Source organism: Lotus japonicus, chromosome 1 (assembly GCF_012489685.1).
Source record: "Lotus japonicus ecotype B-129 chromosome 1, LjGifu_v1.2".
Lineage (NCBI taxonomy): Eukaryota > Viridiplantae > Streptophyta > Magnoliopsida > Fabales > Fabaceae > Lotus > Lotus japonicus.
Window position 1 is genome coordinate 54,084,641 of NC_080041.1, and position 60,948 is coordinate 54,145,588.

The 60,948-nt window shown below is 37.8% G+C and overlaps 3 protein-coding genes and 2 long non-coding RNA genes across 6 annotated transcripts; 2 read left to right on the forward strand and 3 right to left on the reverse strand.

The window, feature by feature from the left end:
• Positions 1-314: 314 nt before the first annotated feature.
• LOC130731912 (uncharacterized) lies at positions 315-1,905 on the reverse strand. Its single transcript, XR_009016887.1, has 3 exons — positions 1,495-1,905; positions 1,334-1,393; positions 315-1,147 (listed from the first exon to the last, which is right to left on the reverse strand). It is a non-coding gene; the product is annotated as an uncharacterized LOC130731912 (long non-coding RNA).
• A 31,132-nt stretch (positions 1,906-33,037) lies between these two features.
• On the forward strand, positions 33,038-38,342 carry LOC130728266 (protein STICHEL-like 2). Of its 2 annotated transcripts, none has more exons than XM_057579684.1 (7): positions 33,038-33,449; positions 33,631-33,739; positions 34,052-35,763; positions 35,855-36,062; positions 36,362-36,532; positions 36,736-36,930; positions 37,474-38,342. In XM_057579684.1, exons 3-7 carry the CDS (start codon positions 34,168-34,170, stop codon positions 38,049-38,051), a joined length of 2,748 nt encoding a protein of 915 aa, XP_057435667.1. In that variant the 5' UTR covers positions 33,038-33,449; positions 33,631-33,739; positions 34,052-34,167; the 3' UTR covers positions 38,052-38,342. The 2 variants fall into 2 exon arrangements, with proteins under 2 accessions (XP_057435667.1, XP_057435657.1); XM_057579674.1 differs by having other exon boundaries at positions 33,039-33,449; positions 35,855-36,074.
• A 4,145-nt stretch (positions 38,343-42,487) lies between these two features.
• On the forward strand, positions 42,488-48,599 carry LOC130728280 (probable Ufm1-specific protease). Its single transcript, XM_057579708.1, has 12 exons — positions 42,488-43,110; positions 44,135-44,403; positions 44,590-44,674; positions 44,770-44,945; positions 45,780-45,870; positions 46,048-46,170; positions 46,328-46,375; positions 46,455-46,531; positions 46,800-46,888; positions 47,169-47,280; positions 47,570-47,672; positions 47,877-48,599. Exons 1-12 carry the CDS (start codon positions 42,570-42,572, stop codon positions 48,104-48,106), a joined length of 1,944 nt encoding a protein of 647 aa, XP_057435691.1. The 5' UTR covers positions 42,488-42,569; the 3' UTR covers positions 48,107-48,599.
• Positions 48,600-52,037: 3,438 nt separating this feature from the next.
• Positions 52,038-55,415, reverse strand: LOC130731913 (uncharacterized). Its single transcript, XR_009016888.1, has 3 exons — positions 55,120-55,415; positions 54,216-54,293; positions 52,038-52,506 (listed from the first exon to the last, which is right to left on the reverse strand). It is a non-coding gene; the product is annotated as an uncharacterized LOC130731913 (long non-coding RNA).
• Positions 55,416-59,187: 3,772 nt separating this feature from the next.
• On the reverse strand, positions 59,188-60,538 carry LOC130728320 (uncharacterized). Its single transcript, XM_057579762.1, has 2 exons — positions 60,330-60,538; positions 59,188-60,289 (listed from the first exon to the last, which is right to left on the reverse strand). The coding sequence occupies exons 1-2, from the start codon at positions 60,460-60,462 to the stop codon at positions 60,018-60,020; spliced, it is 405 nt and encodes a 134-aa protein (XP_057435745.1). The 5' UTR covers positions 60,463-60,538; the 3' UTR covers positions 59,188-60,017.
• Between the last annotated feature and the right edge of the window lie 410 nt (positions 60,539-60,948).

Genomic DNA, 60,948 nt, shown 5'->3' on the forward strand with positions numbered 1-60,948 from the left:
AGCCCACGGCCCCGCCCAGTAAGGTAGATACCCCCTCAAGCGGGTATCTACGGCACTGAATGGACGCGAAGTGAAGACGTGGTCCTCGGCTCGTAGATGTGGTCCCAAGTCCATTTGTCTTATTTGTATTTGTCTTATATGTATTTGTCCTATTTGTATTGGGATTTGGGCCTTGGATGTAAGGCCCAAATCTAAGAATATTCTAGATAAGGACCACACCCAATATAAAAGGGAGGTCCTCACCTTGTACTAGATACATTTTCTTTCATTAATGAGATAATTCATTTATTCTTACATCATTCTTACATTCCATACTCTGTTAGGGTTTGATAAGGACATAGATCATCACCTTAATAGACCTTAGACCAGAACAAAGACCATAGAGGCAGACAAGATGACTTAGATAAGGAACATCTCATCCGAGTTAAGACTGAATGACATTGCTCTAACTCATATAATAACACTTGTCCAAGGCTACCCGACTCGAGAAGCAGTCCTCATGATCCAGGAGCTGTAACATTCATCCTCCACTGATCACCATATGATTCACAACTCAAGAGAATATAATCATCATATACTTTATAAGATAAAGAAACATGCCACACCCATCAATCATAATGTGATTCACAACTTCAAGAACATATAATCAACTCATCGATCATCATATACATGCTTAATCATTATGTTAATCCAACAAGCGTAGAGCTCAAGTGTGTATCATCCTCCATCAATATAAGGCATTTATAATCTATCAAACATCATCTGATTTACATTTCAAGAGCATGTAATCAGCATACATCTCATCAGAGTTAAAAATGTCACACTTCATTACTTTAAGGACATATAATCAACTCATAAGTCATATCAATCATATTTAATCTTTATGTCAATCAAGAATTCTTAACTCATATATTTCATGTATATCATTCAAAACATTCGAAGTCACATACTACACCCAAAAATACCCCAAAGCAGCCCCGATCTTGCCTTTAAAGCATCCACCAACGCAGGGAAGGAAGGGGCTCAGCGCTGCTGTGCTGGCCCCCTAGCGCTGCCGCGCTAGAAGTCTGAGGCTCAATGTTGCTGCGTTGGCCCTCCATAGTGCTGTTGCGCTGGAGCCACCGCCCACTGGATCCATCCCAGAGACCTGAAAATGCGTTTTTTCATCATTTTCGACCTCTTTACCTTACCCAAGTTCCATATATGATTTCTTGATTCTCTACAATTATTTTATAACATTCAAACATGCTCAATTCATAAATCATTCAAGAGTCATACAATCCTAACAAACAATTTTGCACATTAAAGTCCATAAAACTCGAAGTGCCCTTACCTCGATTGCTTTCCTTTCTGCTCAAAGCTTCTAGAGTAGAGTCAAACAAGGGTTTCAAACCTTCACAACAATCACAAATTCAAGTCAATAGCTATACATATACATATTAACTAAGACAACTCTTTAATCATCAAGACTGAATCTTTTTTAGAACTAATTACATGGCTTGAAAACTCTCCTCCCGAGCTACCACTTCAACAAAAGCAAGTTCAAAAGCAATTTTCAAATTTCTCTAACATGACAAATTTAACTTCTCATAGAACCAATTAAATTTCCATGAAGCTAAAGAGATGCCTAACAACATTGACAAAAACCATAAATAGTTTTAAGCGAAATAAAAGGCCAAGAAAGCCCATTTTTTAGGAAGAAAACAAACATCATCAAGCTTAAGTCAATGCCTAACTCTTTTGTGAAGAGAGAAAGAGCAAAAGATGAAGAGAATGTAGTGTTTGGGGGTGAGGAAGAAAGAATTCGACTTAGGTTTCCAAGATGAAAAAAAAAGATGAACTCTCTCTCTCTCTCTCTCTGTCTCTCTCTCTCTCTCTCAGCCAAAAGGAAACCTCCAACTTAGCTCACATCATCATTCCTCTCATGTCCCTTTCAATCCTAACTCAAACCCTTGTCCTTTTGAGGTTGTCTCGAGACTTAGGATTGAAACCTTGGTCCTTGTGTTGGTAAAAAATTATTCATCAAGTTTTGGAGAATAATATGCCTAGATTTCAGATTGGCTTGTTTAACAGCTGAACTTAGCTAGTTTACCAGCCGAACTCGGCTCGTTTACGAGCTGAAAAACACTGTTTATCAATTTTTTTTATCCCGTATCAATATTAGGGAAACAATTCACCAAATCACGCATCCATTATCATAGTGATAAGGAAATATTTAATTTCCACTCAAACAATAATTTGATGCATAAATAATGTTCTAGACGTAGACATGTCGCTTTCGACTGTTTTCGAAACGTAACTGAATTGTTCTGTGACGCTAAGAATGAAACGCAAGGGAAAATAACTTTGATTTTAATAATTGAACTATTATTTCCATTGGATTAAATTCATATACCACCCACAAAGGTCATGCAAAGCAAGCATCAAACCACTAAATCGGGAATTAACTAAGTATATTTCTCTTAATTAAAAGAGATCTCACATTCACAAAATCATGTTCAACATCATCTAGACAATTCAAGTCATATAAATAACAAAAAAATTGCATGCTAAAGTCAAGAACTCGAAGTGCCCTTACCTTGTGTGATTTCCTTCCTAGCAAAAGTCCTAGTCTCGGTATGCGACACGAGCTCAGAACCATGACAACATAATACACTAAGACTTAGCCTCTAATATTACACCTAAGCTAAACCAACGCTTAGGAAACTTCTTAGCTTACGAGAATAAATGCATGTGTCTTGCACAACAAGGATTAAAGTCCAAATCGAAAGAAAACTTTATGTTTCAAGTCTTCCAGCAATCACATTACCACGATAAGGTCCGTATACTTTTGGAAATTACTTTTCAAATCCCAATTTTGTAGAATTAAGAATTGAACCCCAAGGTTCCCATTTTCCAAATTAGATCTTCTAACTCTTTGCAAATCTTATTTTCAACTCAAGATTTCTAGGATTCATAGTTCTAACCCAAAACCACATTCTCAAGCACCAAAATGACTAATACAACTTAATTAACTCAAGCATTAATACCAAACTAACTTTACCCAAAACACCCCTTTAGGGCTCAGCCACACATAAGTTCATAGACAAAATTTCTTTTTTCCCCAAATCACTTCCAAAGCTATTTTTAACACCTAAAAACAACTAATCAAAGCTTAAATCAAAATTTTCAAAACCTAACACCCATGAAATAGACTTGGCCGAACCACACACTCACCAAGATAGTACATTTCTCTGTCAGTACTTAACCGAAAGTTGTAAAAACCAAACATTTAACATCAAACATACAAACTAGCTTTTCAAAAGAGATTTTCTACTCCAAAACCCCTATATAGCCACGACCTCAACAAGATAAAGGGCAAGACATGATTTTTCTTTTAAACCAAATAGCATACAAGCTAGATCTAAAGGAAAAATAAATTCCAAGTCCCAAATTCACTTTTAGTCAAAAATCACTTTTCAAAAACTCAACTTTTAAACATAACAAACATATCATTGGAGAGATCTCAGCACTCTCTACAACTTCAACAAAAAGCTTTACTCCAAAAGTTAAAACCCAAAGACCCGGATGCATACCAAGGTTTTCCGGTGTCTGGGCCTCGTCGCAGGACTAGGGTGAAGGCGAACCACTCATTTGTGGGTCAGATTCAAGAAAATGCCTATGTAATAGTTTTAGAGCTGATAAGGCACATGATGTAGCAGTCCTAGAATTAGGGTTTCAGCCCTACTACTTTATTCATACTTAACTGTCCGGAGAGAGAAGAAACACATATTAAGGCGTGCAATTAATTTTGTTAATTTTCGTCAAAGTTTTATTTGTTATCTTATTTTACCCTTTAAAATGGATTTTTTCTTTCTTCATTTATTGTTCCACAATTGCATTATTTGGAAAAAAAATTTATTTAATGCTCTCTTGAAATGCTAAGTGGATAAATAAATAGAAATTTTTTTTTCAAAATAGACAGTTAATAAAGAACGGAGATAGACTTTGTAAGTTTTTACGGGAATAATGTCTACATGTTGACATTTATTCATTTTATGAATATTTTATTTAGAAAGCGGGTATTTAAAAGTTGCAAATAAAACCAAAAGTTTTTTTTTTTTGAACGTAAATAAAACCGAAAGTTAATACAGAGATTTTTTTGGTAGATATTAATACTGGGATTGAATCTTCTCAAAAAATCATCGGAGAACCAAAATCGCATGCCAATTATATTAAATAAAATTGCTATAAGTCAATTATATATTTGTGTACCAAAAATATCAATGATTTCTGTGGGCTTCTTTCTTGGGCCTTGTCCTTTTCGAGTCACGTGCAATAATCATAACTGAGTCGTTATGTACAAATCATCATTTATTGACAAAAATATGTTCAAATCATATTTTGTTATATTTTGTTCATTGATGTGAGCCCAAATAGAAAGAATGCAGGGAGTTATTAAGATTCAATTTGGGAGAGGAAACTTCAAGAGGACACAAATTGCAAGGAACATGTAATCATTTAAAGCCATGTGGCGTGGCCACAATATCAATAATGTTTAGCTCTATTTGGTTGATCAAATTATATCTCCCCTTATCCAGTTTTCCTAATTATTTGCAGCTATCACGGTCTCTAACTCTCTATGCTTGATAATTTATGCTGAAGACAGAGGTGTGTGGTTTCAAAGTCAAAAACCTTCATGATTAGATGCAACCCTTTTTTTCCACACTGAACGGACAACATTGTTGTCTATGTTATTTCTACAGTTTTTCTTAATATTCTATTAAGCTTTATTTAGTTTATGAAAGAAAGAGAGAAGAGGAAAATAAAGAGAGAAGATTAATAGAATGAAAAATGTGAAAAAATAGTAAATTTTATAGGTTGTTTGGTATAATAAAAAGAAAAGAGAAAAGAGATAAAGTTACTTTTTGTATTTACAAATAATTTTAAATGAAATATAAGTTTTTCGGTTAAAGTGGCGTTTCTGGCAAATCAAACTGCCAGTTAAATGCGTGAAACAAAGAAGAATTAAAAAAGAGTAATATTAAACCCCTTTTTCTCCAATTTTGAAAAACTATAAGAAGTGGTGGGTCTTACCCGCATTTTCTCTGTCCTCATCTCTAAGTCATTCCAAACAAGGTTGGTTGTTCTCTTTCTGTAATGTCTCTCTTGTAACTCCCTCATAAAAAATTATCTTATTTAGTTCTTGTTGATATTGGAATTTTGACTTAAGGGTGGCCCTATGACATAAGGCTAAAACAGGAAGGTCAAGCGTCAATAAAGGCTTCAAAGATAGAAAGCTTGAGGAGAGATTGAGAAAGGAACCAAAGAGAAGATCAAGCGCCAAGGATCTCGGAGGACGCCAGTTGAAACAACGAGAATGTCTCAAGGAGATCACAACACTTAGGCAAATTCCCTATCATAGCCTAAGAGACTAACAATCTTCGAGAAAGGTTCAACACTTAACAATTTTTGCATCAAGCGATGACAGGTGGAGGCTCTCAAGACCCATTTAAGCACGTGCTGTAATTTAGGGCTTGAACCCACGTCTGAAGGTTGAAGGATCTGGAACCCACGTTTAGAAGTAGAAGGGTCAACAACTAGTAGATCTTGATGCTTCACATCATGCTTCTCTTCACTTCTGTGAAATAAGAGCATGACCATGTCGTAGGTTCGTTGACACCAAGTACAGACTTTGAAGACAAGAGCTTCAAGGCATGCAATGGAACGACTTAGATTTATGCAAATATTTCCCATGTAATCTAGTATGTAGGATTAGGTAATTATTTTAGAATTCCATTACTATAAATAGACCAATGTAACTCTTGAATTAGGGTTGGAAACTGAAATACTAACACTCTAAATGCCCCCACGTCGGGCACACAGACAAGAGACAAGAGGCAGCGCGAGTTCATTTATATTAGTTCCTTCCCCATTTTCATTTTCCTTTGGCAATTTAATTCAATTTACTTCTCTTTAATAGCTTTACTAGTTATCTTTTCATTTTTATTTACGCTTTCTTCATAGCTTTCTTTTAGGTTTCTACATCTTTTGCTTACTTTTTCTTTATTTTCTTGTTTGTTAACCTATTCATCATAGCACTTTTTGTTGGATCCAGGTGGACCAGCATCCTGCCTACTGTGTGATCAGTGTTCGAAATGGGGCGCTGACTGTTACGCTATAAGGAAATAACGTTGCGCCCTCACTAACACCAATTAGTTTTGGCGTAGTGGTAAGCGTTTTATCCAACACCTTTTCGAACTAAAGTTTTGGTTCGCCGGAAACTCGACCACTCAAGTTATCACAGGATAAATCGTACGCATATTCCCACTTTTCGAAACAATAGTCTGAGTTCATTAGAACTTCGACTCATTAAGTTACCATCCAATAATTTGGCCATTTTTAATCCTTGTGAGTCAGAAACCTTTGTACAAATCTAAGTCTTATGTTCACTGGAACCAAAACATCATGAGTTATTACCGGAAAGCTCTGTGGTTTTCTAAACTATTTTTGGAAAACAACACTACTTCGAACTGCATTTCGAACGCTAGCTGCATAGGAAAACTAATAAGCCACAAATAACAAGAGTCCACACCCTCAAGACCTGATCCATGTCCTAAGTTTCTCTTTGGATGCATTTGTTTGTGTAGGAAATACAATATTTATTTTTTATTCTTTTACATTTTCATGCAATTTATAATTGTTGGATGAATACAGTATCATAAATACTATAGCAATTTCGCACCAAAAAAATACTATAGCAATTTCTATGATACCTTTTTAAAATTGGGGTTTTAGTATTAGATTGAACAACTTTCGAGCATTTTCTCATTCACGTCTTCTAGGGTTCAACCACCATACACTTCTACTCGGCGAGGACCTTAGTCCCCGACAGTTTTGCTTTACCCCTTATGCCACTCCTGCTTCTTGTGGTCGATTCAGCCGTCATTCGCTCTGTATGTGCTCACTCCTAATTGATATCTTCCGCAGTCGAACCAATGGATACTCCGAGGAACCTCATTGGATCATTTTTGTGCTTTGGCAACCTAGATCCTCTTCTTCTTCGTCTCTCGTTTCTGTCGCTCCTTTACGCAATTGAATATCAATGAGATCTACTAGGTTTCAAGTCTCACTAGCAGCTTCAAGGTGGCAGCTGGTTCTGGGGAAACTCCAGCATGTCCCGGTCGCGGCTCTTCGATGGGAGGGGTGAAGCTTAAAGTTGGTAATCATGCGGAGGAGGAGGATGGAACGTGGTGGGGGGTGCAGTTCCAGATCGGTCTTCCACCACTCTTTTCGCTGATGTCATTTCTGAGTCGGTGATATATCCCCATATTCAAGACCTCTTCACTCATATTGGCCAAGTGGTAAGCATTTTTTTTTCATCAGTAAAGGAAGGTACGCGGAAGTGGCTCTTTAGTTTTGTTAGGTTTACATTGAGAGATAAAGCTTCTCTTACGGTTGATCGCATAGACGTGGTGAAGATTGGCGGAAACTCCTTGTTTGTTGTGGTGGCCAAATTCCATTTCTGGGGTGTTACGGGCTAGGGAAGCATAGGTGTTTCCTTTCTTCCTCTCTCTTCTTAGCTGGAAATAAAGACGAAATCGACTAGATTCACCTCTCCGACTCTCATTTTCTCCTCTCCCTTTCTGCCATGGTGAGATTTTGTGTTGGGTAAAACGTTTTCGTCGTGAGGGGTAATCAATGCAGCTTTTTTACACTCTCATTGTCCTGCATCTTTGAGAAATAAAAACAAATACTTTGACATGAAGAGGTACTGTAAGTATCATAAAATCCTCGAGCATAACACAAATTACTGTTCAGTTGAGAGACATAAATGAACAGATCATCTGAGAGGGAAAGTTGAAGAAGTATGTCAAAAAGGACGAGGATATGAAAGAAAGTGAGGACCAAATGGAAAATAAGACAAGGTCCCAAAACCGGAAGCCAAGATAATTTTAAAGTGGAGAGAAATTACTCTCCTAAAAAAGAAGAGAATGGAGGATCTTCTCAACAAGGAAGGAGAGAATCTTCCAATAAGAAGCCTAAGCAAAAATAGTACTTTGTCCTTTGAAAGTGAGGAACATGGTGCAACAAGGGAGGCGCCAAGAGCTTTGATCCATTCGATAACCAGGGCTTTGTTGCTGGAGGGGCCTTCCTCAAACGTGAGGAAGAAACACCTCAAGTCATTGATGAAGATAGCTAGGTAGCCACTCAGATAGGAAAGACAAAGTCAACAGAATCCAAAGCAAGACATCATCTGCGGAGATCAAGATCTTGAGGAGATACTTGGAGAACATGATGATCCTTTAGTCATCTCGGCAATATTTGCAGACGTTGAAGTTCATAAGTTCCTTTAGTCATCTCGGCTATCCTTAAGTATTTCAAAGATTTAGAGTTCACCAAAGAGGATATGATTGACTTCAAAATTGAATTTGTGCGGTTCACGGGAGATCAAGTTTCTCCCAAAGGAAATATTGAGGCAAGGATGTTATTGAGAAAATAAAGAGCTTGCAAGATGATAAAAGTACGATTTCTAGTTGTGGATTGTCCCTCCGCTTACAATATCCTCCTAGGCCAACCATCTTTAAACGATCTCGAGGTGATAATATCTACAAAGCACTTAGCATCGAAATTTGGAAAAAAATTTGAGAGGTCGTGACAATACGAGAAACTCAATAAGGAACTTGCAGAGTAAGTGGAACTGAAGTCTCAGTTAGCATATCTTTCGTCTAAGGGACTCATCTGACCAAGCGTTTCACATTGGGGAGCGCCAGTAATGTTAGTGAAGAAGAAGGATGGACGATCTAGACTTAGTGTGGATTATCGGCAACCCAATAAGGCGATTGTCAAGAACCATTACCCGTTGCCCAGGATCGATGATTTGATGGATCAGCTCAGAGGAGCTGCGGTGTTCTCAAAATTAAACTTGAAGTCAGGATACCATCAGATTAGATTAAAGACAGAGGACATACCGAAGATCGCTTTCAAAACCCGTTATGGACATTATGAGTACCTAGTGATGTCATTTGGGGTGACAAATACACCTGATGTCTTCATGGATTACATGAAGAGGACCTTTCATGCGTTCTTAGACCAGTTTGTGGTGGTGTTTATCGACGACATTCTGATTTACTCCAAGGATGCTACGGAACATGAGGAACATCTGCACCAAGTGTTACAAGTGTTGAGAGAGAAGGAGTTGTATGCAAACCCTTCTAAGTGTGAGTTTTGGCTCGAGGAAGTGAAATTCTTAGGCCATGTCATCTCTAGGGAGGGTATAACTGTGGATCCAGCGAACGTGGAGCCGTTTTAGCTTGGGAACAGCCGAAGACAGTGACCGAGATCAGGAGTTTTGTGGGTTTAGCTGGATATTATTGACGCTTCATCGAGGGTTTTTTCCAAAATTCTTGGACCTTTGACTCAACTTACGAGGAAGAATCAACCTTTTGCATGGACAGAGGCGTGTGAGACAATTTTTCAGACCATGAAGGAGCGTTTGACAACATCACCTGTGCTTATTATGGCCCAACCAGAGGAACCTTTTGAAGTCTATTGTGATGCTTCGTATCAGGGATTGAGATGTGTGCTGGTGCAACATCGGAAAGTGGTAGCTTATGCTTCTAGACAGTTGAAGACTCACGAGAGGAATTACCCGACTCATGACCTGAAGTTAGCTGCTATTGTGTGTTCAACAATTTTGGCAAAACCCTCGATGAAATACTTGTTTGATTAGAAGGAGTTGAACATGAGACAACGTCCATGGATGGAGTTCATCAAGGACTATGAGTTTAGGCTGCAATATCAACCTGGAAAGGCTAATGTAGTCGCTAATGCTTTGAGTAGGAAGATGCATATTTCATCAATGATGGTCAAGGATCTCGAGTTACTCAAACAGTTTCGGGATTTGAGTTTGGGTTTGTCAAGGTCTGTTGGAAAGTTCAAGTTCGGAATGATCAGAATTGCTAGTGGTCTATTGGAAAAGATTCGGGAGAAACAATTGTAGGATGAATTTCTGTTAGAAGGAGGAACTTGGTGGCTCAAGGCAAGGACCCAGAGTTCAATGTGGGAGGTGATACCTCCTGCAATGTAAAGAGAGGGTTTGTGTGCCTAACAACCCGGAGTTGAGAAGACTTATGATGGATGAATGCCACAAAAGCAAGCTGAGCATCTATCCGGGAATGACAAAGATGTATCAAGACTTGAAGCTGAATTTCTGTTGGCCGGGAATGAAGAAGCAAGTGGCTGAGTATGTGGTTGCGTGCTTGACATGTCAGAATGCCAAAGTGGAGCATCGAAAACCTGCTGGAATGATTCAGAGTTTAGACGTGCCAGAGTGGAAATGGGACAACATTCTATGGATTTCGTGATGGCATTACCAAGGACTGAGAAGAGGTATGATTCGATTTGGGTAATTGTAGACCGTTTGACCAAGTATGCACACTTTCTACCTGTGAGAATTACCTACAATGTGGAGAAGCTGGCTGAGATCTATGTAGCTAAGATTATACGACTGCACGGAGTACCAACTAGTATTATTTTGACAGAGACCCGAAGTTCATCTCACACTTTTGGGGAGCTCTGCATGAGGCTTAGGGAACGAAACTAAGATTGAGTTCAGCATATCACCCACAGACTGATGGACAAACGGAGAGAACTATTCAGTCTTTGGAAGACTTGTTGCAACCTTGTGTACTAGATAACAAGGGAAGTTGAGATGATCTCCTACCACTGGTTGAGTTCACCTACAACAACAATTTTAATGCAAGTATAGGAATGACACCTTATGAAGCTTTGTACGGAAGGAAGTGTAGAACGCCTTTGTGCTGGTAGGGAGAACTTGTTATTTGGGCTGGAACTACTGCAACAAACGATAGAGAAGGTCAAGCAGATCAGAGATAAGATGAAGACTTCTCAGAGTATACATAAGAGTTACGCCGATCAACGCCGCCGAACCCTGGAGTTTGAAGAGGGAGATCATGTGTTTCTGCGAGTTACACAAACTATAGGGGTTGGTCGAGCTATTAAGTCGAGGAAGCTTACACCGAAGTTCATCGGACCATATCAGATCATTCGACGAGTAGGACTAGTTGCTTATCAGATAGCCCTACCATTCCTCTCCCACATTCACGATGTGTTTCATGTTTCTCAACTGAGTAAGTATATTCCAGACCCAACATATGTGATTAAACCAGACAACATAGAGCAAAAGGATAACTTATCATTTGAGGGGTAAACAGATTGTGGTAGTGAAGGTCATCTGGAACAAGGACACAGGCGATGCTACGTGGGAACTGGAAGACAAGATCAAGGAACAGTATCCAGAACTTTTAACTGAACCTTAAGTTTCGAGGATAAAACTTTCTTTCTGGGGGGTAGTATTGTAAGACCCAAGTTTCAAACTGTAAGACCCAAGATTTTAAGCTTAGAATAAGTGGAAGAGATTTCCATTTACGATTAGGTTTGATGTATTGAGAAGGGAAACCTGAACTAGAGTTTACCAAATGAAATAAATTTATGAAGGAGGAAGTTCAGGAAAAGTCAAAGGATTGTATCGAAGTCGATTTAAGTTATAGCACGATCGTTATACGCTTAAACCTAGGTCAGAAACCCTAGTATACAGCTAGTTTTCACTTTTAGGCACGATGGAAGTTAATTCCAAAAATCTTCAGAGAAATGTTAGAACTTCTCTTTTTCCATATATCACAATCGTTTCGAGGCGAAACTCTAGAATCTACGAACGTCCGATTCCAATCATCGGAAGTTTGCCGAAACCGAAACCCTGGTATTTCAAAACCCTAGAATCACCCGACGATGAAGACTTTTTCTATTCGGAACATCAAATGAAGATTCCACACGCGTACACCCATTTCTCTTGATGATTTCAATCTTTCTTCAGAAGGAAGTTTTCTATTCCGACAATCGATGCAAAAAGCAACTTATCGGGTAAAATAGTTTTATACCGATTATGCATTAGTCGCCAAAAATACAAGGAGACCTCTTTATAGTTTTGGAATTCTTTTGCCAAAACATATCTATTAATTCACGGAGAATGACGCCGGAAAAATCAGATTCGCGAAACTTTCATTTTACCGCGTTTTGCCAACCTCTATATATAGCAAGAAAGGTGAGAAAAATTACAAAAACTCCTCCATTTCTCTCCCAAATCCGCGAGCTCCATTGAAGAGGAAGGAAGAAGAGCTTTTGTTCAATCCTTGCTTGATCGTCGATCAATCAGTTGCTGCTTCAAGGTTTCGAGGTATAGTCGCTAATCCTTACCTCTGATCGCTTTTTCCATAGCTTTTCTGTAGACTTTTCTGAGCTGATAGTTTTGAGGTTTTTGCAAAACTATCCCGAATATTTCATTTCTGATTCTAAACCTCTTCCTTATGTGCCCAAGATCACTTCTGCCGGATTAGATTTTCCGTTATGTCGCCGAAATTCCGCCGGAATCAATTTTAGCCTTAAATACCCATTTTTGGAGTAAAGCTTCAACCTTTGGGCTGAAAACTATCGCCTTAGCTTAGTGCTAGTAGGATTAGTTGTCATAAACGTCGTTGGTGACGTCCCTGTCAAATTTGCTTTTTGGGATTTCAGTTTTGAAATTCTAAGTTAAAATATTGACCAAAATACCCCTGCGACAGTTTTTGATCCGATAATTTTTCCGAGTTCAGAATACCCTTAGTTACGGCTAATGGTAGCATAGGAACCAATTTTGATCGAAGAAAAATCGAGTCCCACAATTGTGAAAAGTGGCCGAGCACTCTTAGGGGGAGGGAGGAAAATTCCTTTTTCGAAAACTTGTCCTTTCGCGCTAGATTATCGTACCTCGGAGTATGTACTACTTCGTGTAACCTTAGTGAGTATTGATAGCTTAGTTTCCGATAGATTTTGATGGAATTCTGTGGTTTACTCTAAAGGTTCTTTTGAAGAATTTCCTGAAGATCAAGGAGCTCATTGTGAAGGAACGTTTGAGGAGAACGCTGGAATAACTAAAGGTAAGGGCAACTTACCTTACTAGCTAATGCTTTAGGTGTCGACGCATTCGACTTGATTTATTGTTTATGCACTTGTTTGTGGTTGATTGGAAAAATGTTTTCTGAGGCTTCGGCTGACAATGTAGATGATGCATCTACTACTATGTTTTTGATGATTGACTTACATGCTATGTGCTATGTGGGTAATTTAGGATGTGTGGTGCATGCTTTATATGCTAAGTGCTATGTGGTTTATTCTGAGATGTATTGATATATGACATGTTGTTGACTGTGATGAGTTAATTATGCTTCTGCAATGAAATCTGAGATTCTGATTAGTGAGAATAGAGGGCAGGTCATGCCGATTTTATTTTGAGAGTTTTGAGAAAGTTTGATAGGACGAATGAGATTCGGACCTTGTTATGGTTTTTCATGGATCGAGACATTCTCTGGAGTCATTTGGGATTTGGAGATCCCGGGAACTTATAAGATTCGCGATAAGATTAAAAGGATATTATTTTGTAAATAAAACTCATAAGACATTAAACAACCTCTAAATCTTCAAATAACGATAATAAACTCGAAAGGAAGCTTAGGAGGAAGATCTTAGTTTTGGAAAACGAGAAGTGTCGTCGGATCCAAGTGTTGAGAAAGTTGAGAAGTTTTGAGTATGTTGATACTCTTGTGCTGTGGGAGCAGTTATGTCGTTGGGCTATCCGAGGGATAAGCCGGGAAATTGATAGTTTCCGAGTATGTCGATACTCTTCGCTCGCTGAGCAGTTTTTGACCTTCGGATGGAGATGAGTCGGATGATTCGAGAAATCATCATGAGTTCAGTTTATGCCTTCGGGTACAGTTTATGCCTTCGGGTACAGTTTATGCCTTCGGGTACAGTTTATGCCTTCGGGTACAGTTATGCCTTCGGGTACAGTTATGCCTTCGGGTACAGTTTATACCTTCGGGTAATTCGGACATCGACGGGGGATATGATCGACCGTGAGGTTAGGATCGACCTGTTGATTGTCGGGCATGGCGGAGGGAAAAGTCGACCCGCAGGGTTAGGACTGATCCGGCTATGTCAAGGTGGTAAGTGACAGTCGAGGGTTATGGTCGACACAATGCCAGTGTTAGGACCGACTCGATCGTGCCCAGCCTACTCTTTCTGGAACCGTCGAGAGTGACGTTGCATTGACATATCATGCACTCTAATTGTATTCGCTGAGATTTGGATGAGTTGATGTGGATGAACATCGTTATGCGTTTAGAGGAGTTGATGTTGATAAACATCGTTATGTGTTTTGATGAGTAGATGTTGATAAATATCGTATGTGCTTTGATGATTGAATTGTACTAGAGATTTGATAACATGCTATGTTTAAACCTTAGGGTAGACAATGCAGAACTTATATGTACATATACAACATATATATATATATATATATATACCCCTTATACTTTACCTGATGTCTTGTATTCTCCATACTGTATTCCGTAATTTGACCCTTGCACGTGCTACCTGTGTTTGGGGGGCTATGTATGCCCTTTTTGTCAGATGTCGTCGGTGGATTCTTTCGTGATTCTTCGTCGTTCGGGGAAGACCCGGAGCGAAATGACTACTACTGAGCCTTCGACGTGGACCCGGATTTCATGCATGACCAGATGAGAGTCGATGATGGAAGTATGGGGGATGGGTGTTTAGAGTCTACTAAGGTTGGGTGTTAGTGTCCTAGCTCTGACTTATTCTTATTTTTGAGGGCTTGTGTTGCTGACACTTTACCTATCATTTTGGAATTGTACATTTTGCCTACGGGCGTTGCACTTTTCTACTTTCCGTCACTGGAGGTTACTCGTGACGAGGTCGCTACTTACAGCGGGAAATGTTATCTATATTGTATACTAGTTCTGTTGCCTTTCGCTTTTGGGTTTTATTTATTTCAGTCTTGTTTATATTATCGACAAAAAAAAAATATTTACGTTTTTCCGCATTAAGTTTATTTTGGTTACTAAAGTGACGCCACCGAAATCGGGGTGTTACACAAACTTAGGGTAATTAGTTAAATTCCGACTCACGCCTAGGTTATTGTGTAAGCGTGAGAGGAACCTGGACAAGTGTTTGTCGTTTTGGCAAGTGCAATGAAAAAGAAAGTTCAGAATATGACTAAGGATGTTACTAGAGTCAGTTTGAGTTGTAGCACAAGTCATATTCACACCCGACTAAGGTCGAGAGTGTCAGAAGAAGGCTATTTCTACTACTAGAGCATTGTTTAAGCGAAGTTTAGATTCGACAGAAAAATAAGAACCTCAGGGTATTTTTCTGATGACCAGTATTCCGTTTCGAAACTATAGACTATACGCACGATAGATTCCGCTTTCCGGGAAGCCTGATAAAGCTAGACTTTATCTCCGCAAGGACTTAACTTAAAATAAGACCCTGAATAAAGATTTTTTCTATTAAGAGCTTCTAATGAAGTTTCCATCCGCGCATCCTCATTTCTCTCAATGATAGGGATCTTTTTCCAGAGAGAAGTTTCTTCATCCCACATCAATTGGAAAAAAGAGTTAAGCGGCATAATTTGAAGCAAACTGCGTTTAAAGCCTTTTCTTCAATTAAATGAGTCTCGATATAAGTTTTTGCAATCTGTCGTCAAATACTTACTCAAAATTAGCAGATGAAGGTACCAAAACAACCAGACCCGCGCAAAGGAGGAAAAAACCCAAAACTCCTGCCATTTCCTCTTGGAGCCACGAGCTTGGAGAGAAGAAGGGAGAGGGAGATTTTCTTCAATTCTCGCCTGATCAACGTGATTTCAATTGTTGTGGATTGATACCGAGGTAACCATCGCTATCCTTGCGACCTTTTCTTCTTTGTAATGTCTTTTTCCATGTCTTTCTGTGCTCAAAGTTTCGAGCTTTTTGTAAAAAAATCTTTTAATTTGATTTCTTCTTTCAAACATCTTCTATATCTTCTATACCCTTCATAATCACGGTCTATGCGCTAAGATCTTCGCCGTGGTGCCGTAGATCATAAATTTGGACTTAAAAACCCATTTCCCCTCAAGTTGACTTTTTGAATGAAAAAGTCTCAATCTAACTTAGCGCCCTTAGGATTAGTTGCTATAAAATTCCTTGTTTACAACTCTATCGGTTTACTTTTTGAAAATTTCAACTTTGACTTTTTGACCCTTAAAGTTGGACCAAATTACCCTTAATTGCATTTCAAGACCCGTAATTTTTTCGAGAGTTTGTTTACCCTAGAAATTACCTAAGAATGCCTAGGACTTAAATTAGATCGAGGAAACAATTCAGGAACCCTAATTTCTGGCTTGTGGCTGTGGGCTTGTTTTGGGTAGAGGAGAAAACATTTTTCGCGAAAATTACTCCATTCGTGCTTAGATGTCGTACTCTAAAGCTGGTAAAGCTTTCTCTGACGTTAGTTAAATTTTTTTTAGAACGTTTTGACTTATTGTGACTAAGTAGTATTGTTTTTGCTAAAGGTTTAGACTTTGGGAGCTTAGAAGTGACTGGGTTGGAACGAGAGCAAATTCCAAACTGTCAAACTGGATGATGTACAGGTGAGGGCAACTTACTTGCTAGATAATTCTTAGGTGTCGATAGTTTCGACTTGTATTGGTTTACTCTGATTTTTTTGAGGTTTATGCCAACTGTTTTCTAAGACTTAGACCATTGTTAAATCTTGGGTTTGGAGTACCCCTTGTACTCCCTATTTATATCACTTTGGCTTAACAAAAAAAATGAAGCTTACGCCATTGTTTTCTGGGGCTTATGCAATTGATATTTGCTGAGGCTTAGGCCGATTGTCGTGGCTTCTTTCAAACTGGATTGCATGTTATTGTTATGTCAAATTCTTGATATTTGTACATATGTTTGATGTTTCTGTTGGAATTTACTTATTAGAACTGGTGCATTCGTTATGCAATTTCGGAGTGTAGGTAACACTAGGTGATGTCATGTTAATGGCATAGTTTCTGAGAGAATTGTTGGACAGGCTCTGGCAAGAGGCCTGAGCCCATATCATGTGAGGATTGAGGCTTTTCTCGGGGATGTTACTTGGGGGTCATTTGGAACCGTTGAAATGATAGGTTTTCGAAATAAGAGAACTTGATTTTGTAAACTAATTACATAATGTACTAATTCATGATAGAACCTTTTTCTTAATAAGAGAAATATTTCAAAAGAAACTTAAGTTGTGGAAAAGAGTTTGAAAACGGGAATTGTGGATGATTCTGGATGGGTGGTTCAAGACAGTCCGCTACACGGGGCAGACTCGGTACGAGATGCTTGATAGGTTGGACCCCACAGCTTGGGTGGTTGACCCCGCCGACCACAGAGCTGACTACACGAAGAGAGTTGTAGAGGATAGGGAGGATGAGCATGGACAGCTGACTAGAGGAATTTTACGACGGGTGGCTTTGAGCTTCAACCTTCCGCTGTTGGTACATTGTGGACCAGGCATCGGGGTGCAACCTCCCACACCACCACCTTCTTCTCATGACGAGGAGGACCCTCAAGAGGACCTCTCTACCATTGGAGAACACCATGAGCGGACCCCTCAGGCTGTCGTTGACCCCACTAACATACCTTCCACCTCGAGGCTCGTAGAGCAGAAGAGGGAAGCGGTCGTCGCGTCTTCTTCTTGGGTCGGTGCATCTTCTTCCTCACGTGGCTACCGCGTGGAACCTTTGGTGCGCGTGGAGGAGAGGCTTGTACGATCAAAGGTGGTTGACTTGGAGACTGGCGTGGCTAGAGCTCAGTTCAGGGTGGTGAGGCGCGAGTGCATATACTTGGACACAGAGATGATTATCGTAGAGGACTCTGATCTAGAGGATGCTTACACCAGCGAGGAGGAGGAGGAGGGTTAGGAGACTCGCTTCTTGGCGGATTAGTTTGTGGTTAGTTGTTGTCGGTCGTAGCTCTGATTAGTTGCATTTGTATATTTGGTGCAGGGTAGGTCCCCGACACATTACTTATTGTGTGGTTCTATGTCATGGGAATCACAGGGAGTAGTCGGACGTAGGAGGTCTGGAGGAGGCCATTTTGGGCTGACTCTCCCACTTTTGAGGATCTGTAATTATGACTTTACCACTTTGATCACTAGACTTGTACATATCGTCTTCGGGCTCACTTCTGTCACATTTTGCTACTTATGGTTACTGCAGGGTTGTATATATATTGTACATTAGTTGATGTTGTGCCCCTCTTGGGTGGAGTCTTTTACTTTAAAACGAAAAAAAAACGAAAAAAAAATTACTTGCATTTTTTCCGCTTTTAATTTAAAACAGGTTACTATTGCGACCCCTGAAAGTCGAGGTGTTACATTGGGGTTGTGGTTGCAGGTTTTCATAGGGTTTTGGCTGGGGGGTTGAAGAAGAAGGAGGAGGAGGAGGAGGAGGAGGAGGAGGAGGAGGAGGAGGAGGAGGAGGAGGAGGAGGAGGAGGAGGAGGATTGTTTTGGGTTCTACAAGAAGAAGATGAAGGAGGAGGAGATTAATTTTTTTGAGACAGCTGGAGGAGGAGATTAATTTCTGTTTTCCGGTGTCTTTGCATCAAATTTTAGGTGCTCCACCAATTGTTGCTTAATTTTGGGTTTTTTTAATTAATTTGGGAAATTAGATTTTTTAAATTCCAACCTGAGACACAATATAAGGGACGAAATTATTGACTACTTAGTTGATTGAATTTTGCCTTCGCTCCTTGCCCGAAAAGAATGAACTCAGTGGCTTGTGTTGTGTTTCAAATAACCAGGATATCCGTAGCTTCTGGGAGGATATCCATGAAGTTTGATAATTCCCAAGCGAGTTGTCTCCTTGTGGGATATAAGTTACTGATCTTGTATTAAGCCATACATCTTTTGGGAATTCTCAGTTTTTGATCATGTAATAGTGCATAACTTATTGACATTTTTTCTCTTCAAAAAATAAAAGGTTTTTTCTTATTAATTTTGGAATTTTTTATTAATTTATTTTTCTTATGTGTAAATATTTATTTTTTTTATAAATTCCACGTAGAATTCATTAACCCAGCCAGCATGACATCTCATCACTCACCGAAGCTCCGGGCTCCGGTGAGGACATGCTCCCGACGTTTTAAAAAATAAAGGACCTTTTGCAAAAAAAAAATTCCGGCGAGGGACTTAGTTCAGACGACGAGATAAAGACAGGGACCAATTTGAGGATTATGCCTTTATTTTTCTTTGGCTTTGTTTTTGTTTATTATTGATAAGCCAAATGAATTATATTGAAATGAAGTACAAGAGATACTTCAACCCAGTACAAGAATGAAAAGAGTACAAAGGAAAAAAAAAAAGCAATAATTTTACATGCCAACATCAATGATCCACGTGAGAACCCACCACCCACCACCTCCATGGAGACAGATTAAATAAACCATGTCTTATTAAAATCTTACCAGGAAAAACCCCCTTAGAAAAACCTGGTCAAGGAAAAAGAGTACATGGTTTAATTAATCAAGAGTTAGGGCCCGTTTGGTGGTCAGGATATGATATGATAGGATATGATATGTGAACATGATATCAACAGGATAGGATAAGAGCAGGATAGACTCTTATCATATCATGTGTTTGAGGTGCACATGATAAGGACATGATATGATAAGGAAAAATGTATCAGATTTATATTTGAATAAAAAATACATTTAAAATTGATCATTCTATTAAATTTAATTTCTTTACATTTTCATGAATGAGTATATTTTATTATAAATTAAATTAATTTAAATTTTAATAATTAGCTTATTTTATTGTTTTGAAGATACCCTATATTTCAAATAAAATTATGCAGTTAACCGATTGGTTTTCACTTAGTTGTGAGACGTGATAATTAACAATAAAAGTTAACTTAATTAAGAATATTATTATTTCAAAAGTACTTTATATTTGAATTATAAATTATTATATAAGTAGATAAGTAGTTTTAAATAATAGGAGATGAAAATAAAAAATTAATCTTTTACTATTAAAAAAATCAATATTTATAATCAATGTTTTTCACTTAGTTGTGACACGTGATAAACAATAAAAATTAACTAAATTAAAAATATTATTATTTTAAAAATACTTTATATTTAAATTTTTATATAAGTAGATAAATAATTTTTAAATAATAGGAGATGAAAATATTAAATTAGTCTATTATTATTAATAAATCAATATTTGTAAGTGAGTAGTCTATTTTACTATTTATGAATAATAATTTTATTTATTTTTTATTTTAGTTAAATTAATATTTTTATATTTATTAATTAATATTATTATAAATTATAAATTATATAATAATAAAATAAATTAATTTGGAGTTAGGATACTGAAAGAAAATATATAACTGGTATCCTATCCTGCTCTATCCTAGCTCCCCCCTCAGGATAACTTTTACACATGACTGACAGGATAGGATAGGAGACAGGATAGTGTTATCATATCCTGCTGGCGCAACAAACAACAGATAACAAGAGGATATGATTATTATCCTGTCTTATCCTATCCTGTCCTGGTCACCAAACGGGCCCTTAGTCTCCAAAAAGGACTAAATACAAGAAACCGAGAATGAGTAATCATTCCTTGCAACAGCCAAAGGTACCAAGTTTATTCCCATAAGAAACATTTATCCAGCAAAGCCACGGGACCCTTCTTCTCATGTTATCAAAATCTCAATTCTGTCATATTCCATGGAAGCATCATTCTAGCAGCAATGAATTCCATGACAGCCCCCTAATTATAAAGACAGTAGGCATGTGCGTGGATTCAATTTCCACTCATACCATGAATAAGAAAAGTCATCCAGTCGTGTCCTTAACCATTGCCATGTTGTTACCTGAATCTGTTCTAACACTTGATCTTTATCCAGCGCCCCATCATTGAAAATGATCATGTTACGCAGCCCCCAAATTGATCTTATAGTTGCCAACCAGATTTCAATTTCGCCTAGTTTTTCCGCTTTACTCCTCCCAGCTGAAGGAAATTGCAGTAAATGAATCTTTGGATCTGAAACCTGAGCCGTGAAGACACCCAGCCACGCGAAGCACTCATACCAGATTATCATTGATTCAGAACATGAAAAGAGTAAATTCGAGCCGGATTCTTCCTCCAAACCGCACAACTGACAAAGTGCTTCCTCAGTCGTATGCAAGACTTGTCTCTTGAGCAAATTGTCACGAGTTTGAATTCTTCCCAGCAATACTCTCCATACAAAAGCTTTGATATTTGAAGGAACTGGCGCAGCTCAAATCCAGTTAAATACAGGGTCTGGTTCATCTAAGTATTGATCCTGCAAAAAAACATAAGATGAGTTAACAGAATAAGTTCCTTCACATCTAATTTCCACTTCCATTTATCATGTTTGTTCTCTACCAATCAAACCCCTTGCAAGACAGCCAATAACTCCTCAAGCCAACGCACCTCACGGCCCTGTAAATTCCTCCTCCACCGGAAAGTCCACTCCCACACCCCATCCACCCACTGGCCCATATTCTTCACATATTCCCTTTTTTGACATGACAAATTGTATAGACGCCTAAAGCGAAGTTCTAAGCACCCTTTTCCCGTCCAGTTTTAAGTCCAGAACTGCGTCTCATTACCTTCAAAGACAAATTTCTGCAAACTGTCCCTAAACCACAACCAACCATTGTCCACACTAATTGACTGTATCTCCCTCCACCAAGCTGACTCGCCGCAAGAGTTGCAATTTGCCTTAACCACGTTGCACCATAATTTGTCCGGTTCAGTTAAGAACCTTCCCTAAGAGTGTCATATTGAATAGCCTCCAATCCTTAACACCAAGGCCACCATGAGTCTTAGGTTTGCATTCCTCTGACCATTTGACCCAGTTAATTTTGTTACCAGCATTAGCACCTCCCCATAAAAAGCCCCTCATGATTCCAGTACATATTGATAACACCCCAACTGGAATTTTAAAAAAAGATAGAGGAAATAGTGTGGGAGCAGATAAAACACTTTGGATTAAACATACTCGTCCTCCAAAAGATATGTGCTTTTGCTTCCACGGAGAGAGCCTCCCCCTCATCTTTTTGATGACTGAATCCCATAGTGACAAACTCTTCAATTTGCAGTGAAGAATAGTTGCAAACATGGTTGTCAATCTCTAGAGATTACCTAATCTCGTAACGTAATCTCGTAAGAGATTACCTCATGCAAAAATAATACTTTTAAAACTATAATAATGATTAAGTCACACTAATAGTACTAAAAATCATCCAAATTATCCAACAATGACAATTAAAATCATGCATAAAATTACCAAATATCCAAACCTAAGGTACATAAGTCATAACAAGTTAACAAAACATCAATACGAGTTAGGATAAACTTTAAACAAGAACAAATAAGTCACTAGTCATCCAAATTTAAAATCCTACAACGCCGTCGAATTTAGAACAACCAGAATCATCATCTCCATCATCACCATCAAGTTCTTCCTCAGATGAGATAGACCTAGAACCTCCAACATTAGGATCAATAACCAAATTCTCAATGTTGTCTTGAACTAATTCAATGATATCCACAATATCACCAATATCATTCTCCTCTACATCTACCTTTTTAGTTATCCATTCATCATCATATTGGATTTCATCAAAAAGAGGAGGAAGCCGCGTCGGAGGAGGATGAAGTTGCGCTGGTGGTCGTGCGATAGGATGAGTGAAGGTTGCGCATGCAGAAGTGAGAGAAGAAGTGGAAAAAACGACAGAGTTGAGTGGCAAGAACGAGAGAGATGAGTGAAAGCCCTAAAATTTGTGGGTTAAATGACTAAAATAGCCTTAGACAAAATATTTTTTGACATTTTTAACAAAACAAGCTAATCTCGTGGTAATCACGCGATATTACACGAGATTAAGAGATATCTCGAGATATCAGCCGAGATTTGAAAAAACAGTTTTTACCCTCCGCTAGTTTCGTTTTTGGTACGTGATATCGTAATCTCGTAAGAGATTAAGAGATATCTCTAGAGATTGACAACAATGGCTGCAAATCTCCCCAAATAATCACGTTCCACCGCCACCCCTGTTAGCTTACTTTTATGGAAATTTACTTTAAGGCTGGAGATGAGTTCAAAGCATCTCAATACACACTTAATTGTCTGCACATTCTGTATTGTTGCATCCCCTACAAACACAGTGTCATCTGCAAACTGTAACATAGAAACATCTATGTCAGAATCCCCTCCAAATGAGAACCCCTTGAATCTTCCCATGTTTACTGCCTGTGCGAAAAAAACTACTAAGGCCCTCATCCACAATCAAGAATAAGAATGGAGCAAGTGGATCGCCTTGGCAAAGGCCTTTAGTCATCATAAATTCCTCACAAGGGCTCCCATTTACTAACACAAAAACAGAGGTCGATTTGAGACAACTCATGATCCATTGAGTCCATTTTCTACTAAATTGCATTCGCCCCATCATATATTCCAAGAACTCCCAACTCATTGAATTATAGGTCTTCTCATAGTCAACTTTGAATATCAATGTCGCTTTCTTCCTTTTCTTTGCTGCATGAATTACCTCATATACCACCACCACACTATCTAATATATTCTAGCCTCCCAAGAAAGCAAACTGATTATCACTAATCACCTTTGACAACACCCTCCTCAACCTCAATGCACCTTTGATACCACCTTATACATACAACCAATCAAAGAGATGGGTCTAAAATCATTTAAGCCAAGCGGAGAATTTACTTTAGGAATCAGAGCAATAAACGATGCATTACTGCCTTTTGGCCACACCCCTCTGCTCCAAAACTCATCAAGTACTCTAAGAAAATCTGCTTTTATTAAATCCCAAAATAACTGAATAAATTTAAAATTATAGCCATCCGGACTAGGACTTTTATCTCCACCACAATCCCATACAACCTCCTTTATTTCTTCCTCACCAAACCTAGAAGTAAGCAACACGTTATCGGCCTGAGATAGAGTTTTAAATGGCACACCATTGAGCCATGGGCTAGCCCACTTAACAGATGCAAACCGCTTTTTAAAAAAAAAATTACTCCATCCTTCACCTTGGTGGTATCCTCCTCCCAGCTCCCATCAATCATCAATCCTACAATCGAATTTGAGCGCCAACACCAATTAATTAAAGAATGAAAGTACCTTATATTCTGGTCTCCCTCCTTTAGCCATTGAGATCTGGACTTCTGGTAGAGAAGAGATTCCCGGTGCTTGAGAACTGACCAAAACTCACTAGTCAATTGTCTTCTAGTATCCACATCTACGCTAGACAGCCCCATATTCTCCTCCTTTTTGTCTAATTCGTTGATTTGCTGCACAATCTCATTCCTCCTACTCTTCAAGTCTCCAAATACATCTCTATTCCATTCTTTCAATTTCATCCCTTTCAGCGTCTCTTTAAGCACAAAGGCTCCCCATCCTGTTGCAGAAGTCTTTGTCCATACCTGTTTCACCAAATCAGAAAATCCAGGGTATTTTAACCACCAATTTAACACCCTAAACGGCTTCGGGCCCCAATCCTGAGAGATGGATCTCAATAGTAGTGGATAATGATCAGAAATATCCCTATTGAGACCCACCTGTTCACAACTAGGCCACTGCATTAGCCATTCATGTGAGACAAGAAATCTATCATTTTTGCTCTGGGCTTGTCCATTCGGCCTGTACCATGTGTATTTACATCCTGCCAGCGGCGTATCTAAGACCTCCATCGCCTCAATAAAATTATCAAATTCAGTAATTTCGCGCCTTTGTGATCCATGCTCTACAGCTACACCCTTGCGCTCTCCCTCTGATCGTACTGCATTAAAATCTCCGCCCAAGCACCACAATAATGACCCACAACTAGACCTCCAACCCATTAATTCACGCCATAGGTTCCTCTTCTCCTCAATTATGCAAAGAGAATATATATTCACAACCACAAAAACCTGAGCCATATCCCCCCCCCCCACCTTCTTATCAATCCAAGAAATCCTTGACCCCTCACTCAATCAGTCAGATGAAAAGCACCCTGTTTCCAAATACACAAAATTCCACCTCCCCGATTCACTGTCGATGAAGCCTGCCACACAAAATTTGTATCTCCCCATACCTAAGAACATATCTATACATCCAAGACCTCAAGTTTTGTCTCATGTATCAGTAGCATGTCAATTTTCTCTTTCACCACTAGCTCCTTGATCACCCGTCTTTTAGCCATGCTTCCCACCCCTCTCACGTTATATGATAAAAACTTCATTGATCACCAGTTTCTTCCCCTCTTGTGTTCCATAGCTACCAATTTTGACAGAATAATCCCTTCATCCCCTACGACCGTAGCTCCAAATGATTTTCCCATCTCCTAGATTTTTCGAGCCTCACCCTCAACATCTCTGAGCCAAATCGACTTCTGATGATGGTTGCGAGTACCTGAGGTAGATTTGCTGGTAGAAAATAGTGACACCTGGGGACTGCAGCTTCCTTCCATATCCGCAGAGCATCTCTGGCTTCCCACGACACCTAGGTCAACTTGGGCATCGCCACTCCTCCTCCAATAAGTGCTTTGGGGACGTCGAAGTAAGGTGAATGGAAGGTGAGATGGTAAAGGGTCTCTCACAGAATCAGATGAAGAATCATGGCAAGAGAGATTAAGATTTAGACGCTCCTTTATGCTCTGCTTCTTGCGTTTTCTATGGGTATTGACCCCATCTAGAATTGACTCGCTCGGATCCCCATCCACACGAGTTGGGTCATGAGGCTCTTGTCCCTGGACCGGGTTATCTCGACCCGCTTCTACATCCTGCTGCCATGGACTTATTTGATTCAGGCTAAGCCCATCAACACCCAGATTTTGATTGTCAATTTCACCCCCCTCCCTGCACATTCTCTAAATTGCCTTCCACTTGTCCCTGCACATTCTCTAAATTACCCTCCTCTTGCCCCTCAATTTGAATATTATCAACAACCACGTTGTCTAATTCTGCCTAGCCCACCGCCTCATTATTAATTCCCTCATTTTCAGCAACGAATGATGCCCTCATGATTGGCGTTTCAGCAATTGTAACGGGAATAACTGCATCTCCCTTGGAACCATGACTGGTACTCTCTCTAATGGAATGATTTGAGTTCCAAGGTGTATCATACCAGTCCTCGTGCTCGTCTAAGTTCTGTTCACCTTCCACGCCGCTGATCTCCGATGCCTCCGGCGTGACCGCTCCGCCATTCAGGGACCAATCTGATTGCACGACGTCTTCCTCCTCCAACTCATCCAAACTACATCAATTATGTTGCTCTGAAAATCCTGACTCCTCCATCACCCTAACTGTGTATGTGATGCCATTGACCATTATCTTCGTTGCTAGGGTAATGAAGTCCATGGCTGTTGTTCTAATTTGCAACCTTGCAAACTCTAAAACAGAGAATGCGCTCGTCCTTTCGTCAATCTTAATAACATCTCCAAGTTGCAAAACAATGTGCTTGAAGCACTCAAGAGACCACATATGTAACGGGATCCCTGAGCAGCGAACCCACGTTATCCTGTTTATAGGAGCAATCATTGGTGACCATGGTTTCACCGCCTCTAAAAACTCCCATAACCAAAACTCCCATCCTTCCCCTTGTGACCATGGTTTCACCATCGCCTCTAAGAGTCCAGGTTTTTCAATGTCCCAACGAAACTCCTTGTCAGCCACCCTTCCCCCTGTGGCACCTCCAGTCCATTCCACAATTCAAGTCTCGCCATGCCACTCTTCTCCGTTGTTCCTGGTTTTTTCCCCTCACCTTTTGTCCCCTTCCATGATCTCACAGCTTGTGCATAGGACTGGAACTTCCTCCTACTGTTGTGTTCCTGCCACACACGAGGTACTTTGGAACCAATCTTCTTTCGTATGTCCCGAGCTCCTGTCCCCTGTGCTGGTCTTGATTCTTTGGCATATCTGGCAAGGTTAACTTGCACCTTTGTAGCACCAATCACTATCTGGGCAAGCCTCTTTTCAAGTCCCCATGGATCCCTCACATCACGAAACTTAACAAAACCAAATCTCATCCCCCTCTTATTTCTCCTATTTGCTGTGAAAATATCCCATACTCGCTCATACCATGGAAAAACCTTCCACATGGCTTCCACCCTGTGATCATCAGGGAAGCTAGAGAAGAAATATGACGTGATATTCCCTTGCCCCCTGCCATGGACCATCGTCCACCCATTGTCGCTGTGTGCATGGCCTTCTTTCTCCCTAACGATTCCCCTCCCACTCTCCCTCACTCTCTCTACCTTTCTCTCTCATAAGTCATAACACTATTATTCACATTTTTGGGTTATTTCGCTATCACGTGAGTGCCTCTCACCATTTTTTCTTCTTTTTTTGGTCAAGTGCTTTGTATATATAATCAGTTGGTTTGTACTTATCTTTGGGCTTCGGCCTCTTTTAATGAGATGCTCATTAATTTTGATAAAAAAATTACTAAATTAGTACATTGTTTCATTATTTGATTCACTAATAATTGAATTTCTTAGTATTTGAATAATTGCTCAAATGATTTTAGGATACTATAGATATGGAAATAGTTCTATCTTTTATTTTATATCAAATCTATTATCAATAACGTTTAAGTTTCAATTTGATATCGTGAACTTGGTAACTATGGACTATTCCTATATATTTGAGTTGAGTATTTAACTGAAAATATAACATATTTGTCATTGCAACAGATTATTCACACCGCAATCACAGCACCGGCAACCGCGATCGCAGGTCGCAACCGCAATTTAAAACCCTAAGTCAGATGTCAAGTGTGGGCAACTAGACCTAGGCTTAATCTTGCCCAGACTCAACAAATATATTGGCTCCGCCACTGGGCACCGTTAACAATAAAACCATCTTAATAGATTCTTAAATTTTAATAATCATTACAATAGGTCATCTTGTTAATTACTTTTAAGTTCCAAATAATTGATTATTGCTTTCTAATTAATTTCCTTTTTAAAATGTTTAAAAACTCACAAATAAAGAAAATGGTTCGAGAATAAAAGCGAATTGAAAGTTATAATAAAAGTGATTCAAACCATTTCAAAATGCAGCAAAGGGAAATTAAATTGCATTTCTTATTATTAATTGTCCTGTACATAAATATTAATGAAACTGTCATTAGAAGTTTATACTTAAATTAAAGTGTTTGCAGTAAAATCCAATAATCCATGATCAATGATACGTTTGAGCTGTATGTTACCGAAAATCCCCCGATAAGTTTGTTTTTGTTATTTGATTTTTTATTAGAAAATAGTCAAAATACTATTAATAAATTGTTTAAAACTTAAAAATGATTAATGGTCAAGATTATTAAGCATTGATAAGTTAAATTTGGTTAACAAGAAGATCTATTGTAATGATTATTAAAATTTAAGGATTAATTAGGAAGATTTTATAGTAGATTGTGCTTATTTGCAAAAGTTATAAAGTTTAAGGTAGTTTTATACATTTTTCCCTTAATTTTAACTTCTCAATTTTTTTATCACCATTAAAAATTATTTCAAAATTACGGTATAAGTGGTAAATCACTATTTCTTTTTGTGCTTCCCCACAATCATAGCCTGCTGCCTAATTGAATAATGCCGCTGAAAAGTAGAAAATCTTGGGTGGTACGGTGGCCGGTAGCATCAAATTAGTTGTATAATATTGTCTTAAAATAAAAGTGTTTGTTCAACTAGCACATCTTTTTCCAGCAATCCGATTTCCTAAAATGAAGAGTTATCAAGCTCAACCAGGCAACGTGCGGAAATAAATGGGAAACCAGTTTCTGTCAAGTTTCAAGTGCAAAACATTAATTTGTTCCTTCCTTGTTGGTGTATATGTACCAACCAGTAGCATGAGAACATCAGAAGAAGCAAGAACACCGCTTGTGTGTATAACATTCAATGGCACACATAACTACATGTAACTACACCGTAGGGGGCTTGTGGCCTAAGGCCTATCCCTATCCCCTTAAATATTCAATTCAATTGATGGTTCAACTTCAACACACTAAGTACATAGCAAATTAATGGTCCCATTTCAACGTCGTGGCTGGTTCACAAGCACAGTTAACATTGTCCCATTGCTTGCTTGCTGTGATGCTATGAAATATAGGTCTGTGCGCGCCCTTGTTGCTTGGAGCCAAAAGCCGGGACCATTATACAGCTCCTAAAGCGTCAACTATGAGCTACTGCGCTTCAATGTACATAACCTACCTTTTTGGCCACTTCTCGTAGAACGGTTTTAATTTGTGAGTTTTATCTAGTATGTTTTGTATATAGTACTAGTATGCATGATAGTCCATTAACAAATCTCCATTAGACATTATGTTTAAAAGTTAAACCGTTTTACATATTGAAGTTATGAAAATATCATTGATAGTGTATCCCCCACAGCAACTCCGGCCCCTACACATGATTTATGCTTCCACCTAATTCATATCCGACCATTAAAAACTACCACTCAACTTGGGGTGTCAAAACGGGTGAATTTGCCTGGTCCAACCCGCCAATTATTCTTATATCATATTGCTATATTTGTGCTCTGGTAGGGTTTTCTAGTTAATCTCTAGTCCTAATCAGTCCTAGGTCTAGAACAATAATGGGACAGGTTGACCCATATTCTAGAAGTGAATCAGATAATGTACGTATTCGGCTCTGCTTTTATGGAGGATTGGTGCTATGATGAGGTTTTATCTTAAACCTCTTGAATTATAGATATTGTATGATTAGATGTAATTCGGGCTACAAAACGAGGAATTGGGTGATTTCAAAACAAGATGAAAGAACAATTCTTAATTTGTGATTTTGACTCAAGAAAATCACCAAAAATGGATACGTATAACTCAAGATATGATAAATAAATAAATAAACAACTCAAAAACAGGGCAGAAACTGAAAATAAAAAAAAGGATGAAACTGAAAATAAAAAAGAGGATGAAAGAGATGAAAAAAGACGCCACAATCAAATGAGAATCGCCACAAGAAAAAAAAAATTGTAATTAGATCGATAAATAGTTCACTAAATAACTTAAGAGAGAATCTAGTCTCATAAGGAAACAAATTCTCAATTTGACTAATCTGAAAGACTTAATTCATATTTATAGACTTAGTGGTCTGCTACTTATCCCACTAAGCATTTATGTTCCTACTAAAACTTTTAATTACTCCATTAACTATTAATATCTTCACCAGTAAAATGAACAATAATTAAAAGCTACTGATCCTAATAATGGCTTAAAATTTTATAGAAGACACACAAAAACTAACTTGAGGAAATACAAAAAGTCATCAGAAATTTCACTTTAAAAATACATACAAGAATTCAAAGAAAAATAGAAAGTTCTGGTGCCTACTAGGGTGGGCAACTTTCAAACTGGTCCACCGGTGCACCAGCCTTTCAAGTCGTTAGATGAGGGATAAAAGGATAAAAATGTAATTGATAACCCCTAAGTCAGTCCCCATCTTCTTCTCTCTGAGTCTCTAGTTTTGAAAGGGTGTAGATCTGTTTCTCTTTGATTGTGTCTTCACCAGTGCCCAAACTGTGTTTGAGATTTAGAACGAAGCTAAATTTGAAAGCTCAACCACTCTTCTTCCCTAGATGATCAACAATTAATCTAAAACCAAATCATTTTTTTTTTTTTAAATTGAAGGCATGAAAGCTAGAGAAATTATCGAAAGCAACTTGAGTTCTTGGTACTGAAAAAAATGGTTTCGATGGAAACACAATATGGTGAATAAAAACAAAACATATGGCAAAACCTCGCCATGAATTAAGGAAGACAGGTTCAAGGGAGTTATGCACAATGAATTCTGCAAATTTGCATACACCAACTTGCATACATCACAGTAATAAAAATAAATCATTCTTCGGTACCAAAATGGCCGTGTTTGAATTGATTAAGGTGAGCATTTGATTCATCAACTTCGCCCCCAACCCATTAACCTCCCAAACAACATGTCTGTGACAAAGATCCAGATTTGACTCCCAAACTCGCCGATTTGACTCGCAAGTCGCTGGATTGCGACTCGCAGGAAACGCTGGTGGTGAACCTGATGCTGTGACCACCGGCAAAGATTCAGATTTCCACATGCATCTCCGATCCATCTCAGATTCAGATCCACCGTTTTCTGTAATTTCTTGTCTTTTTTTCTCATTTAGGTTGGATCTTTATGGGTTTGTAACAGATCTTGGTTTAGAAACAGAACTAGAAACTGAAGGATTTGAAGATGACAACGACGGAGTTGACGGTGGCAGAGGAGGAGGAGGTTGGTGGGGTTTCGCCGGAAAATAGAGGAGAAGATGGTGGTGGCGGCCTCCTCCATGGTTGCTTCCAGAAGAAGAACAAACGTGAGGAAGATTGAGAGAGATGCGTGAGCGTGACTGAGCGTTTCTTTTTAGGATTTAATTTTTTTTTAGCTTTTGTAAATTACCAATATAACCATGAGTGCACCGGTGGACCAGTTTGAAGGTTTCCCACCCTAGTGGGCACCCCGAAAGTTCTAATGTGCTTCTTTGAACTTTTTTAGTTCTATTCCTTCAATTTTCAAGTGCCCCATATGTTCTTGTCACGCGGGTTGACCTGACAATAAATAAAAGTAAAAAACATGAATAAGTATTTAATACAATTAAAACAATGCGAGTTGACATTATATATATATATATATATATATATCTGATAAACATTTATATATTTATGCAATGTAAAAGTTCTTTAAAAATTATTTATGCAATTAAAATTAAAAAAAGATAACTACACAAGTTTGATGATAAAGTCACTCGTGCATTGCACGCATGGGTACTCAAATAGTTAAGGGAAGCTTACAAACTCAAAGATTAACTAATTAAAGAAGACTAATAATATTTATTTAAAAAAAAAGACTAAGGTAGGGTTTGGCCCAACTTATTTTTGACTTAAAAGTCACTTTTAAGGTAAAGTTTGGCCAAACAGATTTCATTAAAATTTTCTTTGACTTAAAAGTCACTTATTTTTACTGAAGAAAAACACTAAAAGTAACTTTTTAGAAAAAGATATTGTGAGGAACTTTGAAAATAAGGAGCTTTTTTCTAATTTTTGTGAGCCCAAATCACGTGAAATCCTTGGCCTCTGTCTGGTTTTCCACTCTTCATCTTCAATCCCTCATTATATCCTTCGTGGCTATGTCTTTCACTACTTTTCCTCTGTTAAAAAGCCAGCTCTTAAATCACACCAAATCACCATGAAAACAACATCATCTGGCTTTTTCACGTTGGAATCACTCACATCAATAGATTAATTAGAATTTTATTGTCAAAATGAATATATGAAATTGAACCCTAAAACTGAAAAGGGGATTAAAAAAGAAACGAGCACAAATTACTCTAGTTTTGCTTCGAATAAAAGATAAAAGTGGTGTGGCGTCTGAGAATTCAAACTCAATTAATTAATTGATTGACTAAAAATTAGGAGAAGCTTAAGAAGCAGGTAGAAGAGAGGGAGAGACCAGAGTGTGGTATTTAATGGCTTGGATGGAGAGGTTCTGTTGATTCATGGCGTTGGTGTAGAGATGTGAGAGTTGGCGATGGTGCAGAAGGTGGAGTACATGGTCCGATCCACTTCGTCGAGGCACGTCGCCACTGATTTTATCTTCTTCCCCATCCTCCCAGACAGAACAAACAAATTCAGCCCCAATTTTTATATATTAATTAAATTAAAAAGTTTAAATATGAAGCTTTTTTAAAAGAGTTTTATCAAACAACTTGTAACTTAGAAATAGCTTTTAAGTTATAAAAAGATGAAAATTGACAAACAACTTCTAACTTTTATTCAAAGCTCTTATTTTTATCTTTGACTTAAAAGTAGTTTTTAAGTCTGAAATAAGCTGGGACAAACAAAGTCTAATATTTACTTACCCCAATTAAACTAGCAAAGGTTTGAACTTTGAAGATCCTTTCATGTCCACTAAAATAATAATAATAATAAGGCAATAAAACCAGCTGTTATCTGAGGAGCAGACCTGGGAAAGTGAATCTAGCACTATTAGTAGAGTACATTACTGTTGCCCAACATGGACCGTAATAGCACCCACACACTGCAGGAGCCGACCGTAGTTGCAGCTTTTCTCTCTTCAACTAAATTAACTGAAACCAACACCGAAATTACCAGAAAGCCCCTACTTTCTTTCTTTCTTTCTTTCTGAGTTTGGCTCGCTACCCGAGACAAAGTTCGGAACCCCCCACCAAAATTGCGCTCCCCCCTTTCACAAACACGTTTTTGGCTCCAGTCACAAGCCTTGGCATTGGCATGCCTTAACAGTAACTAACACCCCCCGTATTTATTACATTTACTATTTTGCCACTCCTCTCACCTTCACCTTCTCTATGAATGTGCATATTTATATCACCCCCTTAATTCCTCGCTTGCATCCAACCACCGCCACACACACACACTCGTTTTCTTTTCTCCTTCTCCATTCTCCAAGAGACACTTCTTCTTTCTTTCATATATTTTTTCTAGTCAAGGTTTGCCATCTTTTTCTTTCAAAACTTTGTTGTTTCGCTTTGTTTATTTTATTTCCATCTATCTAGTCTACTACAATATTTTATTTATTGAAATTTGAACTCCAGATTCTCCCCTACCCTACGTTTCTATTTTATTTTTTGTTTTAATTGCTTTATTTGTATGTTTTCATATTTCTTGTAGTAATGCTGAGGAAATGGAAACAGCTGCGACAACACACACCGCTTGCTCTGTAGTGGAGAAGAAGAAATGTTGATGCCTTCCTCATTGCTCTGTGTTTCTCTTTTTGAAGGTACTGCATTTTCTTCTCTTGTTTTGTGTGACAAATGAGTCACCTTTTTATAGCTAACAAAAGAAACCATTATTCACTTTAATTTATTTCCAGAGTGACTATGAATCTGAAGGTCAAATGCATATTTTGTGAAAGGAAAAAATTGCTTTCCTTTTTGGCCCTGTTGCATTTATTACTTTTTCTGGAATAGTGAAAAGGGGCTGAGATTTTGTGCTTTGCTGTGTAGACAGTGTTGTTTCATGCCCCCACCCCTTTTTGTTGTGCAAGCAATTTGCGTGTGCCTGATTCTTTTTGCTTTTCATTTTCTTTTAGGTGAGGGTTTGCATTGTTTCTAGTGGATTCTGGTCATATGAGTGTGACAACATTAATCATTTCTCTTCCCATAAGAGTTAGCTTCTTCTAGAATCACTTCATACAGTTAGACGGCGATGGATGGGCGGCGGCATTCTGTTGACATTCCCATTTCTAAAACTCTTGTAGCACTGAGGAGGGTCAGGTCATTGAGGGATCCATCAACTAATTCTATATGCAAACGCTCTTCTTTGATTGACAATGTGCAGTGGGAGAATGGTTCGGGTAATGGGATTTCTCTATTGTTTCCGGAGGCTAGTAGGGAATGTGATTCTGATGATAATGTTGATTTCACATCAAGGAATTTAGGTTTTAAGGGACAAAGAGTGCAGGATGCTACTGATTTTAAATTGGACTGTGGCTTGTTAGGTTCAAGGCTGAAACCTAGTGGGATGTCATTTCAGGACAGCCAACACAACGACGATGAGCTAGTTTACTCTAATCCAAATAGGCAATGCAGTTCAGGAAATAAATCATCAAGTGAAAGCTGTGATAGCAACCATGGGGGTGAGGGATTAGATTTGGCTAGTATTGAGCCTCATAGTAATAATTTCAGGGATGGGGAATCATGCTTTATAGCTACTGCCAAATCATCTCAATTAGGGAGAATAGATCACTCTAGGTCAGACAAAAAATCTCTACGTGCGAATCAAGTAAGACCAGCACAAGTAGAGGGTGGTATTGTTAACCATGTAGGCAATCCTTGTCTTTCTGTTCATGATGATTTCTCACCACACAGCACTTCAGTAGATATCAATCAAGATTTTGATGTTCTTGATAATAATGATAATGGATGTGGAATAAGCTTTTGTTGGTCAAAATCACCGAGGTTTAGAGAATCAAATCTTTACTCTAAGATAGAAGACCGTCCCTTGATATTGCACCAAGTTGATGACACTGATCTTCATGGAGATAGAAACATGAGACACGACGGTGGTGACATTAGTCCAACTTTGGAAACTCCTAGAAGTTTATCTATGAAATTCAGGCCTAATTCATTTAGTGATCTGGTGGGACAGAATGTGGTAGTGAGATCTCTTTTAGGCGCCATCTCAAGAGGAATGATAGCATCATTTTATCTGTTCCATGGTCCACGTGGTACAGGCAAGACATCTGCTTCTAGGATATTTGCTGCAGCACTGAATTGCCTCTCTGTTGAGGGGCAAAAACCATGTGGCCTGTGTAGAGAGTGTGTTCTGTTCTTTTCTGGAAGAAGTAAAGAGGTTAAGGAAGTGGATTCTGTGAGAATCAATCGCACAGACCAGGTTAAATCCCTCGTTAAGAATGCATGTATCCCTCCCATTTCCTCACGATTTAAGGTTTTCATTATTGATGAGTGCCAGTTACTGAAGGCTGAGACATGGGCGAGCCTTTCGAATAACCTAGAGAACCTTTCTGAGCATGTGGTTTTTGTTATGATCACTCCTGATTTAGATAAACTTCCTCGAAGTGCAGTTTCCCGGGCTCAGACCTATCACTTTCCGAAGGTTAAAGATGCTGACATTGCATGCAGATTAGAAAAGATTTGTGTTGAAGAAGGTCTTGATTTTGATCAGGCTGCTTTAGACTTCATTGCTGCAAAATCCTGTGGTTCTGTTAGGGATGCAGAAATGATGCTTGATCAGCTGAGTTTGCTTGGTAAAAAGATTAAACTTTCATTAGTTCATGAGCTTGTAAGTATAGTGCTTTTGGTCCATAAATTCCCTCGAAACTTTCTTCATTTTTATTCCCTCAATACTCAGGCTTGCCCTTTGTTGTTTGCAGACTGGGATTGTTTCTGATGATGAATTGCTCAATTTGCTGGATCTGGCTTTGTCATCTGACACTTCAAATACAGTTATAAGAGCTCGAGAGCTGATGAGATCCAGGATAGGTCCTTTGCAACTTGTATCACAGCTGGCAAATCTCATTATGGACATCCTTGCAGGGAAATGTGTAGATGGTGGTTCTGAGGTCAGAAGTAAATTTTCTGGTAGATATACCTGTAAGTATTTTAAAGCATAAATTATCATATTCTATTCAGATTTAACTGAACTGAATACATTATCTGTGTGTTGAGAAGTCTCACATTGATTAGAGATATGGTCAAAAGAGTTCTTATTAAGGGTAGAGCATCCCTCACCCTAAGCTAGCTTTTGGGGTAGAGTTAGCCCTAACCCAAATTCTAAGAGGCTGTTTTATATATTTGCACTCCATGTTAGTGTCTATACTCTATTTCTGCTCATATCATATTTTTCTTGTCTGACTGTTTTTTTCTTTTCTCTATCATAGCGGAAGCCGACCTTCAGAAATTAAGCCGGGCAGTGAGAATACTTTCTGAAGCTGAGAAACAGTTAAGAATTTCAAAAAACCAAACAACGTGGTTAACTGTAGCTCTACTGCAGTTAAGCTCTGTAGATTATCCTTCCGTGGATGTAAATGATACAAAGTTGTGTTTGAGAGGTACAAGCAATGGAGTTGGGCTTTACTCCCCCACCCCTCCAATATTATTTATATTCTTTTAATTCATTTTCTCCTCCTAAGTGGCTGTCTTGGGTGGGGTTAACATAATGAAGTAGTTTCATTGGTTAGAAATTTCTATTTCAAGCTTTACCTTATTCCTTTAATGGATATGGATGGTGATTTCTTCAATACATGATCTACAGAGCAGAGCATGGAGCATCTTGCTACAGGTCAGTGTGGCGACAAGTCATATAGATTAGGAGTGCAGGAGGATCACAAAGGAACATTGGATGCCATATGGTATAAAGCTACTGAGATATGTCAATCTGGTCAGCTCAAAACTTTTCTCAGGAAGAAGGGGAAGTTGTCTTCACTTCATGTAGATCGCAGTACATCATGTAATTTCTCATTTATGTTTTATATTGCGCTGCTACTCTTCATTAACCATTCATATTAAAAATTTATTACACCAAAGTACAGCCATTCTCTTGTGTTAAATTCATTGTTTGGTCCCACTTTCTCTGAGAGAAATTTGCTTTTTAATTGTCTAAATTGATTCTCTTTTGAAAAGAAACCAATTGTCTTAATTGACCTCTCTGAGAAATTTGCTCTTTTAACTGTCCAAATTAATTTCCTTTCAAGGGGAACTTCAGTCCCTGCTTTGTTGTTTGCAGTATGCACTTTTCTCATCCAAGTTTATCATGGAAACAAATAAAGGTTTTACAGAAATAATATTTATGATCAAACAAATATGTGCCTTTCCATAATCTTGGTCAGCTATTTATATCTTTCACCTTGTATATGTGAATATGCTGAACTCATTTGTCATCGGTAGCTCTTCTGCTTTTTGGAAAGAAAAATTGTAGTCATATTTCCCAAACATTGTTAATACTCAGTGCTGAGTTAAGTAACGAATGAACAAAAATACTCTTAATTTTCAGGGCTTGCTATCGCCGAGTTGGAGTTCCGCCATCGGCACCATGTATCCAAGGCTGAGAAGTCATGGAAATTGATTGCAAGTTCGTTGCAGTTCATATTGGGTTGTAACATTGAGCTGAGGATCACTTATGAACCCCGTGCTTCTGATTCCAAGTATGCCAAACTGAAGAGGTCATCTTTCAGTATCTTTAGCTGTTCACGCAGAGCACAACAGAAATCATTATCGTCTAATGGAAGCGAATCAGATTATGCTGATCACGTCTCTCAAAATCCCATGATAAAGGATAAAACTCTAACTTCCTCTGATTACCATGGAATGGATGTTGTAACAACTTTGAGAAGCTGCAAAGGGAACTTGCTGAGCTCAGGAGAAAGATTTTTGAATAGGTCTTTCCAAGAGAATATGGGGACATCATGTTCTGAAGTTGATTCCTCTAAGGAAAAAGGAAACAGATGTGCACATTTAGTTCCATCAGTCCTTGAGTCAGATTATCAGTCCAACTGTTTTCCTCAAAATCTCTGGCTTCAAAAGAAGTTCCGTTCTTCATATTCATCCAAGTCAACTTTGCAGGGTATCTAACAACAGGAAGATTTTGCTTTGTCTGTGCCGAACTGAACTGTACATGTTCTGAGACACACCTACACTTATGAACCCAGCATTTTCTCCAGTAGCTCTAAAAACTGCATCAAAGCCATTGAGAAAAAAAGTAGGTTGACTAGTTTTTCTTCTTTGTAAGCTTACATTGTTAAAATTATTGTGACTGCAGTTATAGTAATAACCTAGTATAGTTGGGTAGAATCAACTCAATTTACATTCATGTGATGCGCTTGATTAAAAAACATGAAAATTTGATTCAACATATTGAAAATACATCTAGCATATGGGATTCATTTTTATGTTAACTTCTGGTGTTCTCCAAGAAATAAGCTACTTCTCCGATCATACATTCTAACGGTAGGTGCCACAGTCTAAAAATGGTCAAGTCGAAGAAATGCCTGACATTCTTTGTTCCTAAAGATCCAAGAGAAAAATGCAAATAATGATGATGATGAATGATTAATAGAACCTAGACTAAGTAGAACACACACTTAAAATTAAAAACAAAATTAAAACACAAAAAAGGCTAAAACAAGTGCAAGGTACCACGATTGAACAAAATGCAATGCGCGAGATGGTAAAATTGAATTGAATGCTTTGTTGTTTTGTCATATTAAATCACATCTTGTTGAGAGAGAGAACTTATGTGAACCTTACAAAAGGTAGGTAGAAATTTTGTGGAGTGGATCTTTCCTCTTTGAGTGAAAGTTGGAGTTGGTAGATAACTGACTGATGTGACTTGTTATGACAATGTTGTACTTTCACTTTGTCCAACTTGCCTTTTGTATCTCACGTGATACACTTTAGGTCTTCAAGCTATATTTTCTCTTAGACATCCTTCAGCTTCTTCAGCAGACCATACTTGCTTCTATAAGAGTATGAACATTGGCCCTTTCATTGACTAGTTAAAATCATTGAACGATGCTTTCTTCAGACTAGACCAGACTTATGCTCTTCGGACGATAGAGAGTATGGACAATGAGTTCCCTGAAAAGTTGGGACATAAGATCTATTAGAGAAATTTGTGTGTTTCATAGGAATGCAATCAAGAACGTTGTTATTACTCAAAACATGAGATAAGAGAATTATGAATATGTTTAAACTTTACAAGCCTTTCACAAAAATTTACTATGTGCATACCTAGGTGATTATGCTTATTAGGTTAAGGATGTGTTTGTATTAAAGTTGAGTTCAATGTGAAAATCATTTTATTCAATCCAACTCACAACTCATTTGTTCATTAAAAAAATATGTTTTTTTATTGAAATTTGTGCTATTGTGAGTTCAAAGTTTGGTATCTAAACACACTTAGGGTCCGTTTTGTGTATAAGATAAGCAGATAGAATAGGATAGTGTCATATCATGTTCTAATTTGATGTTTGTTGCGCCACCAGGATAGCATGACTCGATATTGTCTCTAATCCTATCTTGTCGATCATGTATAAAGGTTGCCCTTAGTGGGAAGCTGGGATAGAATTTTGACAGGATATGATAACAGTTTTTAATTCTTTTTTAGTACCCTACCTAAATTCAATTATTTCAATCTTTATATTTTATATAATTTATAATAATATTAATTAATAATTAAAAAATATTAATATTAATAATATACTAATTTTATTATTTATCAATTACTAACTGTTATTGCTTAGTTAAAATCATTTAGCTACTCGTAAATTTAATTAAAAAATAAGCTAATTTATTAATGGTAAAAATATTGAATTTACTCATATAAAATAATTAAATTATAACTATCACTTGCTACTTCTTATTTAACATTAATTTTTATTTATATCATAATAAAATAAATAACATTATTATTCAATAACAATGAAATGAACTACTCACTTATAAATATTGATATATTAGTATAGTAAATATAGACTAATTTTATATTATCAGTTACTATTATTTAAAATTACTTCTCTACTTATAAAATAATTTAAAATTAAATATAAAGTACTTTTGAGAAAATAATATTTTTAATAATATTTTTAAATTTTAATTTTCTTTAATTTTTTATCACTTGCCTCATTTGTTAGTCGTTTATCGCGGCGGTGGAAAGGACGCAATAACATGACCTTTGAGATGAGCCCTTGGACTCCTTAGGAAGCTCGGAGACATATAACTGAGCATGATGAGTGGATTATATTCTTGGATCAACAGTTTGGCGAGGATGATACCTGACTGGTTGGTAGGTGTTGGAAACCTCCGCCCATGGGCTTCGTGAAGGTGAATGAATATATACGGTAGCTTTCGAGATCTAGCTAATTGTATGGAGGTGGGGGCATCATCTGTGACGATCGTGGACGCTTGCTTCATGGCTTCTTCTCCTATATTGAGGGTGGTAATACTCTAACGACTGGCGTGTTAAATTTAAACGTTTACTCATATCGTTTGTCATATTTTGTACGATAGCAATTTTAAGGGCATAAGTGAAACACTAAAAATTTCATATTGCAGGAACACTTTGACTTATTGTCTATGTCTACCTTGCTTTGTCCAAGCCAATCTACTTACACAAAAAGACAGTTCAACCCCTGTGGAAAAGTTGCATTCTACTGGTTAAAGAAGATCAATGGAAGGAAGAAGACCGTCTAAGGAAAGAAGATCGTCTGAAGAATGAGCGCAATCTTTTAATCAGAAATAGGTCTCAGACAAACTTGGAGGAGAAGTCTTGTTAGAAAAATATGTGATCTGACAAAGCACAATGATCAAAGCTTAAGTACAACGTTGTCACCATCACATTGCCATATTTTTTATCAACGAATAGAAGCAAAGTCCAAAGCTACCTACCAACTGGGAAAAAAGTCTTCATCAAACAGTGTCATACATTTAATGCATCTGACATCAAGTACACAAAAACATTGTTTGATCCAATAAAATCTTTGTGAAGAACAAGCTCCAACAGCTACAATCATTCTCACAAAAGATCAAGGAGTATAAAAGCAAGACTTGAAGATTTCAAAAAAAAAAAAATGATCCAACCTCTATTGAATCATTTTGAACGATCAAAGTCTACTAGAAGCTAGAAATCAAGACAAGCTTAAGAGTCAAATCTTTTGACATCCTCTGCTTCAAGAAGGAGAGAACCATACTCAAGAGTCAAATTCTCTTATCCAACTCTCTCTAGATTTACTGATTTAGAACATAAAGCTCTTAGAGTCAAATCTCACATCAAATACTTTATAGTTCATGAGCTTGAAAGTCTCTACTATCTCTCTTGTGAGAAGAGAATCTTGTAGAACCAAACGATCTTGAAAATATCTTAGGAGAAGTCTTGGACAATACTTAGTGAAGGAGAAATCCTTAGAATACTTGTTTGGGAGAAGTCCGGGAGAATACTTGGTTGGGAGAAATCCTGTCTAATACTTGTAAGGAGAACTCTTGGATAATTCCTATTGGGAGAAGTCTTGGTGAATACTTATAGGAGAAGTCTTTTATACTTGGATAGTGAAATCTTGGTTTAGCCAAGCACTGGACGTAACTTAATCGTTTGTGGGCGAACCATGATATATCGCTGTGTTTCAATTATTTACTATCTTACTCATTTATCCGCTGCACTAAACGTTTGGGAAAAGTTTTCTAAAACTGACAATCCTTTGAAAAACCAAAGTTTTAGAACAACACAATTCAAACCCCACTTACATGTGTTCTATTTTTACATTTCATGACGCTGGTGCGTTGCCGTTGGGGGAGGGTCTTATTCTTTCTTTGGAAAGAGGGTCTAAGGAGGTGATTTGTGAGGTGGACTGTGAAATTGATCTCTTCGTTGGAGGATGCAAAAAGTAGAAGATTTTGCCTAATTTTTCGTGACATTAATGAGCTTCTAGGCCGGAATTAGAGGGTGGATATGATCATGATTCCCAAGGGCACATTCAATTAAATTTAATAGAATGATTACTTTTTAAAAAAGTTAAGAAAATGAATTTTTTAAAAATATTATGTAGTTTTAATTCAAAGAAAATTTTGATATATTTTTCATTTTATTATTATATTTTATCGTTATCATATCAACCTCAAACACAACATATGACTAGAGTCTAGGTGCTCTTCATTTTAAAAAAAAAAAAAAGAGAGTCTAGGTGCTCTTATCCTCATTTATCGTAGGGTTAATCCTCTACTTGGTTCCTGTGGTTGTGTGGCCGTCTGAAATTAGTCCCTCCCCGAAAAATCTGAAAATCTAAGTCCTCGCGTTTGAAAAAGTGTGTGTAGCAGGTCCTCGCCGGAGGGACTAATTTCCACACACTTTCCAAACCCGAGGACTTAGATTTTCAGATTTTTCGAGGAGGGACTAATTTCAGACGGTCACACAACCACAAGGACCAAGTAGAGGATTATCCCTTTATGGTATCCAATCTGTTTATCATATCCTGAACTAGCAAAACAGCCTTAAATTTACTCGTCATTTTTTCTTACCAAGAAGAAAGTAGAGTCGTGAAACGGGTCAAAGTAAATAAATAAGTTGAAAAGAACAGAGAGAGGAAGCAGTGTGTGTCCATGGCGGAAGAGAGCAATCGCATTCGCAGCGTGAGACTGCTATGCCGCCACCCAAAGCATCTCAACAAAGGATCCGACCCGGGAACCCACTATTGGCTTATCGGATCCCCATTCTTACCGCCACTCACCATCGTCTCCATCCTCCGATCCTCTTCTTCTTCCCCAGATTTACGCAAGGAATCCGAGGACCTTCAAACCTTCATTCCCAAAGGCTTTGAAGTCATCGGAGCCCTTGCCTCCGGCGACGCCACCGATGCCCGTGCTGCCATCGACGCTGCCCGTGGATTGAGGAAGCTCCTTTACGGCGGAGGAGGAGGAGGAGCGGGGGAAGACCAACCGCTGATCGGAGCGGTTTCGGGGCCGGATTCCGGTGAACTGCGGTTTTTTGTGTCTGAGGGTGGAAATGCGACTAGCCTTGAACCTGTTACGTCTGTGGTACATGAACAGCACCCGGAGAAGCTTGTGTGGGAGAATGGTTGCTTGCTTCGTTGTGAGCTTCCGATTAAGTTGCCACTATATTACCCTCTCAACAATCCAACTGGTAGGTTCTCCTTTCTCTTCTTATTCTTCTTGTTTTGTTCAATGAATTGACTAGTTCTGCAATTGGGTAATGTATATTGGATTTCACATTTGTCATTTTCTAATCTCCAAAATGTTAGTTTGAAATTTAGAATTGGCAATGTTGTGCTTTGTACTGTTTCAAAAACCACTTCAGGTTTGTATTGGCCAATCGATACCAAGGTCAAATCACTTTTTTTTTATAAGCAAAATGCATTGATACAAGCAGGAGGGGTGCTTGAACATTAGTAGAGATAAATACATCAATGCAGAACCAAACAAGTTCAAATCACTTATATATTTATGTTGCATACAATTGTCTGTTTGCAAGTTGAGTTTTGGAGGGAAGGAAAGGGAGAGCCCTTCCATTGTTTGAGAGATTTTAAGAAGGAGGGGAAGGGTTTGGTTTATTTCTATAAACCCTTCAAAAACCCTCCAAAACCTCTTCTAGTTATATTTTTTACTTCCCCCTCCCCCCTCTCTTGCCCTCCCCTTCCTTTCCGCTCAAAGCCTCCCTCTCCCCTCCCCTAAAAACTCACCAACACACCCTTAATAAACAAAATAAGGCGTAGGCTTTGTGAGGCGTGAAGTGGTTATTGGGCAGGATACCGAGTTCAAGTTGCTCTCTCTGTCTTGCTTTGATCGAATAGTACCTTTCTTGATGGAAGTGATGGAGCACAGAATTCGTGCAGTATGCAATGAAAGGTTTAGCTGAAAGTACTGTAATTTTAGTTCAAGATGCTATACAAATATTACATATGAGAGAGATAAAAGAAAAACTGGGACATGAAGTATAGTGGGCACAAACTAAGATCTAATGTTGAATTGGACATAAATTAAGCAGTCAATTATATAAACCTTTATTCAATTTAGTGTAAAATAAATTGTGTAGGTCTTACTGTACTGCTGGGCAGGATAGCATCTGGATGTTGGTGAATTATAAGATGCATATTACACTATGTTGTATGTTCTAATTGCGGTAACTGAGTACAAATTTTGTTCCACAGATATTGAGAAAGCATATGTACGGGCAACGGAAGCTGTTATTGCCAAGTTAAGAGACCCTCAGGCTGTGTACTTATTAGAAACGTTTAACAAAACCTCTCCAGATCTACCTCCACCTGCCATAATTCGAGGTGTACAATTAGACTTTTGTGCAGACCTCTCCAAGATCAGGCCTTTAACTAAGGGTGATGATGGCTTTGATGCAAGCTCACTGTTGTGTTCGTACTTTTCCAACAAAAGTAAAGCAGGCTCAGAGGTTTTTTCCGTAGAGGTATTATTCTTTTTGATCTTTGACCCATTTTCTTTTTAACTGTTTATTTTTTTTGCTTATATTGTCTTATTAGTTATTGTATTTATGATTTAGTCTGTGTCTGGTCCTTTTCCCCTTTTTACCATGTGCTTTATGAATAGTCAAATGACTACCGTCGTCCGTTTTTTGAAATTTCCTTTTGCTTAGAATGCAGATACCATCCATGTTGGTGTTCTTTTTAGTAGCGTAGGGCCATCATCAGCATTTGCACCTGTTGCAGAATATCTTCCAGGTCAGGATTTATACTTGATGTGCAATATTTTCTCATTGGAAATTATGATTTACTTTACTTTTGTGTTTTTAGCATTTTTCAATTATTGCTTTCAGCCCAGGAAGAAGCTAGCCTCCTTGTTGTGGATATTAAGCTAGACGTACTCTGCTATTCTTCTTGGAATCTTCCATTGAGATATGCAGTATCTAGTTTAATCATCCCTGGCTTAATTGACCAGTTAAATAACCTGCAGACGTCGATGTTGCCTAACCTTTTGGCACAACATCCTCAGGTGAGGCTGTGCATTCATCTTTCCAGTTACATAAGCTTGCCTTGGTTCTACTATTCCACCTTGACTCCAATTCCCACGATCATCATTTTCCTATAGTTAATGGATGTAAAGTTACTTATTGTCATTTCTCTATCCTATATTTGCCCAATTTGTGATAATCTTCTGGTATGTTTGCAAAATGCAAATACATATTACATAACTCTCAAATATGTATGTTATTTACTTGTGTATACTCACAGATGAAAGCGGCAGAATAAATCAATTATTACAGTCTTTATTTGTGTGTGTGGTGTGCGCACGTTTATGTATGTATGTATGTATGTACGTATGATCATTCAGCCACTCATGGATTGTCAATGCATGTCTTTATTTATGTATAATATGTATATATGTATTTTCTTATGATCATTGAAGCGCAAATGGGTCGTCAATACATGTTTGTATTTATGTATAATCTTCAACCATACATGGATCTTCAAGAATTAACTTCTCTCATACTCTCAACAAATATGCTACATTCCAATGCCATAACATTTGTCTGAACCTAATCAACCTATTCTGCTACATATTATCTCATATTGAAATTAAGATATGAAGAAAATCATTATTCCTCTGCAAAACACTCTAGTGATTATTATATGTGATCAATTTGAAACTCATGAAAAAAATGATTTTACTTGTGTCAATAATATGTAGTAATTTCTGTTTTATTCGTTTTTTTCACCTTTTTTATTCATTTAGTTAACATTTTTTATCATGCTGAGGTTTTGTTTTCACATATTTATATAAAACTTACTGTTCTTATGATTGAATCACAATTTATTTGATTGTCAGCTAAAATGTTATCACTTTAGTCCTCCTGGGATTCTGCATCCAGTAACTGTTTTCTATGAACTGAGTTTTGGGGAGACAGAAATGAAGCAAGGTGTGCTGCTGAACTCTAGAATGGATAGGATTCTTCACTTATACTTGTGTATTGTGTACTGTTGGTAAATTTCAGAATGGAATTTATCTATTGAATGTGCAGGGGTTTCTGTTTTGCTTTTTCATATATGATCCCAGCATGGCTCGATGATTTATGAATTGTTTGTGGTTTCTGCAGTTGAAGTTAGGAGATCCTTGCACTCAAGGTTGGGACTACCTTATGATCGTCCCCTTCTAAGAATTGCTAATGCCCTGGATTTCTCAAAATTGAAAAACAGTGGTATTGTCTCTCTACAGAAAGGTAATATGTACATCTAAATGAAAAGTTCTTTAGGCTCTATAGTTGCTGAAAATCATTGTTATATCTGTCTTTTTCCTTTTTGTATTTTCTGGTGATAACTCCTTCACACTTTGTATATTATATATGTAGACTAATCAATATTTTTTGGTAATATTAGGTTCAGCTTTGCTAAGAGATGTACACATTGGGATTCCAAGCAGTGGGAGTAAGTTGCTATGATAGTCTTTGCTTATTCTTCATATAATTCTTCTGTGTCTCATTTGATATTGTTATGATTTATGCAGTTACTGGGGGAACCGTTTCCCTTGTTCAAGGTTCCTATGAATACTTTCATTATCTTCAGGAAGGATATAATGATTCGGTAATTGCAATTCTTCTGTTTCATAACGGATGTAACATTTTCTTGAAACTATGTGTCTTCTTTTTCTCCTGGCCTTGCTTGAAATATCTGTGGTGGAAATTTTAAATTCCAAGACTAACACCAGTTGCTATTGCGAAGTAGTTTTAGATTATCAATAGCATAATCTTGTCCTGGCAGTTGCAAATTACTGTTTGGATACATGAAAAATCATTTTAGACCTAGTTTTTTTGTATTATCAGAAGCTAATCACTTACGCCTGCTTTTCTAGGGATGGGGTTGTGCGTATCGCTCTCTCCAGACTATCATTTCATGGTTCAGACTCCAAAACTACTCATCCATAGAGGTTCCTTCTCATAGGTATTTACAATTTACTTCTTCTAATGGGTTTTGTTTCCAGGGGAGATATCTTCATTTATTTCTTTCAATTGTCATCACTCATCAGGCTTTAATATTGTGTTGCTGTTCACATTTTATGGATTTGGATTATTAAATTGGTCTGTAAATTAGTCGTTTGTGATTAATTTGCATGGAAGAAAATTTAATCAATCAGTTAGTCTTGCTGATGTTGCTTGTTTAAAACAAGCCTATAAATGATTTATGCATATGATTCAACCTGACAAACCTACAAATGTCTCAGAGAAATACAGCAGGCACTTGTTGAGATAGGTGATAAAGATCCTTCTTTTATTGGGTCACGAGAATGGATTGGGGCCATCGAGTTGAGCTTTGTTTTGGATAAACTTCTGGGTGTAAGTGTTCTGCTTGTTAAAATATTTGTTGATGTTGAATTGTAGGTTTATAAATAACCTGTATGTATACTATAGACGGAGTTGGGCTTTTGGGGTTTCCGTGATTCCGTCCAACCGGACATTGTGCTTATGTTTCTCTCTGGCTAGAAGCCTAGAATCAAGATATGTTGAGCCTCCTATGGTCCCACCCCAGAATAGGGCTGGATTCTAGATAATGATCTGATACTGATACTTAACAAAGGGCTGGGTTCTTAATGATTTTGATAGGGCTTTTTGCTTTATTTAACAGGTTACTTGCAAAGTCATCAATGTTAGATCTGGAGCCGAGCTTCCTGAAAAATGTCGGGAGCTAGCGTTGCACTTTGAGAGCCAGGGTACACCTGTTATGATTGGTTAGTAGATGCTATATCTTTTTTCCCTTTCGTCTACTTACCTATGGCGTCTCCTACTATGAGTTGGCTTGAAATTCCGCAGTAGTATATTTTTCAGTTGCTTATCCACTTTGCTGTGAATTGTGTTATGTTTGTCAATATTGCTCTGAGAAATTATTGCTAGGTTGGTAGGACCAGTGGTGACACTTCAGTTTCTAAATGCAGGTGGTGGTGTCCTCGCGTATACACTCTTGGGGGTGGATTACAATGAAGCAAGTGGTGATTGCGCGTTTTTAATACTTGATCCTCACTATACTGGCGTGGAGGATCTGAAGAAAATAATCAATGGGGGATGGTGTGGATGGAAAAAGGCTGTTGATAACAAGGGAAAGAATTTCTTCTTGCACGATAAGTTTTATAATCTACTGCTGCCTCAGAGGCCCAGCATGGTTTGATAGAATCGGATTTAGTTGAGGGAACTGACTCCTGTTTGGTGCACAATTTCTTGAAATGGAATGGTAATTTTCTCTAGTTACTTGTGGTTGGGACTGGACAAGTTCGTGTTTGAAAACCCAATAGAGTTTGGTGCACAATTTCTTGGAATGGAATGGTAATTTTCTCGTTACTTGTGGTTGGGACTGGAGAGTTCAACCAGTTCATGTTTGAAAACCCTAGAGTTTAACGGGAGAAGTAATTCTGGGAAAAGCTACTAGGATAGCATTTGTGCGAGTCCGATAAATGATTATGGGAGGATTGAAAGAGGATCCAAACATAAGTTTTTGTTTAAAATCCTCACCTCACTTTCGGGTTAGTGATATTCTTACATTAGCATTATGTGACCATAACTTACATTTAGGCCTTGTTTGGAAGTGTTTTCCAAGTCCATGTTATAGCACAAGCGCTTATATACGTGTTAGAGCTAGTAATCTACTTATAAGTTGTTTTGAATTTATTTTTATAAACTGCTCAAATTACATTATGAATAAACGCTCATACCTACGTAGAACCTAATTTGAGTTTATTTCAATAACTTTATCAAAACAAGCATTTATGCATCAAGCACTTGTCATAACCGTTTTTAAAGGTGCATTTGTTTCAGATTAAATAATAATGATTTTTACCTGTCTGGAAACAGAGAATAAATTTTAGAGATTTTAAGAAAATCATAATTTGATTTAGGTGCCCACTAGGGTGGACCATTTATATTTTGGTCCACCGGTGGACCAGGGGTATTTTAGACTTTAGACCTCCTCTCTTTCTCCCTCCCACTCTCCCCTGTTTCCTAACCTCCCAAATCACTCTGCCTTTTCCCCTCCTTGTCGTTCGCTGCTCCAGCGGCAGCCGTTCTCCTCAAACCGCGTCCTCCCCGACCACCACCGCTTCCACCAACCATCGTTGCCTCCATCGACAACCTCCTTCTCCACCGCCATCAAGCTTCAACCAAATATGGAAATAAAACATATGTAGATCTGCACCGATCTAGAGAGAAGAGTTTTGATATTTTTTCCAGTTTTGGTTGAGGCTTGATGGTTCAAGATCGTGGAATCCAGATTTGAGGATTCATATTGTGTCTCCAGTATTTCTCTTTCTAAATCCAGATCTGTAGATCTAACCTTTTTCATCTCTTTTCAATTTTTGTGTTCTGATGTATTCTTATTCAGTCATTATGATGATGGGGAACCCAATACAAAGATAAAACAAGAAACAATACATAGCTGCACAAAAACGAGAAAAAGCAAAAAAGGAAATTAAGAAAAACAAAGAAGAGACATTTACGGAGAACAACAAGAAAGAGCAAGGAAAGGCATATACATCTCCACGCTCAAAACACAAAGCACAAACACACGAGATTCCCAATAGAACTGGCAGCTCCTCCTGGAATATAATCAGAAGAATAAAAAATGAGTCCAACATGACAATCTCGATCAGCCAGCAAAAGAACAAGGACAACAACAGTTGGTGGTGCGGTGGTGGTTCAACCATCTAGTCTTTGGATCATGTTTACTTTTTTACCCTTTTATGTTTAAATGAATCCTAGCCACTCATCCTAAAGAATATTCTTCTATTCAAGATCCAATGGTGTTTAAATGTGGTCCACCGGTGGACCAAAATATAAATGGTCCACCCTAGTGGGCACCTTTGATTTATGTTTGATCACACCAATTTAAAATCACTTTTTTTTTTATCTGCTCTCTCATCTATCATAATAGATTTTTTGGATAAGCTAATCAAAGTAGTTTTTAAAAAATCATTTTCTCATAACTTGTTTTCAGCTTATATAAGTGAAGCATGTTGTGAATAATTAGATGACCATCAAGGTTAGGTGTTTGGGCCATACTAGAAAGTATAGGCTTGAGCCATGTGTATTTGTCTTGACCTAATGCTATATATAGAAGGGTGGTTGCACCAAGCAACACAACCCTAATTCCATAAAATTACTTGTCTATCTCTTACTCTTCTCTTCTCCTATCTTCCATCACTTGTTTAGACTTCATTTCATAACACGTTATTAGCACGATTGTTCTTCATCTCCTCAAGTATCAAGCAAGTGTGTATCAATTTTTTTTATCTTGTTTTCCATCTATATAGTTTTTCTTTTTTTTTCTTCTGTTTTATGGAGATTGATTGTTAATTATAATTGCGATTCCAAAAGAATCATAGTGAGTATGTTCAAAGTATGAATCCTGAAGATTCACACACATGGTTCCAGAAGAACTCAGGTGAAATTTTTTATGAATCCTGAAGATTCATTAGAAGATATGGAAGAAAAATTTCTTATGAATCCTGAAGATTCATCAGAAGATCTGGAAGTACCCAAAGTTTGCCCTCGAGACAAATTTCGGCAACAACTATATATGCAGGCTACACTGGATTTGTTACTCAAGCAAAGCAAAGGATGAATATATCAAGAGAGATAGCGCAAAGCACATATCATCAAAGCTCTTCTTCACTCACGATCTACAAAATATGGTGACAAAGACATCCAACAAATTCATTCAAGTGATAATTTGACAGACTTGTTCACGAAGGCCCTTCCGACTACAACTTTTGAAAAGCTTGTGCGAAATATCGAAGTTCGTCGGTTGAAAGATCTCAATTAAAATGCATTGTACTCTTTTTTCCTTAACCATGTTTTTTTTCCCATTGAATTTTTCATGTTAGGGTTTTTAATGAGGCAATGTACAAAGACGAGCTATAGAATGATGCACTATTTTCCTTCACTAGGTTTTTATCTCATTGGGTTTTTCCTAGTAAGGTTTTAATGAGGCACATTCTTAAGGGTTGGTCATCCAAGGGGAGTGTTGTGAATAATTAGATGACCATCAAGGTTAGGTGTTTGGGCCATACTAGAAAGTATAGGTTTGACCCATGTGTATTTGTCTTGACCTAATGCTATATATAGAAGGGTGGTTGCACCAAGCAACACAACCCTAATTTCATAGAATTACTTGTCTACCTCTTACTCTTCTCTTCTCCTATCTTCCATCACTTGTTTAGACTTCATTTCATAATAAAACGAACATTTTTAAAATTTTAAAAATGATTTTTTTAATTAAATGAAGAAATTTTAACTAAATAAGTTGAAATAAACGCACTAAGCTATTTATCCAAATGCACCCTTATTGTTCATACCTTGCCAGAAAATTTTGCCATTACTCGGGCTAAACCGTAGGTGAAAGTTATTTCTAACTCTAAATGCATTTAACTATCTGGAAATTTGTGAGAGAGATTTGAAGCACACTCTACTAATATTTGGGACAATAAAGTGTGTTTAATCCGATGAGTCACACTGCTTAACCCTCCAAGCAGGGTGGTTCTGTTAGGTGATCAAATCCACCAATCTACTAAACCAACGACTAGGCAATCTATCGGACCATTTTCTTTTTTTTCAATAATTTTTCTTTTGTTTTTTAAATGTTTTGGATGGGTTTTAACAGGCCAACCTGCAGCTTACCATTTTTTCCGTTACAATATTACTTCTTATATTTTAATTTTTTCGAGTAGGAATCGGCCAACATCATAACCCACTTTTGTTGGCAATTGCTTAAGGAGAATCGAAAGTGGGTCGACCTACTTGCCATCCCAAATGAGATCTAATAATTAAAGTGGAGGTACATATCACAGGAAATGTGGTTCTTCATCAATGCCTCTTTTGAGGAGAAAATCTTTTATTGTAGTTGCCTTTAACTTTGAAGTGGTTTAATTTAAAAACTTAAACTGCTTGGTGCGAAGCTTATCTGTAACACCCCGATTTCGGTGGCGTCACTTTAGTAACTCAAGAATAAAATAAAGCGGAAAAGCAGGTATTTTTTTTTCGATATTGGTTAAATAAAAAGACTTGCCGATATAAAGACTCATCCCAATCGCGTTTAACAGCGATTAATATACAATACAAGCACAGCCCTCGCTGCACTAAAAACATCGTCACGAGTGTCCTCAAGTGACGGTAAGTAACCTCAGCTAACTAAAAGTATTGCCCATCGGCAAACAAGTGCGACTCACAGATAGAGTCATAAGTTTTATAAATACAGTCCTCCGAAAAGTAAGTCAGCCCAAAACGGCTTCCAAAAAGACTTCCTACGTCCGACTACTCCATGCGATTCCCGTCTACGGAGAACCACACCGAAAGTAACCTGTCGGAAACTACCCGGTCCCAAAAGTACAAATGACGAATCAGAGCTATGACAGCAACAACCAGCTCAAAAGACTCTAACCACCCATATCCCACACTACTATCATCGACTCTCCCTCGATCAGGCTTGAAGTCCGGGTCCTCGTCGGAGGCTTCAGTAATAGTCATTTCGCTCCGGGTCTTTCCCGCACAACGAATCATCACGAACCGGCTGACGGACGCCTGGCAGCAGGCCGACCGCCCAAACACAAACATACAAACAAAGCCAAGGTGCGAGGGTCAACTCACAGGATATAATAGATAATACAAGCAACATGTGAAGAATTACGGGGTATATATATATATATAGGTTGTATATATACATGTAAGTTCTGTATCGTCTACCCTAAGGTATATACATAACATGTTATCAGATTTCTAGTAGCAACACAATATTCAATATCTCAACAATTCAACAAATAACATGACAATGTTCACCAATATCAAATCATCAAAATCTCAACATTATAAATTATATATCCTGCCAAATAAATAATTAACAGTTGTAAGCAATTAACATGTCTCAGACAAGATAACAAATAACAAACACATCCAGCAACTAAATTAGCATGAATGGTGCATGAAATGCAAATGCTAAGGAACAAGATGCAATCCGGAGGGATGGGCACCAACGAGTCAGCCCTAACACCAGCCACGGTGGGACCATTTCCGCTCGGGGTGTCTCTTATACCAAACAAAGTGTAGTCAGATCAGCAGTCCCGCAGGCCTGCCATTTCCGTCTGCTACCAAGAATCACCGCAGTGTTCTTACATGGAAATCCGGGTCTTATGACCATTTATGGAATCCAACGAGGTCCGGCAATCCCACCGTGTATTAACCTCAATGAGTGCATGAATGCAAGTGGTTAGCCAAACAACGTCTCCGACCTCACTCGTCACGTCGTCACGTGTTCTACCTAACTAATTGTCTCTAAAAAGCTTACCCTAAGGTAAATGTCGATTCTGCGACAAAAGACAATTAATTATAAAAAGTAACTCATGATGATTTCTCGAATCATCCGACTCATCTCCATCCGATGGTTAAAAACTGCTCAGCGAGCAAAAAGTACCAATATACTAGGAAACTACCCGTTTCCGGCTTATCCTCAAGATATCCCAACAACAAATCAGCTCATCGAGCGAAAGAGCATCAAAGTACTCAAAACTTATCAATTTCTCGGCTTATCCCATAGATAGCCCAAACAACAAATCAGCTCATCGAGCGAAAGAGTATTAACATACTCAGAAACTCATTCGTTTCCCCAAATCTTGGACTCGGCGACACTTCTCATTTTCCAAAAACTAATATTCATGTCATAAGCTCTTAATTGAATTTGTGATCTTTAATTAAAGGTTTAGAGGTTGTTTAATGTCTTATGAATTTTCCTCGTAAAATGGTTTCCATTTAGTTTTATCTCAAGTCCTATAAGTTCCAAAAGATCCCATAATCCCAAATAATTCCCAGAGAAGGTCTCAACCCATCAAAACAATGTCAAGGGTCCGAACCTCGGTCCGTCCCATCGAACTTCCTCAAAATCTCACAATAAAAGTTGGCATAACAGCCCGTTATCCTCACTCTGCCGAGTAACAGATATATGTGTACTTGCATATTCAAACAGTACAACCCAACAATCATGGCACATATAACAGCACATTGAGGAATAACCATTTAGCACTTAGCATATAGGGCAAATATCACACATCCTAGGTTAACCAGGTAGCATTTAGCATGTGAATCAACCTCAACAGCAATCAAGCAATAAAAGATTATCAATTGTCAGCCGTAGCCTCAGAAAACATTTTCCCAATCAAACACAATCAGGTGCATAACAATAAATCAAGTCGAATTCATCGACGCCTAAAACATTAGCTAGCAAGGTAAGTTGCCCTCACCTCGAGTTGTTCTAGTCTCACGGTGCAGGTCTCGCTCACAAGCTTGCTCAGTCAAGTCCAAGGTTTCCACAAACGAACCTTAGAGCAAACAAAGCAAAAATCAATCAAAATAAGTCAGTACAATCGAAACAATACTAACTAAAGTTAGACAAAGCTCAAGAATCTTCAGAGTACAACATTTAGGCACGAATGGAAGGGCTTTCCCCGAATGGATGAGTTTTGACTCGATTCATGTTTTGTACAAAAACACTTTATTCGCTAAAACGTGCATAACTCGAGCTCCAGAACTCGGAATGACACGAAACCGGCGCCAAAATTTTGACAATTGAAAGAGCTACGCAATGGCTCAGGTCATAGAGACCCAAAAATTATTTTTGGACACGGTACCCAAGCAAATAGGTTTCGGCCACTATGAAAAATAGGGTTTTCGAACTTTTTCTTCGATCTAAATCAATTCCTAGGTATTTTTAGGCGATATCTAGGCCAGGGAAACTCTCAGAAAAATTATTGGGTCGAAAACTATCGCAGGGGTATTTTGGTCATTATTTTCAACTCAGAATTTCAAAATTGGAATTTCGAAAAAAAAATTGGATGGGATCGATCCTAACGACATTTATAACAACTAATCCTACAAAAGCTAAGCTCAGTCGTGAACTTTCAGCTTAAAGAACGGAACTTTACCCAGAAATGGGTTTTTCCAACAGAAATTGATCCCGGCGGCATTTCGGCGACATTCAGCAGAAAACAACCGGATATTCACGCTCTAGAACACGTAGGCAATAAGTTTAGACACCAAAATCAGCTTATTTGGACAGTTTTACAAAAAGCTCAAAACTTTGAGCACAGAAAGACATAGCGAAAAGCGACAGAATTGACGATCAGAAGTAGGGAAAAACATCAGTACCTCGAGGTCTACGCGTAGCAATGAACGGAACGACGATCGGTCAAGAATTGGCAAAATCACTTTTCTTCCTTTTTCCTCCTTGCACACCCCTCGGCCGTGTGTGTGTTTGTGACTTTTTTTTTGTTTTTTTTTTTCATTTTTCATACTATATATAGGAAATGAAAAATGCGGAAAAATGAGAATTTCGCGATTCCGATTTTTCCTACTGATTCCAACGTATTTTAGACACGATATTCTTCCCGCTGAATCTTCTAATTCTCCAAAGAAATATCAGTATGATTTTTGGTTTTCGAGGCTTGTTTTTAATGTGTACCGGCTTAAAATGCACTTTATGATTTTGACCTCGGATGCAGAAACTTTCTTCTGAAGAAAGATTCGGAACGTCGATTAGAGTGGGCACACGCGGATGAAATCTTTATTTGAAGCTCCGAATAGAAAAAGTCTTCATCGTCCGTCGATTTTAGGGTTTTGAACTATCAGTGATTCGGTTTCGGCAAACTTCCGAGTATTGGAATTTGACGTTCTTACATTCTAGGGTTTCGTATCGAAACGCTTGTTAAGAGACGATCAAGAGAGGTTCTAACATTTCCCTGAAGATTTTTGGAATTAGGTTTCATCGTGTCCTAAAACGTAAATTAGCTATTTCCTAGCGTTCTTGACCTAGGTTAAAGCGAATACTAATCGTGCTATAACTTTTATCGACTTGGATACCATCCTTAGCTTTTTCCTGGACTTTCTCCTTCACAAATTTATTCCGTTCAATAGACACTTGTTCAGGTTTTCCTTCACGTTACCTCAAATTAATCGTGAAAAGAAATTTTATTCGATTTATTCCAAACTTAAAAACTTGGGTCTCACATTATCGATAACTTATAACCTTGACATTTCATATTTGGTCCCGACAATGAGAGGATATAGCCAATTTGTCGTATAGTATGTTTGGTTGTGAAAGAAGAGTGAGAGGAAAGAAACGGAAAGGAAAGAAAAAAATTAAAGTGTGATGAATTTTTTGTTTGTTTGATATGAGATAAAGTAGAAAAAAAGTGAAAGTAAAGAGAAGAAAATAGTATATTTATTAAATGACATAAATTAAGTATAAATGAATATGATAATTAATTTATTTGATAAAAATAGAATTACAATTATTCATCCTTAATAATATTGTTTGGTATTTTTATTATAAAATATAAATGGAGGGTATTTGAGTTAAATCGCACAAAATACATCTTCCGTGAACCTTTCTCGTCTAGATGGAGGGAACTAGTTTTTGTGTCGGTTCCATGCAAATTCTTACATCCTTCCTACTCTTTCTTGGTTACCAAAGAAAGGGAAACTCATTGGGATTTATGTTTCGTTTACTCTTTCCGCTCGGTTTCTTCCATTCCAAGTGAGATGATCAGAAGTAGCACAAGAAAGTGAGGGTTTGAATTGTGTCATCTAAAAACTAGGATTTCCAAATGATTAAGAGCTTTGTTGCTTGAGTTGGTGTCGTTTGTTGCAGCAGATAAAGTGATAGCAAAGAGGGAATCAAAGAATACCATCATTTTTATCCTGATTCACCCGCAGAACGATAGGGCTACATCCAGTCCTTGGCTATACCAAGATTTCAATATATTAGTATCAAGGACTTCTCCATAGAAGTATTATTGTCCATCCCTCTTTAGGCAATGTTGAGTATTCTTTCACCACTGCCTCTCCAAGCAAACCAAGTATTCTTTTGTCACTGCCTCTTCATGCATTAACAAGTATTCTTTTTCCACTACCTATTCAGGCATTAACAAGTATTCTTTTTCCTCTGCCTCTTTAGGCATTAACAAGGATTCTTAGGACTTCTCCTTACAAGTATTAGTAGGACTTCTCCTTACAAAGTTGATATCAGAAAAGTAACACAAGACAGGGGGGTTTGAATTGTGTTAAATTAAAACTTGAGTTTTTCAAACAATTATAAGTTTATGAAATATTTTCGCAATCGTTTGATGCAAAGTAAGCACACAACAATATATCATGGTTTACCCACAAACGATGGGACTACGTCCAGTCCTTGGCTTAACCAATATTTTCATTAAACAAGTATCAATGACTTCTCCTACAACAAGTATTAGATAGGACTTCTCCCAACCAAGCATTCGTCAGGACTCCTCCCAAGTATTCTACAGGAGTTCTCCTAACAAGTATTAGACAAGACTTCTCCTAGGTTCAAGTATTGTTCAGGACTTCGCCTATGATCTTTTTCAAGAACGTTTGGCTCTACATGATTCTCTTCTCACAATAGGGATAGTAGAAATTACAAAGCACGGGAACTACAAAGTGTCTAATGTAACGCCCCGAATTTCAGAGGTTACGGTAACAAGCTAATAAAATAAATATACAATATTTTCCCAAAAGAATGTATAAACACGAGTATATTTTTTTTCTTTTCAAATGTATTTCCAAAACATGTCATGCATACTCCCAACTACAAAGGGATTTACATCAAGCCTTGAACAAGGCGAGTACCCGAGACCCCAAATATAAATTTCTAAAATTGTTATGCAAGCTTAAACCAATAATGGTTAGCTCTCTAATTCAAGGCTCTAACTCTACACCCGACTCTATTCTTCAAGTCTTCCACAGTTCTTCAAGTTCTCCTCTCCGACTCGTACGAAGGTCAAGCTCCATCGAAGATTTTCCATCGCCTAATAGCGTTAAGCGCCCAAACAACAAGTAGCAAACAGAAAGGGTTAACTCCATACAACTACCACATATAAAAGAGAAAATCATGCTATTCAAATTTAATTACTTAGCATGGTAAATAAACTAGCAATTTAACTCAAATTAGATGACAACTATTCCTATCGATCATGAAATCAAATCATATATTTAACAACATAAACTAACTCGTGAATCAATAACTTAACAGTATAGATGTAGATCAAATTTCAACAAAACCAACAATACAAATCAACTCATATATCAACGTATCAGCAAAATAATAACATTTAAATCAAATAACAATAACCTCAACAATATAACATCGAATCAGATATCAAAAACCTCAACAATCATCAATTCAGATATCAACAACCTCAGCAATATAATATCAATTCAGATATCGACAACCTCAACAATACACCATCAAATCAGATATCAATAAAACCAACAATATGAGTCAATGAATAACGTCTCGAAAGACGGGACAATGATAGGACACACCTCCTCATCGCCACTTAGCGTCTCACAAGACGGGACAATGATAGGACACACCTCCTCATTGACAATCATAGGACACACCTCCTGATCGCCACTTAGCGTCTCACAAGACGGGACAATGATATGACACACCTCCTCATTGCCACTTAACGCCACAACGGACGGGACAATCATAGGACACACCTCCTAATTGCCTCTTTAGGACATCTCGAAAGATGGGACGATCCCGTGGGACATAACCACCTCATCGCCACTTTATAACGCTTGGAAAGACGGGACAATCCCGTGGAACAAACCCACCTCATCGCCACTTCAAGCAATTCAAAACATCTAATCCAACTAAGTAGTCACTCAAACAACAATCTCAAATTCCATAATCAAATCAGGATAATCACATGTTATTCATATCATCAACAAACATACGTCTCATCAAAATGCATACTAACTCAGCTCACTATTTCAACATAACAACAATCAAAGTATCAACAATAACCCTGTCTTATCCACTAGAAAGCAGTAATGACAGAAACCAGTAAACGGCCGAAGCCTCTCAGAAAACGGAGACACACGTCTCAATAAGTTTACTCGACCGAAGCTTCCAGAAAACACTTGGCACAAGCCTCAGAAACAGTCAACATAAGCAAGCATACAATATTTCAATCAACACCAATCAAATTAAACATCTTCATCTCAAGCGCATGCAGTGCAAATAAATCATGCAAGACTCAATGACACTCTAAAACTGAGTTACCCTTACCTTAGCCAATTTCTTCCTAAACTGCAACTTCAATCCAATCACATCTTTGTTTTCCACGTCGACTCACTTCCTTCTATTCTTTAGTTTCGCCGCGAGGCGCTTTCGTCCTTCGAACCCTTCACAAGTTCATATACTAAACCTTAGCCTCTAAGGTCACATCTAAAGTTCCAAAACAAGCTTAGCTAATCTTTCTAACTTACTTAGGCTAATGCAAATGCTTTATGTTTCAAGGACTAAAGTCCAAGAGAAAATATTTATGAGCCTTAAAGAAAGGACCTTTAAGAAATGCATTTTGCAAACAAGTCCTCAACTATAAGTGAGTTCTTTTTCAACCCTCAACCTTTACTAAATTTATCAAACAAACCCCAAGACTTTTTAAAACTCAAGTTTAACCCAAAACTTCTAAGCATATTGTGTTTTAGGCCCCAAAATTCTTTTCATACAATTTCTAACACTTAGAAAATCCACAAATTATTCAAGCATTTAGCAAAAATACAGCAACAAAATTCAAGCTAGGAACATCAAGCATGCTCTCGGCCTCATCACTTCCAACATGGCCAATAATTTTTTTCTTCAAAAACAAAGTTATACATAAGCCATCACTAGTAATTTCTTTGGTGGAAAAACACTTAGATCATCAAAAATTACTTTTCTACAATTTAAGAAATTTTCAAGAATTAATGTTTCACAAAATAAATTACATGCCTAAACTTAGAAAAAATCCAAGAACAATCTTTTCCAACCCTTTCTATGAAAAGCTATTTTTTTCTTTTCCAAAATCACTTCTGAGTAAAATTTCAACTTTTCCATAAATCATTTACATTAATAGAAAGCTATTACCACTAGGAATAACATACTAGAATCACTAACTCAAAGTTTAATTTTTAACAGTCACATAACAAGCTTAGCAAAGAGTAGAAAGAGATCCAAACAACTTTTTAGCACAACCTTTTCAAAACTTAACCAAATGGAAAACTAAAAGCATAGGTTTGAAGCCCTTGACATAAGCTACCTTGTTTGTTCTTTGTGTGAGAGGAGAAAAGCACGAAAAAGGAAAGCTTTGAGGAAAAATGGCTTCAGCCTTGAAGATTGGAGAAGACGTGATGGTTCGCTCATGAAAGGAGGCGTGGCGGTGGTGACCAGCGGTGGCTGTGGTGCTCGCGTGTTCATGGCTGTTTGGAGTGGCCATGGTTGGAGCTTTTGTATATGGTGGTGGCTCATGGGCTGGTTGTCCATGGAGAAGAAAAGTCAAGGTGGTGGTGGCTCTTGGCTGGACATACAATACAGCCACGGTGAGGAGGAGGGACGGTGGTGTTGAGAGGAAGAAGAAATGGTGATGGTGGCCAGCGGTAGCATCTCGTGGAGAGGGAGAAGGGGACGTGAGTGAGAGGTACCATGGTGGTGTGGGTGCTTCAGCAAAAGAAATGAAAGAAGGAAGAAGTGCTGCAAGGAATAAAAGAAGAAGAAAAGAGAAGTCTGTAGCAGAAGAAGAAAGAAAGATATTATGAAGAGAAAGAAGGGAAAGTCAAAAGTGAGAAAGAGAGTGGACGAGAATGAGAGGGAGGAAATCTGATTGGTGGTACCTTGACATGTGGGACATGGAGAGGGATATCCAAGGAAAAATGAGAAGATATTTACTAATCGGTACCAAATGATTTGGACACTGAATGATTGAGCTCTCAAAGTTAAGAGAAAAATATAAGGACGATATATTACTATATCAAAAATTATGAGAAACTCTATGAAATAATGAAATATAAATTTGAATCACTTTGAGCAAAATAAAATGATTCATGGACAAGAAAACGGGTAAGAACTTAACTAAAGAATAATTGTGAGACAATTAGGACAAATATGACGTTGTCATATCATGCGTATAAGCT

Coding starts and splice junctions, on each gene's coding strand:
- LOC130728266 (XM_057579674.1), top strand. CDS start 34,168: ATGGATGGGCGGCGGCATTCTGTTGACATTCCCATTTCTAAAACTCTT. Junction 35,764..35,854: donor TTTCATTAGTTCATGAGCTT/GTAAGTATAGTG, acceptor TGTTGTTTGCAG/ACTGGGATTGTTTCTGATGA. Junction 36,075..36,361: donor ATTTTCTGGTAGATATACCT/GTAAGTATTTTA, acceptor TCTCTATCATAG/CGGAAGCCGACCTTCAGAAA.
- LOC130728280 (XM_057579708.1), top strand. CDS start 42,570: ATGGCGGAAGAGAGCAATCGCATTCGCAGCGTGAGACTGCTATGCCGC. Junction 44,946..45,779: donor TTTTGGCACAACATCCTCAG/GTGAGGCTGTGC, acceptor TTTGATTGTCAG/CTAAAATGTTATCACTTTAG. Junction 46,889..47,168: donor ATAGAGGTTCCTTCTCATAG/GTATTTACAATT, acceptor CAAATGTCTCAG/AGAAATACAGCAGGCACTTG.
- LOC130728320 (XM_057579762.1), bottom strand. CDS start 60,462: ATGGTACCTCTCACTCACGTCCCCTTCTCCCTCTCCACGAGATGCTAC. Junction 60,290..60,329: donor TATTGTATGTCCAGCCAAGA/GCCACCACCACC, acceptor ATGGACAACCAG/CCCATGAGCCACCACCATAT.